General features: G+C 40.2%; 1 protein-coding gene across 1 annotated transcript; it reads left to right on the top strand.

Annotated features, from left to right (window-relative positions):
- The first annotated feature begins 19466 nt into the window (after positions 1–19466).
- On the top strand, positions 19467–61921 carry BTC (betacellulin). The gene is made up of 7 exons (XM_067036248.1): positions 19467–19611; positions 19933–20280; positions 44959–45057; positions 52658–52775; positions 58140–58286; positions 60064–60119; positions 61772–61921. Exons 1-7 carry the CDS (start codon positions 19467–19469, stop codon positions 61858–61860), a joined length of 1002 nt encoding a protein of 333 aa, XP_066892349.1. The 3' UTR covers positions 61861–61921.
- The last annotated feature ends 10168 nt before the right edge of the window (positions 61922–72089 follow it).

Genomic DNA, 72089 nt, shown 5'->3' with positions numbered 1-72089 from the left:
CAGGGTTCAGAAATGTATCAATAGGAATTAAAGGCAGTTAATAATGAAAGGAAACGCCTACACTCTCTCCTTAATAGTTTATAGTTCCAGTTTGCTTCATAAGAGGAAATAGGGAGAAGGGAGATAAAGTAAGGTGAGAAAAAGAGTTCAGGAGAAAAACAGAATCAAGAGACAAGCTACAAAGCAGGTGGTTGGAGAAGCTTCATTACATTGTCCCCCTAGTGGTTGTGACTCTGGTGAGGAGCTAATTAGTTTACCAGGGGACACCATTCCTGGGTCTGGAGGAAATATAATGGGATGATTATGCTGTAAACCATAATCACATCATAATTTGCAGTTCCTGCCTAGGAAAGGAGAAGATGTGAGAGTGAACTGAGATTTTTTTTCTCCTAATATGATCTGAAAATCAAACACTCGTATTAGAATCACCTGGTTGTTTGTCATACCCTTGATTCCTGGGCCTCAACTGAGATTTACTGAAGCAGAAGCTCTGAGATTAGGGCCTGGAGATATGCTTTCAAAAACAATTTTTTTTTTCACAGGAGGTTCATATACACAATGAAGTTTGAGAATTACTGGCTTAGAAGATAGCTAAGAACATAATTTTCTTTTATCCATTTTCTTAACTTGTGTTTTGACTGATGGGAAGTGAAGTAACACTGAAGAATACCAGGGCAAACTCAGAAAATCTCTGTAAAACAGAAGCTTGCTCTCTTAGTGTGTCACTGAATGAGCCAGCTGCCAGTATAGAAGGCTGGTTCAACATCTTAACCTAATTTGGAATTTGAACAATTACATAATCATGTGAGCCAATTCCTTATAATAAATACTATTGGTTCTGTTTCTCTGGAGAACCCAGACAATTACAATATTATTCTGATCAGCTTTTTTCCTGTATTTCCTTGGCGTATGTATGTCCTTGGTTAGCACATCAAGTATGCAGATGCTAGCATATGGGAGTGTCTCCACAGGAACAGTGAGGACTAGTCAGGAACAGAGATTACAGGTAGATATGGGGTCTTGGGTCACGTGGTCTGATTTAAATGCTTCAGAGTATGTATCTGGGGTCAAATCAGGGCTTGGCCCTTTATCAGCCCACTGGACAAATCACTTAATCTCTCTGTGTTTCATTTTTCTCACCTGCAAAGTAGAGAACAATAAAATTATCTGCCTTCATAGGGTTGTTTGACTAAATACATGAATGAGTTAAATACATGAGTTAATACATGAAAAGTAATGTGTGGCTGGCACATAGCACAAATTCAATAAATTTCAGCAACTATTATTATTATTGTTATTATTATTCTATTTATCATACTTTGCAATAACCTTTGATTTGGTTTTCTGTTCTTTAATTACACTGCACATTCTGAGAGCAGAGACTAGTCTTATTTAACCTGATGTGCCCGGAAGCTTGCAATGTACCTGACACAGAAGGGGTGCTTTTCCCCTGGTTATTGAGTGAATTAATTGAAGGAATGTGAGTGTGAAAGAGGCACCTTGGGAAGAAAGGGCAGAAGACTCTCTGGCCTCTTTATGCTACAGTTGTGTACCTTGATGGAAAGGTTGAAGTGGGGGAAACAGAGCTGAGGCCCAGAATGTGTCCTGATATGCCCAACAAGACAACCTGAGGGCACAGATGGTACATTTGGGAGACAATTTTCAGCAGTAGCACTGCGGGCTTTTTAAAAATTCCTTGTCTCTTGGCCTACAATTTGAAGTTTAACTGACCTTCACACACAAAATCCTAGTAATGAATTAAACTCATTTTTGAACAGAAGGTGATAAAATAATACTGCACATCAGGAAAGTGGAGGAATTAATGAGGTAATTAACCTTAGTCAGCATGTTATGTGACCCTGGCCCAAAGAACAGATGAACAAAACAAGGAAAAATGCCTGGATCAAGAAGAGAGTTTATGATCAACGGGAAAAGGGGAAGATACTTGAAAGCCATGCTTAAAGGGCGTTGATAGAAAAGAGCTTTATGGGACTAGTACTCAGGGACTGTCCCCATAGAAAGGATGTGGGTTGAAATTTGGGCTAATGACAAGCAGGACATTGTAAGAGTAATTTTGGTAGAGAAAAAAGTAGCAGTTCTTCTCTTCCCTTCCCTTCCCTTCCCTTCCCTTTTCTTTCCTTTTTCCTTTCCTTTCCTCCTTCCTTTTCTCCTTTCTTCTTCTCCTTTTTCTCTCTGGCTTCTCTACTTATTCCTGCCTTGACATTTTATGCAGCTTCCACTATTGGAAGCTCCTTAGAGCCATCCTCCCGTATGTGGCTGTCCTTCCCCTGCCCTCCACACCTCGAGAGAGTCTCCCTTGGAGTTAATGTAATTCAGCAAAGATCCAGAGATCCAGGTGGTCTGGATAGGACTCTCCCTTGATGGCCATGCCTCCAATAGGTGTGAAGACAGAGCCCCAGACCTCTGCGTGCTGCTGGTCAGACTTCTACCCTTTATCCACATTCAGTAGGCTCTGCTTCACCTCTCTCTCTCTTAGCTCGTGTCTTGAGTTCTTCTGAATGACACAGGCAGAATCTTGGACCTGGAGGGGTTTCACTTTCTAACCTAGCCACTGCTGTTAGACAGACTCGGAACTAGCAGGATGCACTTGCCATCTTTCACTCATTCCTATGAATACACAAGAATATATATTGATAGTCTATGACCTCTATGACCCGGTCTGCACTGTGTAAGATGTTGGGTGTCTGAATAAGGTCTCTGTCCTCATGTGGCCTATGATGTTGTCAAGGAGGACAGGTGTGGAAACAAAGGAGGCCATTGTGGTGACTTTCTTGTTGAGTTAGAACTCTCTTCAGGTTACACTAGGGTCACAAAAGAGAGGCAAATATATTCTACCAGGAACTGGAAAGTCAAGAAGAGCTTCACAGTCAAGGTGATATCCTGAAAAGTGAGAAGTATTTTCCAGGTAGACAAGAGAGCACAGGCATGCAGGTCAGCAGAAGATGTTCAACCTATGGCCAGGAAACTGCATATAGTTCAAATAGTTCATTGGGACTGCAGCGTGGGGAGGCATCGGTCAGAGAGCAGGGTTGAAGGAACTGGAAGAGGCCAGATGGTCAGAACTTTTATATGCTGGCTGAGGAGTCTGACCTCCGGCCATGGGGAAGTATTGAAGGGTATTCGGCAGGGTGGCAACACATTTATTCATTCAGTGTTTTACAGAATAAGGTATTTCATGCCAGACACACTTCCAGGCATTAGGGCCACATCAATGTACTAACAGATAAAAATCTCTGCCCCAGTGGGGTTTTTTTTCTACTGGTGGGAAACAATATATATTATCAATTATATAGTATGTTAATAGGTATATGTGCCATGTGAAAACATAGTGCAGGTTACAGTGGATCAACAGCACTGGGAGAGGAAGAGCACAGTTTAAGAGGTTGACCAGAAATTTGAAGGAGCCAAGGGTGAATGATGCAGCATGTGGGGAGAAGTGAGATGTCACAGGCAGAAGGAAGCTCTGGTCCAAAGGCCCGAAGGTGGGAGACGGCGTGGCCAGTATGCAGAATGTTGAAGAAGCCTAAGGGCTGGAGTTAAGTCAAGTAGGAGGAGGGGATGAGGTCAGGGAAGTAATGGAAAGGGGGCCATGTGCTGTGCAGGGCCCTATAGATCCTTTAAGACTTTGGTTTATATTTGTAGTGAGATGAACAACCATTAGGGAGAGAAAGAGAAAGAGAGATAGAGAGAGAAGCAGAGGAGTAATAGAGCCAACACATCATTTTAAAAATCAAAAAGATCGGGAGGAGCTTCAAGATGGCAGAAGAGTGAGATGCGGAGATCACTTTTGTCCCCACAAATACATCAGAAATACGACTACATGCGGAACAACTCCTACAGAACACCTACTGAACGCTGGCAGAAGACCTCAGACCTTCCAAAAGGCAAGAAACTCCCCATGTACCTTGGTAGGGCAAAAGAAAAAAAAAAAAAAAAAAAAAAGAGAGAAAAGAATAGGGACGGGACCTGCCCCAGTGGGAGGGAGCTGTGAAGGAGGAAAGGTTTCCACGCACTAGAAGCCCCTTCGCGGGTGGAGACTGTGGGTGGTGGACTGGGGGAACTTCGGAGCCGCGGAGGAGAGCGCCGCAACAGGGTGCGGAGGGCAAAGCGGAGAGATTCCTGCACGGAGGATCAGTGCCAACCAGCACTAACCTGCCCGAGAGACTTGTCTGCTCACCCGCCGTGGCGGGCGGGGTCTGGGAGCTGAGGCTCGGGCTTCGGTCGGATCACAGGGAGAGGACTGGGGTTGGCGGCGTGAACACAGCCTGAAGGGGGCTAAGTGCGCCACAGCTAGCAGAGAGGGACTCCGGGAGAAGTCTGGAGCTGCCGAAGAGGACAAGAGACTTTTCTTTGCCTCTTTGTTTCCTGGTGCGCCAGGAGAGGGGATTAACAGTGCCGCTTAAACGAGCTCCAGACACGGGCGTGAGACGCGGCTATGAGCGCGGACCCCAGAGATGGGCATGAGACACTGAGGCTGCTGCTGACGCCACCAAGAAGCCTGTGTGCGAGCACAGGTCACTCTCCACACCTCCCCTCCCTGGAGTGTGTGCAGCCCGCCACTGCCTGGGTCCCGGGATCCAGGGACAACTTCCCTGGGAGAATGCACGGCACGCCTCGGGCTGGTGCAACGTCACGCCGGCCTCTGCCGCCGCGGGATTGCTCCACATCCGTGCCCCTCCCTTCCCCCGGCCTGAGTGAGCCAGAACCCCAGAATCAGCTGCTCCTTTAACCCTGTCCTGTCTGAGCGAAAAGCAGATGCCCTCAGGCGACCTACGTGCAGAGGCGGGTCCAAATCCAAAGCTGAACCCCGGGAGCTGTGCGAACGAAGAAGACAAAGGGAAATCTCTCCCAGCAGCCTCAGGAGCAGCGGATTAAATCTCCACAATCAACTTGATGTACCCTGCACCTGTGGAATACCTGAATAGGCAACGAATCATCCCAAATTGAGGAGGTGGACTTGGGAGCAAAGATAGATGTTTTCTTTCCCTTTTTCTCTTTTTGTGAGTGTGTATGTGTATGCTTCTGTGTATGATTTGGTAAATCAAAAAGCTTTGCTTTTACCATTTGTGTTACCATTCTGTCTATTCATTGTGTTTTTTTTAATACTTAAAAATTTTTTTTGTCTTAATAATTATTTTTTATTTTAATAATTTTTAAAATCTTACTTTATTTTATTTTATCCTCTTTCTTTCTTTCTTTCTTTCTTTCTTTCTTCCTTCCTTCCTTCCTTCCTTCCTTCCTTCCTTCCTTCCTTCCTTCCTTCCTATCTATTTTTTCTCCCTTTTATTCTGAGCCGTGTGGAGGACAGGCTCTTGGTGCTCCAGCCAGGCATCAGGGCTGTGCCTCTGAGGTGGGAGAGCCAACTTCAGGACACTGCTCCAAAAGAGACCTCCCAGCTCCACATAATATCAAATGGCAAAAATCTCCCAGAGATCTCCATCTCAACGCCAAGACCCAGCTCCACTCAACGACCAGCAAGCTACAGTGCAGGACACCCTATGTCAAACAACTAGCAAGACAGGAACACAACCCAACCCATTAGCACAGAGATTGCCTAAAATCATAATAAGGCCACAGACACCTCAAAACACACCACCAGACGTGGATCTGCCCACAAGAAAGGCAAGATCCAGCCTCATGCACCAGAACACAGGCACTATTCCCCTCCACCAGGAAGCCTACACAACCCACTGAACCAACTTTAGCCACTGGGGACAGATACCAAAAACAACGGAAAGTACGAACCTGCAGCCTACGAAAAGGAGACCCCAAACATAGTAAGTTAAGCAAAATGAGAAGACAGAGAAACACACAGCAGATGAAGGAACAAGGCAGAAACCCACCAGACCTAACAAATGAAGAGGAAATAGGCAGTCTACCTGAAAAAGAATTCAGAATAATGATAGTAAGGATGATCCAAAATCTTGGAAATAGAATGGAGAAAATACAAGAAACATTTAAAAAGGACCTAGAAGAACTAAAGAGCAAACAAACAATGATGAACAACACAAGAAATGAAATTTAAAATTCTCTAGAAGGAATCACTAGCAGAATAAACGAGGCAGAAGAACGGATAAGGGACCTGGAAGATAAAATAGTGGAAATAACTGCTACAGAGTAGAATAAAGAAAAAAGAATGAAAAGAATTGAGGAGAGTCTCAGAGACCTCTGGGACAACATCAAATGCACCAACATTCGAATTATAGGGGTCGCAGAAGAAGAAGAGAAAAAGAAGGGGCTGAGAAAATATTTGAAGAGATTAGAGTTGAAAACTTCCCTAATATGGAAAAAGAAATAGTTAATCAAGTCCAGGAAGAACAGGGAGTCCCATGCAGGATAAATCCAAGGAGAAACTCACCAAGACACATATTAATCAAACTATCAAATATTAAATACAAAGAACAAGTATTAAAAGCAGAAGGGAAAACCAGCAAGTAACAAATAAGGGAATCCCCATAAGGTTAACAGCTGATCTTTCAGAAGAAACTCTGCAAGCCAGAAGGGAGTAGCAGGACATATTTAAGGTGATGAAGAGAAAAACCTACAACCAAGATTACTCTACCCAGCAAGGATCTCACTCAGATTTGATGGAGAAATTAAAAGCTTTACAGACAAGCAAAAGCTAAGAGAATTGAGCACCACCAAACCAGCTTTACAACAAATGCTAAAGGAACATCTCTAGGCAGGAAACACAAGAGAAGGAAACGACCTACAATAATAAACCCAAAACAATTAAGAAAAGGGTAATAGGAACATACATATCGATAATTACCTTAAATGTAAATGGATTAAATGCTCCAACCAAAAGACACAGACTGGCTGAATGGATACAAAAACAAGACCCATATATATGCTGTCTACAAGAGACCCACTTCAGACCTAGGGACACATACAGACAGACTGAAAGTGAGGGGATGGAAAAAGATATTCCATGCAAAAGAAAATCAAAAGAAAGTTGGAGCAGCAATTCTCATATCAGACAAAATAGACTTTAAGACAAAGACTATTACAAGAGACAAAGAAGGACACTACCTAATGATCAAGGGATCAATCCAAGAAGAAGATATAACAATTGTAAATGTTTATGCAACCAACATAGGAGCACTTCAATATGTAAGGCAAATACTAACAGCCATAAAAGGGGAAATTAACAGTAACACAATCATAGTAGGGGAATTTAACACCCCACTTTCACCAATGGACAGATCATCCAAAATGAACATAAATAAGGAAACACAAGCTTTAAATGATACATTAAACAAGATGGACTTAATTGATATTTTTAGGACATTCCATCCAGAAACAACAGAATAGACTTTCTTCTGAAGTGCTCATGGAACATTCTCCAGGATAGATCATATCTTGGGTCACAAATCAAGCCTTGGTAAATTTAAGAACATTGAAATCGAATCAGGTATCTTTTCCTACCACCATGCTATGGAGGCTGAACAATACACAACTAAATAACCAAGAGATCACTGAAGAAATCAAAGAGGAATTCAAAAACTACCTAGAAACACATGACAATGAAAACACGGTGATCCAAAACCTATGGGATGCAGCAAAAGCAGTTCTAAGAGGGAAGTTTATAACAATACAATCCTACCTCAAGAAATAAGAAACATCTCAAATAAACAACCTAACCTTACACCTAAAGCAATCAGAGAAAGAAGAACAAAAAAACCCCAAAGTTAGCAGAAGGAAAGAAATCATAAAGGATCAGATCAGAAATAAATGAAAAAGAAATGAAGTAAACGATAGCAAAGATCAATAAAACTAAAAGCTGGTTCTTTGCAAAGATAAACAAAACTGATAAACCATTAGTCAGAGTCATCAAGAAAAAAGGGAGAAGACTCAAATCATTAGAATTAGAAATGAAAAAGGAGAAGTAACAACTGACACTGCAGAAATACAAAGGATCATGAGAGTTTACTACAAGCAACTCTATGCCAATAAAATGGACAAGCTGGAAGAAATGGACAAATTCTTAGAAATGCACAACCTTCAGAGACTGAACCAGGAAGAAATAGAAAATACGAATAGACCAATCACAAGCACTGAAATGGAAACTGTCATTAAAAAATCTTCCAACAAACAAAAGCCCAGGACCAGATGGCTTCACAGACGAATTCTATCAAACATTTAGAGAAAAACTAACACCTATCCTTCTCAAACTCTTCCAAAATATAGCAGAGGGAGGAACACTCTCAAACTCATTCTACAAGGCTACCATCACTCTGATACCAAAACCAGACAAAGTTGTCACAAAGAAAGAAAAGTACAGGGCAATACCATTGATGAACATAGATGCAAAAATTCTCAACAAAATACTAGCAAACAGAATCCAACAGCACATTAAAAGGATCATACCCTATGATCAAGTGAGGTTTATCCCAGGAATGCAAGGATTCTTCAATATATGCAAATCAATCAACGTGATACACCATATTAACAAATTGAAGCAGAAAAAAACATATGATCATCTCAATAGATGCAGAGATAGCTTTCAACAAAATTCAACACCCATTTATGATAAAAACCTTCCAGAAAGTAGTCATAGAGGGAAATTTCCTCTACGTCATAGAGGCCATATATGACAAACCCACAGCCAACATCGTCCTCAATGGTGAAAAATTGAAGCCATTTCCACTAAGATCAGGAACAAGACAAGGTTGCCCACTCTCACCACTATTATTCAACATAGTTTTGGAAGTTTTAGCCACAGCAATCAGAGAACAAAAAGAAATAAAAGGAATACAAATTGGAAAAGAAGAAGTAAAGCTGTCACTATTTTCAGATGACATACTATACATAGAGAATCCTAAAGATGCTTCCAGAAAACTACTAGAGCTAATCAATGAATTTGGTAAAGGAGCAGGATACAAAATTAATGCACAGAAATCTCTGGCATTCCTATACACTAATGATGAAAAATCTGAAAGTGAAAGTAAGAAAACACTCCCATTTACCATTGCAACAAAAAGAATAAAATATCTAGGAATAAACCTACCTAAGGAGACAAAAGACCTGTATGCAGAAAATTATAAGACACTGATGAAAGAAATTAAAGATGATACAAATAGATGGAGAGATATACCATGTTCTTGGATTGGAAGAATCAACATTGTGAAAATGACTCTATAAGCCAAAGCAATCTACGGATTCAATGCAATCCCTTTCAAACTATCACTGGCATTTTTTCCCAGAACTAGAACAAAAAAATTCACAATTTGTATGGAAACACAAAAGACCCCAAATAGCCAAAGCAATCTTGAGAGAGAAAAACGGAGCTGGAGGAATCAGGCTTCCTGACTTCAGACTATACTACAAAGCTCCAGTAATCAAGACAGTATGGTACTGGCACAAAAGCAGAAATATAGATCAATGGAACAGGATAGAAAGCCCAGAGATAAACCCACACACATATGGTTACCTTATCTTTGATAAAGGAGTCAAGAGTATAAAGTGGAGAAAAGACAGCCTCTTCAATAAGTGGTGATGGGAAAACTGGACAGCTAGCTGTAAAAGAATGAAATTAGAACACTCCTTAACACCATACACAAAAATAAACTCAAAATGGATTAGAGACCTAAATGTAAGGCCAGACACCATCAAACTCTTAGAGGAAAACATAGGCAGAACACTCTGTGATGTAAATCACAGCAAGATCCTTTTTGACCCACCTCCTAGAGACATGGAAATAAAATCAGAAATAAACAAATGGGACCTAATGAAACTTAAAAGCTTTTGCACAGCAAAGGAAACCATAACCAAGACGAAAAGACAACCCTCAGAATGGGAGAAAATATTTGCAAATGAAGCAACTGACAAAGGATTAATCTCCAAAACATACAAGCAAATCATGCAGCTCAATATCAAAAAAGCAACTGAATCAAAAAATGGGCAGAATACCTAAATAGACATTTATTCAAAGAAGATGTACAGATTGCCAACAAACACATGAAAGAATGCTCAACACCGTTAATCATTAGAGAAATGCAGATCAAAACTACAATGAGATATCATCTCACACCATTTAGAATGGCCATCATCAAAAACTCTAGAAACAATAAATGCTGGAGAGGGTGTGGAGAAAAGGGGAACCTCTTGCACTGTTGGTGCAAGAAGGTAAATTGATACAGCCACTATGGAGGACAGTATGGAGGTTCCTTAAAAAACTAAAAATAAAATGACCATATGACCCAGAAATACTACTACTGGGCATATACCCTGAGAAAACCGTAATTCAATAAGAGTCATGTACCAAAATGTTCATTGCAGCTCTATTTACAATAGTCAGGACAGGGAAGCAACCTAAGTGTCCATCAACAGATGCATGGATAAAGAATATATGTCACATATATACCATAGAATATTACTCAGCCATAAAAAGGAAGGAAACTGAGTTTTTTGTAGTGAGGTGGATGGACCTAGAGAGTGTCATACAGAGTGAAGTAAATCAGAAAGAGAAAAACAAATACCATATGCTAACAGATATATATGGAATTTAAAAAAGAGAAAATGGTCAGAGAACCTAAGGGCAAGACAGGAATAAAGATGCAGACCTACTAGAGAATGGACTTGAGGATATGGGGAGGGGAAAGGGTAAGCTGGGACAAAGTGAGAGAGTGGCATGGACATATATACACTACCAAACGTAAAATGGATAGCTAGTGGGAAGCAGCCGCATAGCACAGGGAGATCTGCTCGGTGCTTTGTGACCACCTAGAGGTGTGGGATAGGGAGGGTGTGAGGGAGATGCAAGAGGGAGGAGATATGGGGATATATGTATATGTATAACTGATTCACTTTTTTATAAAGCAGAAACTGACACCATTGTAAAGCAATTATACTCTAATAAAGATGTTAAAAAAAAACAATCAAAATGATCATTCAGCTACTGAGCTAAGCAGAGATGGTCCAGGGCAGAAGCAGAAAGGCCGGTAAGGAGGCTCTTATAATAATCTAGACAAGAACTGATGGTGGTTTTAACCAAGATGGTAGCAGTGGAAGAGATAAGAGAGGGTAGATTCTGGATATATTCAGATTTTCATTGTGGAATTACCAGTCTTGCAGTGTAAAGGGTAAAATTTTACTTAACGTTTATTCAGTGCTTACTATGTGCCAGATACTAGTCTGAACATTTTCTATGTATCCACTCATTTATTTTCCACAACCATCCAGTGAAAGAGGACTCATTATTATTCTCCACTTTACATATGAGGTAACTGAAGCAGAGAAATAACATTGGAGTTGGGGAAATCAGAAGCTCATTCCAGGTACCAGATGATAAGGGTCTGAGTTAATGCAATAGCATTGGAAATGAAACAGGAAAGCAGGTGGTGAAGTGGCAGGGAAAAGATAGTATTTTCCATCTTCGGTTATTTTATTTCCTTCTTCTGGAGCAGGGCATTGCATAAGTGGCCATTAAGATGGTGCAGGTGGCTTGCAACTCTTCTCTGGGCAGAAGTGCTTTGGGAAAGCAACGAGAGACATTGATTGTTTGCAGAGCTATCATTTTGATTCATGGGGAAAAGTATTTCAGATGATAGTAAAGGAGATAGTTGAAAATAACTGCAGTGTAAATATATCCTTAAAGGGAGAGAGATGGTGGAAATATAAAAATTGAGAGGGTTGAGGGAAGGTTTGTATAATAAATGTTTTAATTTCTTTACCACACCATCTTCTGCTAGGTAAATTTCTAAAGGAGGGGCATAATTTCGATCTTACCTGTGGGATGACAGGCAATGATAATTTGCAAGTCTGGAATGACCTGAAATGAGTTTTATTAATGAAGTTGTCCGCACTAGTGTGGCAGAAGGATATAGTGTGCTAGATTATGTATTGGATTCAGTTGTAAAAGTCCTTGATTCTAGCTCTAATGCTGACACTTGTGTTATAAAACTTCTCTATGTCTTATTTATAAAACAAAGACGATAAGAGATAGCCATAAGAATGGATGCTTCCAAGGCTTTTTAAGGATGAAGAAAGTACAAATGAAAAAGAACATCATGAAAAACTAAAATCTGAAATTATGAACATTTAAAGGGAGAAGGTTAAGGCTATTTACTCACTCTAGGGAATTTTTCTGTTGAATTTAGCATTTTGACAGTTTGCCCAAAGAAAGGGATACAGCAGTTAGAAGTCATTAAGATTTACAAACGTCATTTGTCATCACAGCTGGAAGTCTCAATAACAGCTTTTCAGTCTAGACTACATTGCAAGTCTCAGCCTTCATCTTTTGGGGCATCAACTGTAGTTAAAAAGAATCCTTCCTTTAGATTTCTTTGTTCCTGGGACTATTTACTCTGTTTAAATGCAATTTATGTCCATAGCCCTAAGTTAAATCTCCATTTTGTGCCCTCAGGAGTACATTGAAAAATATAATCTAGATAGCTTAAAGATTGCGATTTGAGCTGTGTCAAAATTTAACCTTATGCAACTCACATTTAAATGATTTGATAATTGACATAATCTTGTACTTGTCGATAGGCTAAAAATGCAGAAATTGTTAAACTGTATCATTTGTGAGACCAATAGACCATGATTTGTAATATGTACATTTTATTACCTCGTTTTCATTTCTGTGGGAGCCGGTGAGCACATAAATATAATGGACCATAAACTAAAAGTACTGGTTTTAAATTAAATTTTAAATTAAGTTGCAATTTGAAGATAGTTTAGAATATGGAGAATCCTTAGCCATTTGTATGTTAATTAGTTTTCAAAATTATTTTTTAAATGTCTAGTTTCATGGCAGATTTGAGCAGAAATGGTTTCTCAGTGATCTTCTGGTTACTTTAAAACAGTATTGAAGGAAGAAAACTTGCAGTGTTGTATTAGCATTTTATGGTTGAAAAAGTTTGTTTAAAGTCATCTAGCCTTGGAATCTCAGCATCTCCAGGTTAGGAATGAGATGAAATTATTGGAATTGCCTTTACAGTACATAGCATGTGCATTTCCAGTGCCAGGGTATGTATTATTTCCCCAGGGAATCTATTTTCTCATTAGAATTTTAGACGGATCTTTATATTGAATCCAAATGCATCTGCCTCTAACCCTTAGGTGCTTGTTGCAACCACTGGGACTGAGCGGTATGAATATAATTAATTTTCCATGTTACAATTCTTCAAATATTTGAAGAAATCTATGCAAGCCACCTTCCTTCCCCCACTCCTTGCCTCTGTCCTCTCTGCTTAAGGCTAAACAACCCAGAAAGAACTGTTATTTGTGAAACAGAGGCAAGAACCCTTACCAGTCTGGTTAAGTTTAGCAACTTATCATTTAGGAGCTATACGTTCTTCCCTTTGGGGAACACTAAAAATGTATTTCCTTATCTTCAGTCTTTTGGGATTGAATTCACATCGATTACTAGTAGCTCCACCTCCTCCCCAGTGTCTTGGAATATAACTCATATGAATCAAAACACTTGAATTCATCAAAGGATTTGCAAACTCTCGTAAGATGTCTATATTCATCTTGGGTTTTTTGTTTTTACATTTTGTTTTATTGTGGTAAGAATAAAACACGTGAGATCTACCCTCCTAAAAAAATTGTTAGTGTACATGACATTATTGTTGACTATGGATGCAAGGGACAGCAGATCTTTGAGCTTATTCATCTTGCTTAACTGAAACTTTATGCCACTTGATTAGTAATTTCTCTTTTCTCTGTCTGCCCAGCCCCTGGAAACCACTGCTCCACTCTTTGAGTCTATGAATCTGACTATTTTAGATACCTCATATAAATGGAATCATGCAATATTTTTCTTTCTGGGACTGGCTTATTTCACTTATTATAATGTCCTTAAGATTCATCCATGTTGTAACATATTGCAGAATTCACTTGCTAGATGGTTATTATAAAAAAAGACAACAGTTGTTAGTGAGGATGAGGAGAAGTTAGAATCCCTGGAGATGGGAATGTAAAATGGTGCTGCTACTATGGGAAACAGTACAAAGTTTCTTCAAAGAGTTTAAAATGGAACTACCATATGATCCAGCAGTCCCACTTCTAGGTATTTATGCCAAAGAATTAAAATCAGGATCTTGAAGAGATATTAGCACTCCTACTGTGTAACTATTCACAACAGCCAAGATATGGGAACAACCTAAATATCTATATACAAATGAATGAATAAAGAAGATGTGGTGTGTATATACAATGAAATACTGGTCAGCCTTAAAAAACAAGGAAATTCTGCACTCATCTTGGGTTTTGATACCTCCTCAGATGCTCTTTTTTTCTCTTTTGTTCTGCTTGGAAGAAAAAGCTAAATCACAATAAAAGTGGAAAAAAATGCGTGTATGTGTGACTCACGTTTGCTGCACCATTGGCACAGAGCAATTGGCCATGCCCCATTTTGATATCTTCATTATGAACATAATTAGAGCTCTGTGGTCCCAAGTAATTTTCGGACATCTCAACCTCTTCAGAGGCTTTTTTCGCAGGTCTGTTATAGTCACTCTTGTCTGCACATGAATATGTGACTTCCTCTCCAGATTTTAGATAATTTTTAACTGAGATTGTTAATAATTGCATAACACTAATCACGTTTTTTTTGAGAGTTTTAAACTCTGTTGAAAATTCACCCTTTTTAGCTTCTCAAGCCCTCTTAGCATGCCTGTTTTTCTCTGTGATGCTTTCTTTCAGCTGATGCTGCATAGCCGATTCCAGTCTTCCCCCTACATGGCCAGAACTAATTCTAGGGTTGCATCGTCATTTGTCTCCTATGTTTTATTTTGTTTTTAACTTTACAGCCAATCTCACCTTGTGAGTTAGAATTACAGTCCAATGCAGCAATCCCCTCATCTCTTCCTCTATATTTTGAAGGGAAGCAATTTTTCAGGAAGTCAAATGAAGAACTCATTAGATACACTGTTGTTCCCAAATGAGACTTCTAGCAGGTGACCAGAGGATTGACTACACTCCCTATGACTATTTGAGCTGCACAAAGTCAATGGCAACGATTTACTACTAGGTCATTGGATTTGAAGAATGTGCCCAGGATTCAGAACTTGAGCATACACAGCATAGCTCTGCCATATATCAGCTACGGGACTTTGGGCAACTTATTTAACTTCCATGTTTCAATGTCCTCGCTGTGAAATGAGAATAACAATGATACATAATTCACATTGTATTTGGTGAGCATTTAAAAAGTTAGTGTACGTAAGTGCTGAGAATGGTGCCTGCTACACAATAAGCATCAGTAAGTGTTCATTGTTATTATTATTCTGGCAGTGGATTGAGGAACTCATGTAAAAGTAACTGAAAAAATTCCTCCCCTACCTGTGAGGGGGACTTATGGGATAGTGGGGAGGGGACAGGAACACTCACTTTGTCCACAATAAGTGTGTCCACAGTGGGGTGAAAGATGCTACAGGCAAGATGCTCCCATCTCAGATGTGTTCATTTGGGTAATACCAGCACCTCCTAATACAATTCATGGTGCAAGGTAGGTATTCAGTATGTTTGATGAACTAGAATACAGGGACAAGAGCAGAAAAAAATTGAGGGGTGACAGTTTTGCCATTGTATGGGTTAGGAGAATATTCTCTATCTGGCAAGTCGTTTGCAAGTTTTCCTGTGATAACATTACTTCTACTTCCCTATCCCCCTTCCTTTTTTTTACCCCTAATGCTTTCTACTATGCTTCCTAAAGTCTGCCCCCAGGACCTGAGATTCCCTCAGAGGTGTTGCCACCTCTGCTTCTAACAACTCTGCTTCTTTCTGATGTTCTGTTCCAATGATTGCTACAGTTGCACCAAATCCTGGGATAAGTTTGAAGCCACCAGATGAAAGAAGGTCAGAGGGGTCTAAGGGATTGCCAGAGGCACAGACAGTGCCCAAATTCATGGAATTTTAGGTTCATTGTTACTTTCCAATCAGAAATTTTTTAAAAATAAATGTATTATTTTATTTATTGATTTTTGGCTGCATTAGGTCTTCGTTGCTGCGCGCGGGCTTTCTCTAGTTGTGGCGAGTGGGGGGCTACTCTTCGTTGTGGTGTGCAGCCTTCTCATTGTGGTGGCTTCTCTCTCTGTGAAGCACAGGCTCTAGGCGCGTGAGCTTCAGTAGTTGTGGCACGAGGGCTCAGTAGTTGTGGCTTGCGGGCTCTAGAGCACAGGCTCAGTAGTTGTGGCGCACGGGCTCAGTTGCTCCGTGGCATGTGGGATCTTCCCGGACCAGGGCTCAAACCCGTGTCCCCTGCATTGGTAGGCGGATTCTTAACCAATGCGCCCCTGGGGAAGCCTTCTCATCAGGGATTTGCTCTGTGCTCTTTCCTTCCCTCCACTAAGAATATTAGTAAGAGAGGGTTAATGAAGGAAGCTAGTCCCTACTTTTTTCCCTTATGTAATCTATAAATAGATTGTAAAATAATATAATAACCATAATACACTGAATAATTTCTAATATGCCAGATTTTTGCCTTAGAGATACATATCATTGTGAATCATAAAAACTGTGCCAATCATTACCATCACATTTTATAGATGAGAAAACTGAGGCTCAGAGAGATGAGTAATTTGTGATCCAGGCATTCAGTGACAAAGTCCCATTTGAACAGACTAAAAAAACTCCAGGGCTTCCCTGGTGGCGCAGTGGTTGGGAGTCCGCCTGCCGATGCAGGGGACATGGGTTCGTGCCCCGGTCCGGGAAGATCCCACATGCCGCGGAGCGGCTGGGCCTGTGAGCCATGGCTGCTGAGCCTGCGTGTCCGGAGCCTGTGCTCTGCAATGGGAGAGGCCACGGCAATGAGAGGCCCGCGTACCGCAAAAAAAAAAAAAAAAAAAAAAAAAAAAAACACCTCCAGAGCCAATTGTACATAGTATACTACCCTGTGGTCCCACATGGAGGGGTGTCGACACTGATGGGAAACTATGACCATGTAGGAAGGGTTGAAGCCACTGTGCCAGGTGTGTTTGGGAGGGATGTCTAAGGCCTGGTCATATTACAACATTAAAATTATGCCACTGAAGTGCTTGCCTACTTATGCGGAGCACAAGCTCCGGACGCGCAGGTTCAGCGGCCATGGCTCACGAGCCCAGCCGCTCCGCGGCATGTGGGATCTTCCCGGACCGGGGCACGAACCTGCGACCCCTGCATCGGCAGGCGGATTCTCAACCACTGCGCCACCAGGGAAGCCCCAGAAGTTTCTTTATCAAGTAAGTATGAATATGGTCACAGGAAATTGTCATAATAGAGAGCTGAAACTGATAGATATCACATAGATGATTATATTTGAGATTTACTAAACTTGTATCAATATTAAGCTGAAAAAAGATAACAAGTCAAACAGATTGAGGCATACGTATAAAAAATGGATACCTGAAGGAGTGAAGAAGAAGGTATGATAAAATATGTAAGAAAAAAAAGACACTAATAATCCTCTTTCCCCAGAAAAACTAGGGTGTAAAGCAAAATCACCTGAATACAGCTTTTGAGCATTGATTTTTCACTGGTTTTCCAGAGACTAATTCAATAGTTTTAAGAACATTTGAAAACCCTCTATATATACTACTAATTTTTAATAATCTACAATGAATAATGTTTATCATTACTATAAAAACATTATATTCACCATTCATATTTCTTTTTATTCATCTACTCTTATTGAATTAAATAATGTTACTGACTACTAGGAAATCTCCTATGCTACTGAATACTTTAAAGTCATAATTTGGAGATTACATGCTGACCTTGAATGGATACATTCTAGAATTTTCCTTTCTACCACCACATGTGTGTCTGTTTAGGTGTTGTGCCTCACAAATAGCCACAAGCTTATTTTGTCCTGTGCAGTGGAGTGGGAGGAGTATCCCTGCTGGAGGCCGCTCTGTGTGAGAAGAGAAAGCATTGATGCTTAAAGGCCTCCAAAGGCATCCACTTAAACCTCATACCAGGTTCAGGAGGGCTGGTTATATCAGACTAAAGCTGGCATAGGAAAGACACGATTCAAGCAATCCTTGGCTTGGGGATTCTGGGAATATAAGTTCTACCTTGTGACTCTGTTATAGATTTGACCCATTCATCTCTTAGTAACAGCTCAGTTTATAATCTAAAGCATTGATCAGACACACCTCAGTTACACGAATGAGGCCTCATGAAAGTCAGTTCTTGCCTCCTACTCTTGCAAAGTTAGTGGTTGGAATGCAGATTGACTTTCCCCCTTAGTGAATGAATTGAGAGTGAGAAAAAAGGAGGAGGAAGAGAAGAAGGGAGAGAAAGAAGGAAGGAACACAGGCAGTAAGGAGGGTAGGAAGAAAGAAAGGAAAGAGAATGTTGCTTGACCTTGAAGAGATTGAACCTTCAGTGCCAGGAAATTTGGAAACCATATTCTCTGGAGTACTTATTTTACTTCTGGCAGTAAACAAAGCCCTTAGGGAAGGTTATTAATTTATCTGGCTTATTTAATATATTCAAGTACCCTATTTCATACTCCAGTGGCCTGAAACAGTTAATTTACCCTTTGAATGGCATGAATGGTGAACATTTACACCAAGTCTTGGCACTTTACAATATTCGACAAACATCTGGTATTTTTTACTTAGGTTTGCTTTATTTTTTATTAACATTTATGGAGAAGGAAACTAAAATAGTAATGTTCTGTTGAGGATACCAGGACAGTTGTTGGCTAGGGTGCCGTCTCAGAGTGAAAGATGCCTTCACCTAGGGCCCTGATCCTGAGGAAAGGAGACAATATCAGAAAGGAAAAGGGAAGGATGGAGATGGAAAGGAGGGAGATGATGTCAAATCCCCTTGGCTTCGTGTGCTCTTGCCCTTTTTATCTGGGGTGCAGTAACCGTCTATCTCACAACCTTGAATTCTCTAAACCTCATGTCTGTCTTCTCATAGATGCTTTATGAGCTGTCATGTGGGCGCTAGAATGGGATTCTGGAAATTACTAACTGATTTTTATTCCTCTGGATATATTGGTTGCCTCGCGCGCTAAAATAATGTGAATTGGTTTCGAAATGAAATGTCACTTGTGGAAGAAAAGCACATGATAATTTGTTTCATTTAAACAATGGGGAGGAAGGGGAAGACATCTGAACTGCATTTCTTATGTAAATGAATGTTTATTGGACTTTCGGATGCTATAGAAATATAACTTCTTTACTGAGGAGGCATGATTACACATATTGATCAAGCAAGAGGAATATAGATCAGTACGAAAACTGCTGTACCTTTTAGTTATTTTGGAGACAAGCATATTAGTTATGTAAGGTAAAACTGGATGCTGCTTTCTCTCTTTGAAAGCTGGGCGGATGCCTTTGTGTTCCAGGAAATGCTTGGTGCAGAACCATCAGATTCCACGTCTCCTCAAAGAAGTGGTGTATTGTAGTAGAGATAGTGCTCGGCAAGCCCCAGGCAAAAAGCATTCTCCTTATTCTTATAGATCCAGAGGAGTTGATGAATTAAATAAATAAATGAAAAATACAATGGATAGACGAGTAAATGGAGAAATAAAAAATATCAGTGACATCCTTAAAGTAGCTCTTGGTGAGCCCACACTCCCAGATATTCAACAAATTATGTGTGGAAAAGAGAAGCTTGGGAATTGTCAAATGCCCGAGGGTAACCACAGTGAGTGTTGGCTGACACCGGCAATTGGCTGAAATAAGGGGAGCTGGAATTCCAGAGCAGTCCGGGTCTGCGGTTCTCGCTCAGTGGGCTCGGGGAGGGAGTTTAGAGCCGGCTTGCTCCACGGCGGCCCGCAGGCCCCGCACCTCGGGCCCCTACACGTGTTCTCTTTCCGCTCCCTCCCCACCTCCTCGACTCCCCAAGGGGAGGGAAATGAACCGTCAGGTGCGACCCAGCAGGGGGCGTGGGTGAGCTGACCCGAGGGCAACCCGCAAGTGTCCCGGAGTGTGGGTGTGGGGTAACTTGGGTGGGAACGGCGTGGAGGCCACCACGACGAAGTCCTGCGCCTCGTCGATGGGGTGTGTGCAGAAAGAGCGCGGATAAATAGGAGGCTCCCTGTTCCCGGCGACACTCGCGTAGCCGGTCGGCCGCCCGCCCGGGGTGTTCGCCCGCCCGGTAGCCGGGTGCCAGCCTGGGGAGTAGTTTCGCTTCTTGCTAGCTCCGGGATTCGTTTTCAGGCACCCCGTCGGGCGCCCGTGGCCCGGGAAGGGGGCGCAGGAGGAGGCGGGAGACTCGTCTCGGGGCTGCTCGGCCCGGCAGCGGGGTTGATGGCCCGGGCCGCCCCGGGCAGCGGCGCCAGCTCCCTGCCACTGCTCCTGGCCCTCGCCCTGGGTAAGTGGCCGCACTGGGCGCTGGAGACCCAGGAGGAAAGTCTAGGGTGGAGTCGCAGGGAGGGCGAGCGTTCCGCGCTGGCATTTGGACCCGACGGGGCCCTGGGGTTGGCAGGAGCGGGTCGAAGAACTTGGAGGACTGGGGTAGCACGAGGTTAAGGATCCGGCACTTGGGCACCTGGGACTGAACCTGTTGCGGCGGCCCTGGGCGCAGGGGGCGTTCCGAGAGCGGAAGAGATCCCGTGGGCGGGCGCAGAGCGGAGGGCCGGGGATTAGGTGCTCTTGGGCGTTGCGGCGCGTTGCCCGCGAGCGAGGAGGTCTGGCAGGTGGAGGATTTTTGGAAATCCACCAAAGCGGGAGCCTGGGTGACTAGACCTAAAAGACATCCCCTGGGAAGAAGAGGAAAGGGAACTCCTTGGCTTGAGATGCAGGCCTCCGGGAGTGCGGAGCAGGGTGGCGAGCAATTTGCCTGGGCACCCTGGGCGCGTGCTAGAGAGAGGAAGGGGATGACCCGGGAGAGGCGAGAGCTGAGGAAGGCCCGAAAATGAATTATGCCACGCCTTTCTTGCCGGCGAAGTTGGGAGGAGAAGGAGGAGGGAAAAAAGATTCAACTTCTGAGACCTGGATCTCCTGTTCCTGATAGGGAAGCAAAAGGAAAGGGAGATGACATATTTTACTGAGGGCACTATTGATGAAACACACAGATGCATTACTTGGAATATATTATTTCCTATTTTAAGGAGAAGTTGCGGAGAGCAAACGTTTCTTCACTTCGAAGGTGAAACTTGGGTGGTTAGGTTAAGGACTACTGGGTGTGGTCGGTCACCTGGTGTGAGGGAAGAGTGGAGGGAAGAATGCCTGGCCCTCCCGGGGGCTCTCCTCACCTCCTTGGGAGTCAGTGCTGGCAGAGAGAGAGCTGGAACTTGGGATGCTGGGGCAAGTGTATACTGCTGGAAGCAGTACCGTCTAGTATGGGAAGGTAGCAGGTAGATACTTAAGTGGGAAAGATCCTACTATTGCAAGGCATCCCCTCCGCATCATGGTCATTTGTGCGGGGTGCAGGCAGAGGGAAGGGAAACTGGCAATATTTTGTAGTCCTAGCTGGGATGAGGGGTAGGGACATCTGGGCTTGGGGCATCAATGTGGGAGGAGGAGCGTCTCCACAGCTAAGTGTCTATGTGGACACTACCTTCCAGCCTGGAAAGGGCCAGGCTTTCTCTTATGGAGGAAAAGAGGTGAGGTGGGATCTAAATGAAAACCTCCAGTTGGCTGTGTCCTTGGAATAAGAGAGGTGCCTTAAAGGTGTCATGACCTTGGTCAGAAGTGGCTCAGACTTAGATCATGGTTAGAGAGAAAGGACTGATTTACAAACCCTGCAGAGGAAGAGGTCAGAAACAATTTAGTGATGGAGTGATGTGGAGCCCGAGGAAGAGCAATGCGTCTGAGAGTTAGGCCTAGAGACAGTGCTATGCTTTTGCCAGCATCACTTGCATGAAGCTGGCGTTCTCTTCCTCCATTTTATGTGGTCTGTCCTATTGTCAAAGTGTTTGCTGAAAATCTGCTACAGTCAGCAAGATGCTAGAGTGTATGGGAATGGGGGTGGAAGGAGGGCTCAAGAGAGTCCTGAGACATGATTCTTGCCCTAAAAGATGTTATGTTGAAGTTGGGAATGCAGGACTAACAGATATGAAACAATAGGAGAAAAAGTCATGAAACGGGAGAAAGGTGAGCTCCACAGGGAGGGATGGAGCAGTGGGGAGATTGCATGGAGGACCTGAGTGGGTACGATTGAAACTTGGTAGGATTTGAAATATCAGTAGTAGGGGAGAGAGGGGGACGAAAGGCGGTAAAAGCATTTAGTAAAGGGTTGGTGATGGGAATGAGATTAATTTCCTGGAGAGACAGGCAGTCAGACTGCCAGAAAGTAGAGCTGATGAGAGGCAGACAAATTATGAAGCGCCAAAAAAGCCAGATTAAAATATTTTGATATAAATCAATACACAGTTAATCACACACCATCATAGGTCTTGAATACAGAGTGATAGAATACAAACAATGACTTAAGGAGATAAACCTGGCAGTGGGGTGCAGTGTGGGAGGAGGGGAGAGGGCCAGAGGACCTGATTGTCTCAGGTATAATCCAGCCACAAGCTAATACAGGACAAGATTAGGGTGATGTGCCAGCAGAAGTGTTATGGTAGAAATGACTATTTCAGGTTGATGGACATTCTTCCCTATTTACTATCACACGGTACTTAATTTTTTTCTCAAAACTTGTCAAAAGGCAGAAATGAAAAAAACCAAAAGAGAATTCTAATCCAGTGCTGTTGTAATTCAGGGTAACCTAAGTGTGCAACTGCCTCGTTGAATGTTTGGTTTAGGGAATTGAATTCAGTCTCTAGACTCCCTGAGAGGCTCCACTCCTTGCAAAATGCCAAAGGATGTAATTTGTTGACATCAGTGTTTCCATTAAATGGTCCTATTTAACTTTTAAGTCTCATTCCTAATTTAAGTCACGTTATCTTATTTACTTCTTGAAAAGAATGTGAGCAATGGCTGTGCGATGTTCTAGGTGCGTGCAACTGCGCGCGTGTATGTGTGTGTATGTATGTCACAGTGAAAGTGCCTTGAGAGCTGGTACTGAGCAGACGTGAGACCTGGTTCCAGCTTCTGCCATTCTGTGACCTGAGATGTCTGTAAGTTACAATTTTCTGGGCATTGTTTATCTCATTTATAAAATAAACGAGTTGCTTTAGATGAGACTAAGGTGCTTACCAACTTGACATTCTGCTGATCTTTAATGAACATTTCTACTGGGAATTTAAGAGAAATTTTTTTTTTTTTTTTTTTGCTGTACGTGGGCCTCTCACTGTTGCGGGGCACAGGCTCCGGATGTGCAGGCCCAGCGGCCATGGCTCACGGGCCCAGCTGCTCCGCGGCATGTGGGATCTTCCCGGACTGGGGCATGAACCTGTGTCCCCTGCATCGGCAGGCGGACTCTCAACCACTGCGCCACCAGGGAAGCCCGAGAACATTTTTTAATAATAATATTTAACTTTCATTTACTTGTAATGGATCTTTGTTTCCCGTAAACTTTACCTAACAAAGAGAACCATGGATGCTTGCTTCTTTGATAAATATGGTAAAGGGGCAATAACTTTGTTTAAAGTTTTTTTTTTAATCTTGAAGAAATTGGACTCCCTATTTATTCTGTTTTTAAATTTCTCCCTCTCATCCAATTGCTATAACAAACTAAAGCTAAAATCATAACTAGGGAAAAAGGGAAAAAAAGTTTCTTTTTAAAAAAATGAGTGAGTTTTAAGGTCAAAAATATGTTCCTCTCCTTATTAAAATCTAAACCATTAATATATGTAAGTTGGTTTTTTTAGTTCTTCTTGAGAATATGAATGTATTCATCATGTAATATCTAGGTTTCAAGTTGTAAAGCAAGTAGGTGGCAGCAGGTAAAATTCTCATTGTACAAAGGAAGTAGCTGAAGCCCCACACAGTGAAGATTTTAGAATTTGCCTCTTCAGATATGCTTTTGGGCTTAGAAGAGCATTGGGAATTTTTTTCCTCTTCAGAAATCCCAGGTTTCGCAGGACACACTTGCATATTAACAAGTGTTACAAATCAAATTTTGCTATTGCTCCATTCTCAGTTGTTGTGTGGAAATTCCCAAATAATTCTGGAAGATCCCAATAATGCAGACAAGCTTTGTTGTGCCCACTGAAGGTGGCGCTGCTGATTCTTGGCCTGCAAATATCTGTGCTGAGGCCAAAGGTGCCCAGGACAGAGAGTCCATGTGTCTGTCCACGCCCCTGGCACTGCCCCATCTCTGTTGAGACTGCTCACCCCAGTACCCTGTGCTCCTGAAATCCATGGAGAGCCCAGTGGGAAAGGCTCATCTTGTTTCTTTCTCACCTTCTAATAGTAATCAACTCATGAATGTCACTAGGAGGCTGAGGGGACAGTCAGAGAAACAGCACCAAGCTGTTGTCCGAGTCACTCTTCTAATCCATGAACCATGCTTGTCAACTTCTCCGCTAGAATTAGTGTCTTCCCAGGAGGGTGCAAATAAGCCAGAATCTGGGCTGCATGCAGTTTAGGCTTAAGCCACGATCCTGATACACCTTCTAAAACTGCAGACAAACCCCTGGATCCACAAAGAATCCATATTCCAGTTGGTCAAGAGTCCCCCAAAGTAAAATTTAAGAGGAAAGTCATCTGATTAAAATGGCTATGCTTTGTACTGCTAATGACTGCAGTTTGCCCAGCCATATCTGCGTCTTTTTTTTTTTTTTTTTTTTTTGTGGTATGCGGGCCTCTCACTGCTGTGGCCTCTCCCGTTGCGTGTGGAGTACAGGCTCCGGACACACAGGCTCAGCGGCCATGGCTCACGGGCCCAGCCGCTCCGCAGCATGTGGGATCCTCCCGGACTGGGGCACGAACCCGTGTCCCCTGCATCGGCAGGTGGACTCTCAACCACTGCGCCACCAGGGAAGTCCCATATCTGTGTCTTAAAAGAGGAATATTGGTAGCCCAAATGAATCTATAATTGCTAGATTTTAAAGAAATGAGACTTTTTAGATGGTTGGAGAGAGATTTGGTATTTAATCTTAATTTACATCAGTTAGGTAGTAACCTACTTTGATTATCAGCAAGATCAAGTCAAATAGCGAAGAAGTACTTTATTCATTCTTTACATTTTTTGAGGATATGTAGTATATTATTTACCTGACCTGTAGACCAGAAGCACTGATTCCGAAACAGTGACAAAATGTATAACAATGTTTGTGTTCAGCCTTCTTATTTCCAAGTGTCTCAGTTGGTTGTATAACAGGATGAGTTACTAATATAGCATTTTTCTCTTTGCAAAACCATGGATTTACTCATTCCATTAGCCTTATGTTTGAGATGTAGAAAGAGTTCCTGGCACACAGTGGGAGCTGAAAGCATATTAGTTAATTGAATGAGTGAATGCAAGTGGCTGTTTGTGACAATGCCCAGGCATTAAAGGAACAGCAGGTTCAGTAAAGAAAACAGTTCTATTTCTTGTTGGCAAAACATGTCCACAACTCAGAGATGATGGAGAAGGACGTGTTTCTTCATCTCTTCTTCCTTGGGACTTGCTTCCTGTCTTGATAGAGATCCTTTCACAGATCGACTTTTGTTTGGCAAGTAGTAAGTCTACTTCTGTTTCTCATGTTCGGTAATGCTACCTATCTCTCATAGATTTGGTTCAAGGGCAGATCTCATCAGTCAAAATATAGGCTTTTCAAATAGGTGTTTCAAGCGGGGAGGGAAAAGCACTGGACTCAGGGCATTCTCCAATGGTTCATTAAAAAATGCCCTTTGAATTGTGTGAGGTGTGAGGTGATTTGCTCTCTTATTTGATTAGAATTTCTTCTAACGCACATGTGTTTCATTAGCTGGGAGTAACCAAGTTGTTATGTTCACGGGTTTCTGCTTAGTATTAAATATATAAAAAACCTTTGGTGGCGCCTGTAGAAGTTGAGATAGATTTGCTGTGGAGGCTGAGTGCAGTCTGACTTAGTGTTGAGGACTTCTCTGACTAAGGTTATGTCTAAATATTTCATAGCTATCAATTGTCTGGATTCCTTGATGGTTAGATCTAAGTACTGTGAGCCACACAGTCCAGGCCTGTCCAGAGTAGGAGAGGAAGGCTTACCTCTGCCCCTAGTGCAGAAAGCCCACTAATAAGGACAGGAAATTGTCATCAGAGCTGAATGAGGCTGTTTTAGGAGACCCAGACTCGACTTGTTCATGACCACCTTCCTACTGAGTTTCTGACACTTGACTGGTCCAGTCTCACAGGGTGACTGACACAAGATGTTACTATGTATTCAGATATCTGTTTAATCCTGGGTATGGAATCTCACCATAATAACTCTTTACATTCTGGGGACCTTCACAGTTGAAAGAGCATTTTCATACCATTACCTCATTGATCTTTACACCAAAAATAATAGCAGAGCAGTTATGTAGTATGCATGCTGGACATTCTTCTAGGAGTGTAATAACTTGTTTCCCCCATATAACACTATCCACTGAACACACAAGCTAGACAAAATGGATTATTCCCATTTGTAGACAAGGATATGAGGCATAGAGGCATTAAGTAACTTGTCTAAGGTTCTGGCTTTATGAGCCTGAACAATGAGGGTGAAGTGACAGTGCCTGGATCATAGTAGATAAATATTTGTTGCTGAATGGGGGAGACAGTGGGCGATAGGACACTAAATTATAGTACAATGACATATCACTGTATTTAAGAGGAACCCAGTTCTCCTGACTTATTTTTTTTTTTTTTTTTTTGCTGTATGTGGGTCTCTCACCGTTGCGGCCTCTCCCGTTGCGGAGCACAGGCTCCGGACGCGCAGGCCCAGCGGCCACGGCTCACGGGCCCAGCCGCTCCGCGGCACGCGGGATCCTCCCGGACCAGGGCACGAACCCGCGTCTCCCGCATCGGCAGGCGGACTCTCAACCACTGCGCCACCAGGGAAGCCCTCTCCTGACTTATTTTAAAAGCATCTAAGTTCATTCTAGCAGTCTCCTACCATCTTTGCTTTCTCTGCTGCCTACCCATACATCTGTGGCACCCCAGGCTCTGGCTATACCTCATGTTCTTGGACTCCTGGCTCTTCATTGCAGCCAGGAAACCTGCCTACTCATAATCCCAGGCCCAGGCCATCCCAGCTGGTAGTGAACAGTTGGCATTGATCAGACCAGGTGTTTTCCTTTGGTCTGTGCCTAGAATCACTTTGGCCATCCTACTCTGACCCTATCCTTAAATGAACCTGAACCTGTGGGTGACTCCTGCACTTTCCTGGACTGCTTGCAACACTTTGACACTTAGGGCACACTCCTTAGGGCAAATGGAGAGAGGTGACCTTGCTTTACATTCCCCCGATTGGACCTGTAGGCCTATTCCTGAGGAGTAAAAAGAGCATATCCTGCATCAACGTGATGTTGTACTCAAGAGTGTAGACTCTGAGCCAGACCATCTAGGCATGGCTCCCCTGTTGCTGCGATTTACCAACTCCTTAATCTTGGACAAATCTCTTAAACCCTCTTGGCCTCAGTTTCTTCATCTGTAAAAGCTGACAGCAATAGAACCAAGACTATTATGTGGACTAAGTGAGTTACTACATAAAGTGCTTAAACTGTGCCTGGAACATAGTTAAGTTCTGGATTAACATGAGCTGTTATAATGGATAATTGGAAAGCACAGAAGAAATCATTAATTTTAAAAAATTTGGATTTTTAAATTCTGGGTACTTCTGACATGTAATCAGGGTCTACCAACTGGTGGAAAACTTTCCCTTGCCTCTATTTCTCAAATTCCTGCTCCCACTAGTTATGAAATAGGCAATAGATAAAAATTCTCAAGAGTTCTATTTTGGCTGGCTTTGATAGGAAGGAACAAATGTAAGAAATGCCACTGCAAAAGCAAAGTGCTTATCTGTTTCTAAAAAAAAAGTCTATAGATTCTTCTTCAACTGCCAATTTTGATCCTAGTTTTATGCAGTGAAAAGCTTTCCAGCACTTTCCTGGCATTGATACCAAAACCCAACATCTTAAGGTGAATCAGATTAAAAGTGAGCCTTCACTAGCAGAGAAAAATGAAATATTTACAAGATAATTTTAATACTTTTAATCTCATCAAAATGGGGTTGTCTCATTTATTGGAGTTATACAAATAATTGCCTTAGCTAAAAAGAAATAAACTGTCATTTTGGAAGAATGAATGATGATGCAATGTCAAAATTCATTTCTAAATGTCAGACAAATGGAAAATGAACAAGTTGTTTCAGAAAAGTTTTCTAATGACAAAATAATTTTTTTTAGATTTTAAGGAGCAGACAGCCATGCATAAATATTCAGTTTTCCCATAATAATTGTCTTGTAACATTGAGAAAGTTACTTAATCTCCCTGTGCTGCATTTTCTTATGTATAGAATGATAATAATGATAATAGTACCTATCATCTAGGGACACAGGAGTGTTTTGAGGATAAAATGGGATAATGCAGGAAAAGATTTTAGTAGAATAGTTGGCTAGAAAATGCTCAATATTTATTAATATTCTTAACTTTGTGAATATGTAGATAACTTTTAAAGTATTTCATAGGTATGTCTAAAAAGGAGAAATAGAATCATTGTGCTCATTTAAGCCAGCTGGAGTGTGTTTGTACTTTGATCAAAGGAAATTGCTGTAATATTCACCACTGGAAGCAAGCAAAGGAAAAAAAAAATAGAAATCTGCCCCCATTATAACCATGCTTTCAACAGTTCTTTAAACAGTTCCATTAGAATGTAAGTACCACGATGGCAGGGATTTTTGTCTGATTTGTTCACAGCTATATTCCCAGTGCCTAGAGGATTACTGTGCATAGTAGGTGCTCAATATATATTTTCAAAGAATAAATCTGAATGCACACAGCCCAGGAAGTTCTCCTAGACCCGTAGCTTCTCATAGCGTGTCGCAAAGATCTTGACGTAAACCTTGTAATTTCAGCGTGTGCGCATGCGCATGCTTTCCTAGGTGCCACAATCAGAAACTAGAACTGTTTTCCAGCATCTGTTTATACTCCATCTTTAATGTCTTCGAATTTGCTAACAATGACTTATTTTAGACAGTTCCTCACTGAGATGGTGCCTGTACCTTCTATTCCGGAGTAGGCTGACCTGATAGAATGAGATTTGCTCATGACATCGAGATATTACCATCGGCAAAACGGGAACTTATCCAAAAGCAAGAATTTATCCCGAACTACTGTGGCATAGTGTTGGGTCGGTTGTTGGGAAGTACAGTCTTTATTTCTAAAACATGTAATAATGAGGAAGACATAGCTAAGTATTTGTACTATTTTAAAGTGTGTCTAATACCATTATAAAGTGTGTCTAATACTGTGTTTAGCATTAAGGAGAGCTGTCCAAGTCGCTGTCTTTCCAAAAAGAGTTTGTATTATATTGGTTACAAATTTTCATCAGAAATGAAACATCGTATAGTAAGTAGTTCAATACTTAACAGAGTTTAAATTACCTAGTACAGACTAAACATCTCAGAGAAGGAGAATTTATTATGGGCTGAAGTGATTGTGAAAAAAATACCACCAAGGAAACAGGGAATTGAGTTAGTTTTTCCACGATGGTGGTAGAGGAAAAAAATGGGAGAAAAATTAGAAGGTGGATAAATTAATTACTTTTTTTCTTTTTTTGGTGAAGCAGAGAGTGAGCAGACTCAAAGCACAGAACAAAGAGTTGATTTTGTGTGTATTGAGGGAAATATTGACTGGATAAGGACTTGTTTTTCAGAATGAGGACATTAGGCAGGGTCCTGAATTTTTAAATTTTTTTTTTTTTTGCTGGTGAGTGTCCTGGTTGTCATGCCTTCGGCTCTTTGGTCCTGAAGGGTTTGCTGGAGAAAGCACCTCATCCCTGGCCACCAACACCCCTACCCCACAGGCAGCGTAACCTACACCCTCCCACAGGATCCTGAATTCTTAATGCAGTGACATCTTTGCAGGATTTCCTAGGAATTGGAGCTAGGAGGTTGTGTAATTTACATAAATTTATGCTTTTAATTATATGTCAAGACCTTATTTTAAAATATTGTATGGTCTCCTACCTGAGGAGCCTGTTTTAATTCTGTGGAAATGTCTAGACTCCATTTTTACTGGAGGCCCTATAGCTTGGTGAAGAGCTAAGTACAGATCAGAGGCTGACCTGAGTGGTTTGCTTCAAGGCTCCTAACCATGTACTGCTAGGTTTTCTAAGGCTGGAGGTGGCTCATAACCAGGGGGTAGCCCCACACCCATCTTAGAGTAGCAGTGTCACCTGGAGAAAGAGACTTATCCAAGAGGACAGATTCAGGGAACTGGCTTATGACCACATAACACTTAGAGAGAGAGGAAACTCAATGGGAATGAACTTTATTCTTCTCACAGAAGACCTCACTTTATTCTATGACAGCTCCATTCTCTACTATTAAGGGCATCATTTTGTCCCTAACTCATGTTAGAAGGACTCCTTCTCGGGAGTGCAATAATAATGGATAATGGGTAGCTACTGTGATATTTTCAAGAGGGGAATTATACAGGGCGTGCAGTGGTTTTAAGATTGGTTTTACCTAGCCCAGAAGGCCTGGACCAGGGAGAGAGAAAGGAATAAATTCAATAAATATTTCTAAGCAACAATTTATATGACATAATGATTGTCTAAGTAACAAAAATAGTATTAAAGCTGTTTCCTACACTGTTAACCTGGGAGAGAACAAGAATTTATGGTGCCATATGTGAAAGAGAACTTCCTTTTTCTGGTAGGGATGTGAACTGCTTTTGAGACATTCAAAAGTCTTATGAGCATTTGGAAATATGGATGTTGACTTCAAGTTAGAGCAGTGGACCCCAGGTCTGATTGTTCTTCCAAGAAAAGCAAAAAGTACAGATTATTAGGCCTCTCCCCAGACTTACTAAAGTCTGTTTGACATGTCCCTATGAATTTAAATTTTTAAAGACTTTTCAGGAGAAGAAACAAATTTTCCTTATGGAATAACTGCAAATAATAGAGATGGATACTCCCGCCCTCTAAGAGGTAGAGCTTAATTCCTTGACCTTGTTGAGTGTAGGCTGGATTTGGTGACTTGCTTCCAGAGAATAGAGTATGAAAAGGAAAAAAAAAATAACCTTACAGTGCAAAAATCTGGTGAACACTACCTTAACCAAGTGGTCTGGGTAAATGTGATCAAAGACGCCAAACTCCTAAGAGTTTTGACACATAAAAAGGACATTAATGGAAAATTGATGAAGTCAGAATGTAGTCTTGAGTTTAGTCAATAGTAATCTACCAATGCTGGTTCTTAATTTTGATAAATGTACCACAGTAGTGAAAGATGATAATATTAGAGGAAATGAAAGTGGGTGAGGGGTGTACAGGAAGGCTGTGTACTTTGCAACTTTTCTGTAAATCTAAAATTATTACAAAATAAAAAAAATATTACTACACAAAAGGCTCTACAGGAAATTTTAATGGCCAACGAGTTTGGACAATCATCTGGTTAGAAAATAGGGCTGAAAATATAAATAAATCATTTAGCTGATTATAATTTCAGGCTCTAGCACAGTGCCTAGCACACAGTAAACCCTCAGTACATATTTGTTCCAACACTAAGTCTACGGGGATTTTGTGAGATCAAATGGCATTATAATAAAGAGGACCAAGGCAAAATCATAGATAGAAAGTAGAATGGTGGTTGCCAGGGATTGGGGGAGCAGGAAATGGAGAGTTAGTGGGTATAGAGTTTCAGTTTTGGGATATAAAAAGAATTCTGGAGATCAGGTGGTTATGGTTGTACAACAATATAAATGTACTTAATATCATTGAATGGTATATTTAAAAATGGTTAAGATAGTAAGTTTTATGTTGTATATATTTTACCACAATAAAAATGATCAGAAGAAAAAGAGGACTGAAAGTAGAGTGTTGATGGCACCCATATATGGTGTAGGAGTCAGAAAAGTAACTGGCAGAGTTGAGTGAGAAGGGAAGGATAAGTCAAGAAGCCAAGAGGAGGGTAAGTTTTAGATGGAAGATTTGGGAAGATCAACAATATCAAATACTGTGGAGATGGAGGAGGCTGAGGCTCAGGAGGAGGTCTCTGGTGAGTGAGCTCTGAGGAAATCATTGATGCTCTGGAAAGACAAGAAACAGGAGATTGATGGGGAAGCCAAAGTCACACTCACACACACAAACACACACACACACAAAACTGAAAGGATAGAAAGATAGAGGTCAGGGTGGTGGGTAGAAAAGAGAATGTTTTGATTATAAGAGTCAATTTCAAATAGTTGAAAAGTTGACCCAACAAAGGTTTCCTCTGTGTAGTTCAGGGTATACAACTTGGATTAATGAACTAACATTCCTGGAAGACAGCTCTCACATTAATTTAGGAAGTTTTCTCCCAAGTAGAGCTCTGAAAAAATGGAATCAGCTGCCTTGGGATGTGGTGATCTTCCCATGACTGGGCATGTCTGTGATCTGGATTGCATTCATGGGAAGCTATGTAGAGGTGATTCCTAGGTGAGGTAGGAGTTGGACCAAATGACCACCAAAGGTTCTTATGACTCCATGAATTACAGGTGCTACTATAATGTTATTTCACTTTGGGGTACTATGGAGGTTGGTACTGTCAGCTGACTTCTCTGCAAGGAGAAGACGCAGGACAGATGGAGACCTGGGAAGCTAATGGTAAAGAATTTTGAAAAAGAAAATCACTTGAGTGACTTCACTCCCGCACAGCCCAAACTGTATTCCACCATGTCTTTTCCTGAATAGAAATATCAAGGTTAACATCACCAATAATGCCATGTAGATATCATGTACCCCTCATATGATGTGATGAGAGGACATCTTGGAACATAGTATCAATCCCTTGCCCCAGGCTCAGCTTTTGCCTTAAAGATGCTGCACTCTTTATATTTTACCATCTACTAAGATAATAATTATGGCCTGGGATCCTGCTGTGATGGGGAAAAACCCTAGCATAACTATAATAAATTATATTGAGAAAAATTTCAAAGGTTATTATTTCAGGAGACAAATTTCTAACATTGCAAATTTCTAACATCCTATGATAGGAAACTTCTGTGAGAAGATTCTCTACTTATTTTTAGATAAATGATAATTATCCTGTAATAGAGGGTAAGAAGAACAAAATGTGATTTAGATGCCAGGTGAAACGGTACACTTTCCATTTGCCTTCGCAGAAGGGTAGCAAAAGAAATGCACCCCATTCTTTCTTAACGATTTCTACCCAACAGCATTCACCACTATTAAAAACTTCTTGATTTCTAGATTAGTCAGCTGCTTTATTCAGGATGTGGTGGATAGACATTGAAGTTTCAACTGGAAACATGGTGTGACTATTTCCTAATGAGTCATTTTCATAGGTCACACAAGAAAATCAATTGAATTATTTCACAGTCACACCACACACATCAAGAAGGCCCTTGTTTCTTGATACGTCTCTGTATAATTCTTCACTCCAGCTGGACATCTTTACTCATTGTCCCCCAAAACACACTCAGCTCATTTCTACGTCATTGCCTTTGGTCCACTTTAGTTTCCAACTTCTTTTGTGGAAGTTTCCCCTATAATTTCTTCAGCTTAACATTGCCTCTTTTTGGAATTCTACTAGAATTTATTTTCTTTATACCTGGCAATTATAATGTCTGATATTGATTGATGGATGGATTGATGTTTCTGGTCTCTGCAAATGGTTTGATCAATAAAGATAATAATGGGTTAATGTTAAGTTGGCTTGAGTTATCCTAACTCATTTTAAGGGCTTAAATTCTGGGGCTTTTTCAGGTTGGGAGAGCATCTACTCTGACACCCTATGTTCTTTTCTTTACCATTATTAAAGTTTGATGACTGTTTCCTCATGGGTCAGAGGCTGTGTTATCGCTGGATCCAGAAGCCAACTCCACTATTCCTCCTCACTTTGCACTCAGATAATCCTCCTTGATAACAAATTGTTCTTTTTCCATGGTTCCTTTTGCCTCCTCTCTTTGAACTATTATGGAAATTCAGTGATCCCAGAGCTTTTCATTTAAAGCGCTACAATGTCTGACTGTCTGGTTCGGCCTTATCATAAAAAGATAGAATTCAAAACGTCAAGTTTTGACAACTGATGATTTCTAAAAAACTAGCTCTAGGTTGCTATAGGGTTCCCATTCAATTTAATCATTGTTGCCACAGATTTAATAACGGTCATGGCAAAAATAAAATGGTTGATTTACTGGCAAAGACTTTATCGTGGTGTTGACAGCTTTCAGATATATGAGTTAGTTTATGTATGACAGGTTGTTAAATTATTTCCCTCTCCGGGCTTTCAAATATAAGAGTGTGGAGTTCTTTTATGAATGAAAAAAATGTTATCCATCATTCTAAGCCCTTCTTAAACACCAAGATATTGTTTCTACCATTTGGAATTGATTTTTTTTTTTTTTTGGAGGAGGAAGGAGGTCATATTCTACTCTCCTGATTTTGAATGGACATAAACTATTTGTGAAGACTCTCTTATTTTTTCTCTACCCTTGTCTTGGTCTCCCCTCCTGGCTCTGAAAATCTGGAAGCCTGTCTTTCAGTTTTGTAGAATAGGCAGTCCTCCAGGTGGTGTGATTTGAGAGACCTTAGAAAAATCCCTCCTTGTCCTGGAACAAGGCTCCCCAAAGTGTCCTGATGCCCCAAATCCTCACTGTACTGGGACACAAAATCGTGCACTTCTTAAGGGTCTTTCAACTACCTCCCTTGTCCCTTGATCAGCTCTCCACTCATACCAGCTTGCCCCTCTTTTGGGACTTTGAGGCCATGTCCCAGGGCATGTGTCCTGGCCTCTCACTCACCAAGGGGCCAGAGACTGGGCGAGGCAGCACCCAGTGGGGAAAATTTTGTCCAAAACAAAATGGGTGATGGAAGTGAGTGGGGCAGAGAAATTCCTCCTTCATTCTTTCTTCTGTGAGCTACTTCAAGACACAGTTCCTTTCTGAACCTTTTACATAGCCCGTGGATGAGTGAATGTGTCACTCATTTTGGTGTCTTTGTGGCTCACTCTGGAGCTGCACCCAGCATGATGGGTACACACATTGCATTGCTTTGCCTCCTTCTCTGCTTGCTTCCCTGTTTCTCATTCTCATGGCCCAGAGCTTGTACCTCCCCAATTAAGTGATAACCCCTTAATCTGTGTCTCAGGCTCTGCTTTCCAGAAGACCCAGGTTGAGGCACTTGATTCTAGAGTATTTCTGTTGAGTTAAGCAATTTCTCTCCTTGCAGGTCTGCTTTGAAAGCAAATACATTTAGAAAGGGAAATCTATGAAGAAATTATGTTGTATTAGGGGAAATGTTAAAGCAGTAGGAGGATACTGGTTTATAGGAGGGGAAAAGACAACAAAAAAGACAGAAAAGGAGTTTAAAAAAGATGAAGGAGAACATCAATGTCAAACTTAATCTATTTCACACTTTTTTACTCAGCCACCCATAAGCTCAATGTTAAACAGCATTTACACTCCTTAATATATATATATATATATATATTTTTTTTTTTTGCGGTATATGGGTCTCTCACTGCTGTGGCCTCTCCCGTTGTGGGGTACGGGCGCCGGACGCACAGGCTCGGCGGCCATGGCTCACGGGCTCAGCCGCTCCGCAACATGTGGGATCTTCCCGGACCGGGGCACGAACCCATGTCCTCTGCATCGGCAGGTGGACTCTCAACCACTGCGCCACCAGGGAAGCCCTCCTTAATATATTTTTTCAACTCCATTTTAGACATGTCCTCTTTTTGGACATAGAAAATACTTTTTGTGTATAGTATGCATACTCAAGATTCTGTTTTTCTTTTTGACAATCAAGATACATTGGGAAATTCCCCAGATGCTTATAGTTTTTACTCTTAACGTTGATTTAAATTTTAAAATTTTGTTAACTTTATTTTTCAGAAATTAAAATTAGATTTCTAATCAAATATAAACCATTTGACTGTTAAATAGTATCATCTAAGATCTGATTTTATCTGTTATATTTGTATCACTGAATCACTTAACTAACCAACTGAATCAGTAACTCCCATCTGACATAAACACCATGCTGAGTGCTTGCAGAACTGTGCTGAAAATACAAAGAACCACACATGCAGAAGATGACATATTTCTGTTAATCAGTTGAGGTGCATTAATGTCAAATATCTTTTTAAAAACACTGGAAAAAAGCAGCATGTGGAAAGACCAACATACAGATTTTCCTCATTGAACATATGTGTAAGTGCACTACAGAAGTATAATATGTATGTGTATTTATCTTTTGTAGTTTGTTTCATAAGCATATTTTATACACATGTCAAGTCCCATCATAAATGTAGAAATTTGTCAATATTCATTAATGAGAATTGAGAATCTATATTTTACTAGAGTAATAAGAATTCTTTTTTACTTCTGTTCTCTTAGAGCTGCTATTTTGTTGAGTGCCTATCTTGTTGCCAGGCTTTACTGGGGTTGATAATTCATAATTTACTTTTTGCACTTTCTTTAAACAGACAGTTAAATCGTTACCATGTAAGTTATATATTATGGGCCTCAGTTTACAGATGGGGACCCTGAAGTTCAATGCTGAGTAACTTAATCTTATCACAAAGCTGGTGATTAAAAGGTACATTCAGGATTCAAATACAGCTCCATTTGACTTCAAATATCTTTTTCCTATTAATCTATACTGCTTCCCTCTAATATAAATGAAATATCAGAGATCTGACTGTGAAATATTCTTCTAATTTCTGCTTATATTCATAAAGGAACACATTCTCTGTTGATTTACAGTTGAATTGTCTAATGGGACATGGAGTGTGGTTTGATTCCTAAAATAAGATTGATGTGATGTCATAGGAAATCACTGGATTTAGTAAACACAAGTAGAAGTTACGGTATCTAAGAAGATAGCCTAAGTTATCAGAATATAATGTATGGACATTTTGTGATAATGTTATGTTTATTTTAAAAATATAAAATGTACTTGGCTCTAAAAATGGAAAGTTCAGCTCAGAGATGAGGCAAATACAACGTATATGACTGTTTAGTTTGGTCACATTTGATCTTTGTAAGTAGTTGACCCAGCTGGTGTGTGACTTACCTCAGCGTTAGCAGTAACTTTGAGACAGCGGGTCATGCTCCTTGTCAAGCTGTGTCTCTGAATGCTTGTATTGTTCTCAATGACTTCATTCTCCATGATGGCTGATGGGGATAATACTTTTAATACATTCTATAATTTTTAATTTGAGAATCTCAAAGTGCATAAAAGTAAATGGAGCTTTTACTCACTAAAGTAGAATTGGGCTTCTTTTCCTTTTTGTCTTTAATTTTATGAGTGGAGTTGCTATTTAAAAACTAACCCCAGAGAATATGGGGACATGTGTATGCATATGGCTGTTTTGCTTTGTTGTGCAACAGAAGCTAACACAGTGTTGTGAAGCAATTATACTCCAATAAAGATCTATTAAATAAATAAAATAAAATAAAATGCTCCACTAAAAAAATAAAAACCAACCCCAGAAATAGGAACTCAATATCCAGTCACTTAGCAAATGCAGCTAATCTAACATTATTTAGTTTTATTTTGTTTTTATTGCCTGAATGCATCTGAGAATTCTGCAGGTCATGTGCAGCAGGGATGCATGGATAATAGACAGAATGAAAGAATAAGAAAACAAAGAGATTGTGAAATATTTGGATGACAGGTAAAATTTAACACGATAACATTTAAAATGGACAAGTACAAAATCATTTCTCAGGTTAAAATTAAAATGAAACAAAACAGAGCAAAGAACCAAAAGAAAACAAAAGAAACCAAAAAGAACAAAAAAGCCATCAATACACTGCTTTCCGGCAGTATAAGTGTTTTGTTTTGTTGGGGTTTTTTTTGTGGTACGCGGGCCTCTCACTGCTGTGGTCTCTCCCGTTGCGGGGCACAGGCTCCGGACGCGCAGGCTCAGCGGCCATGGCTCACGGGCCCAGCCGCTCCGCGGCATGTGGGATCTTCCCGGACTGGGGCACGAACCTGCGTCCCCCGCATCGGCAGGTGGACTCTCAACCACTGTGCCACCAGGGAAGCCCTGTAAGTGGTTTAAGATCTTCTTTTTATTCTAAGCAGAATAAAACCCCTGTATTTAATGGAATAGTTAAAAAGGGCTGATATGCTATGGAGCTGAATTATCAGGAATATGGTGCCCTCAACGTGAGAGCTGAGAGCCCCACTCTATTCTGTCTTTGCCAAACCATGTAAAATGGCGCTGTATTTTAACCTGGTTTTTAAGGAGGATGTCAAGGCTTATGAGAGGTCTTGATGATGTCAGGTAAAATACAGTTGGAGGAACCAGGATGTTTAGCCTGAGGAAGAGAAATCCTTTCAAGGAGACTTGATCTCTGCCTTCAAATATACGAGGATCAGTCATGAGAAAGAGAGATTAGACTTATTCTAGGTGATCCCAATGAGCAGAGTAAAATTATGGGAAGGCAAAAAAACCAGTTCAACATAAAGAAGCATTTATAGAGCTTTAGAAATAGGTGCTTAATTTTTTTTTGAATGAATGAATGATTGTGAGTGAAAGAATGGATGAATGGTCTCATTGAAATGTGATGCCTTAGAAGGGAGTGAAGTCTCTGTGCTGAAATTTTAAAGGTGAACTCTCCCAGCGAATGTTTTTAGGGGATCTGAGGGTTGGTAGGAGATTTGAATACCTCTAAGGTTCTTACTAATTCTGAAATTTAATATAATTTGTGACTCTTTTGAATGAAGATCTTACGTTTTCTGTATCTAAGTTTGGAGTGAATTGCAATGGTTCTCAACCAATGTAATTTCTCCCCCAAGGAAACATTTGGCAAGGTCTGGGGACAGTTTTGATTGTGACATCTCAGTGGTAGGTGGAGGGACGGAGGGGGATGCTACTGGCATTTTGTGGGTAAAAGCCAGGGATACTGCTAGTCATAGTACAATGCACAGCATCCCACAGCAAAGAATTATCCAGTCCAAATGCCAGTAATGTGGAAGTTGAGAAACACATTAGATGTTTCCCACTCATTTTAACCAGAACTTGGATTTCCTTGAGCAATGAGGTCAGATGTATTGAATATAAAATACATTTAAGCTCTTATTTTTCAAAGACTTTCCATTCACTCAAAATAGAGTTATACTTGCCAGAATTACTAACTTTGACTGCAAAGGACTACATCGCAATTGCAGAAATGGCCCTGCCTTTTGGGCTTAACTTTCCAACCTCTCTACTCTGTTGTTAATTCATCCTTTGCCTCTCTCCTGTACCTTTGGCATCTTCCTGTCAATTATCTTTCATAATAAAACAAAAGCAAAATAACTCTCTTTTTTTCTGTACATATTGACTAATCTTAACCCCCCTCCCTTTCTCAGTTCAACATCTGTGAAGAGTAATCTCCAATTATTTGCACAGCTTTCATGCCATTACTATTTCTTTAGCAAGATATTGCTAGTGCTTTTTGGTTGTCACAGCTTCATTATATTTCAGTACTTATCTTTAATTCTCCATCTGTTTTTATACAGTTGACCAAATGCTTCTAGAAAACCTCTCTTCTTAGTTCTGTGGCTCTTCTTGATGCCTTGAGGACTCTTCTCTTTCTGCCCCTCTATTATATTGATGTTTTTCAGTTTTCTATCCATAATCAGCTTTCTCTTTTCACATGGCTCTTTCTAACAGATCAACATGTGTGGCATTAAATACCCATTTATTTCTCATAACTCCTAAATGTAGAACCCGTAGCTATGACTTCACTCCACAGCTCCAGATCTAATATCCATTTACTGTCTCTAAATGAGACACAGTCATCTCAAATTCAGAGTGTCTAAAACTGAATTCTTTTCCATGCCTGTCTTTGTCAGTTTGGTCTGCTATAATAAAATAACATACACTGGATGGCTTGTAAACAACAAATATTTATTTTTCACACTTCTGGAGGCTGGTAAGTTCCAGATGAAGGCTCTAGTAGATTCAGTGTCTGGGGAGAGCCTGCTTCCTGGTTCATAGACAGCCGTCTTTCTGCTGCGTCCTCACATGGCAGAAGGGGCAAGGGAGCTCTGTGAGGTGTCTTTTACAAGGGTCCTGATCCCATACACGAGGTCTCCACCCTCACAACCTAATCACCTCCCAAAGGCCCGTCACATCCCATTAGGGATTAGGTTTCAGCAAGAAATTCAGTCTACAGCAATCCTCAACCTGTTTGTCTTCTTGTATACCTTATATTTGTGATTGGTACCACAATCCAGACATTCACTCTAGTTACAAACTCCGGAGTCATCCTAGACTCCCTTTTCCTTATCTCCCACTCTAGCCCATTTTTTGTATTTCACTTTGTGAATATCTCTCGCATTCATTTATTCTTCTCCATACAGGTTGGTGTGCCATCACCTCATTTAGCTATGTCTGAAATCACCTGTATTTGTATTAAAGCAAACTTTTCAAACTGAAAGAAAAGAAGATGGTCAGGTTGCTTCTCACTTAAAACTTGTCAATGACCCCATTTTAGCGACATAACAGAACTCAGAGTAACTAACATAGCTCTTAGGCCATTTGTGACCTACCAGCCCTCCAGTCTCCTCTTCCATCACAAGCCCCAATCACCCTCCAAGCAAACTAGACAAGTTATTCATGCCGTGTCTTTTTATAAGTTGTCCCTTTTATTTAGAATGCCCTGGTTCATTAAAATTTTATTTATCCTTTTCTTAAAAATTAATTTTGTTGTTAATAAAGTAATAAATATACACAAATTTTAAAAAATCGAATAGTACTAAAAAGTTTATAACGATGAATAGCAGATCTTTGTACCTGCCCTCCTGCCTCTTCACCTCCCTAGAATCAAACACTTTGGACTCCTTAAGGTGCCTCTTCTGTGTTTATCTCCGTATTGCTAAACAGTATGCTTATAATGCTATTTCTTGACTTGTCAAGTTTAGACTTTTACCTATTGAGATTCTCTTCTAATTCTAGTATAGTTACTCTAGGGGTGATACTCAAAACACTTAAGAACTAGCACAGCACAGATTATGATTAATCCCAAGCTCTTTCCCCACATGGTCTGTGTTGGCTAATTACTGGTCCTGATTTTATGACAAATTTTGTTAAATTATCAGTATTTACATTATTATTACCATATAAATATTGTCCACTGCTGAAACAAATAATGTACTATAATTATGTTATCTTGCTTACACAATTTTCATTTTCTAGAAGTTATTAATTGATGTTTTTAAAAATCATTTATTACTCATTAAAAACTCACCATAATTCCCGCCTTCTCAGTGAGTCTTTGCTGCCAGGCAGAGTTGATTCTCCACTCTGTATTATCCCTGTATTACCTCTTTTGTACTCATCACACTATACCTTATAGATTTGTGTGTCTATCTTCCTTGCCAAAATATGAGCTCCTTGAGGCTCGTGATAATATGTTATCTTTGAACCTTCAGTGTTGTGCACCCGTGCCAAACACAAAATGTTTAATAAATATCTGTTGAATTATGAATGGAACGGGAGTGGCCTTTGTCTTTGAAGCAGCCTTCAATATTGGGTGTATGGTTTTGTGAGCATTTCTCTGATTTCTGAGTCACTGCATACAGATCACTCACTCAAATGCCTGTCAGGGTCTACACAGTTAGAATAAATGAACGCAGAAAGCCTGATGGGGTCTGTGGCATTTAAAGTGGTCACGTGTGTTGCCAGACCTTCTGCTTTTTAAATAAAAGCAGGAAAATCCAGGCTTGATATGAACTGTCATGATTCAATTTTTAAAAACTATGCAGACTAAGTAAATGGTTCTTCAGGCTCAAGCTCGATTTGGTTCATGACCACCAGCTGATGAAGATTATTAGGTGGTGGGGCTTCCCTGGTGGCGCAGTGGTTGAGAGTCCGCCTGCCGATGCAGGGGACGCGGGTTCGTGCCCCAGTCCGGGAAGATCCCACATGCCGCGGAGCGGCTGGGCCCGTGAGCCATGGCCGCTGAGCCTGCGCGTGCGGAGCCTGTGCTCCGCAACGGGAGAGGCCACAGCGGTGAGAGGCCTGTGTACCGCCAAAAAACAAAAGATTATTAAGTGGGAGTAGGAGGAACTGTGTACCCTGTGCCAGAGCCTTGAGCTTGGTGTCTGGCTGGCCTGAGAATGTCTCTACCACAAGGGGTCCTCCGCAGGGACTCTACCGTGTGGAATTCCTTTGACAGCTGATGCCAGCATGTGGAGTGAGCCTTAGCGGAAGTGAGCCTGGGCTCAGCCTGCCAGAATGTTCGGGGGGCCGGGCAGGGTTTCAATGGAATCAGGATTTCCTCTGTTATGTGGAAATAAAGAATGATGTATTAAATCATAAGTGATAGTGGGAAGGAGAAGAAGACTAAAAATTGTATACTATGTGCCAAGCCCTGCGTGTGCCTTTTCTTACGTTACTCAACTTAGTTTTTACAATACCCCTGAGGCAGAGATATTGTCACCTTCAGTTCGCAGATGTTGAATCTCTATGAAATTTAGTTTATTTTTCAGTTTCTATCATCAGAACAGATCAACTGCAGAATTAATGCTTCTTGAATCTTCCCATGAAGAAAGCCCATGTATGGGATTTAAAAAATGATTTAAACTTGTTTTTATAGTAAAAAAGAAGATGGTTGAAATTTTCCACTAGAAATTGATTGTTTAGTTTGTTTCTTTGTTTATAGATTGACCTAAGATTGGTCAATTTTTCAACATTTGTTGAATATCCATTGTATTCTGTGTTAGATTCCGGGATTACCAAACTGATTAATATACAATTCCTGTGCTTGAGAAATCATAAATGATTGTTTCTGGTTTGTTCTAAGTGTGAAAGGAGGGGGCCAGGTATTGGGATAAAAGATAGGAAAAATCTGGAAATTTGGTTGCCAAATTGTTGTTGTTGCTTTTTTTAAATTTTGAGCTACTCCTTTTTTTCTTGTTGCAATAAACAGAATATTCAGGTAGAAAAATAAGAAAGTGCAAATAAAGGAAATTAAGGAAAAAATCTTCTTCTAGCCATTGTGGGCAACTCTCTACCTACTTAACTTACCCAACATTTTTGACTATTTATCTGTATGGTTATTTTTATACTTATCACAAACAGACGCAAACACTCAGATCCCACTACATCACTATTCTGTAGCCTGCTTCTCTTACTGAGGAATATTTTGAAATGTTTGAAAATCATTTTTTATGGCTGAATAGCATTTTATTGCATGGAAGTAGTCCATATATTTAATCAATTCTCTATTGTTAGATATTTAGGTAATTTCTAATTTTTTATAACCAATGTCACATGGAGAAATTTTGTAGCAAAATCTTTTTATGTATGTTAAATTATTTCCTTAGGAAAAATTACGAGAAATGAAATTACTGGATTTAAGTGCGTGTACAATTTTAAGATTTTAGCTTTTAGCACACATAGTGCTAAATTGTCCTCCAGAAAAGTAATACTAATTTACCCATCCCCAATGGATATGAGTTTCTATTTCTCTTCACTGTTTCCAATGCTAGTTACCACCTCTTTTTAAAAAAAAATTTTTTTTTTCTAATTCAATAAAGATAGAAAAGAATTTCTGTTTTGAAAGACTCTTTTTGAAGACCTTTTGGCCTTTGACCTTTCTGGATACTATTGTTCTCTGGTACAATACTATCACTTTGTGTTTTGGTTACTTAGTTGGCTATTTACCTGCCTTAGTAGCTTTGGAGCAGTGTGAGGGTAGAGCATGTCCTATCCACCTGTGTGTTTCTGGGTGCTTGTGGAGATTTGTTGAACTGAATTGTACTGGAGGACATGTATAGTTTAGAACCTTAGCTAGATGTTTAAATGTCAATAAAACCTGTGGGCAAGGTACTCTGTTCCTACCGGTTACATAATAATGATAATTTAATTGAACATCGATTATGTGCCAGCAGTGTATCAAGTGCTTTGCACACTTACCTGGATGAATCCTCACAATGCTCTGAAGAAGAGATAATAATCATCTCCACTTTGCTGATGAGGAAACTGAGAGGTTATAAAACTTGCCCAATGTGCATGGCTGTGAAGTGGCAAAAGCAGGTTGTGAACTCAGGAAAAGTTAACTACCAAGCCATCTTATCTCTCCTCCACTGCCCTCCCCTCTCCAACTTCTTATTATAGATATTTAAAATATATATATATAAAAGTAGAGAGAACAGCAGAGTGACCCTTGATATACCTACCACCTGGCTTCAACAGTTACCAATATGTGGCCAATCTTGTTTCATCTATGCCTTTCCCTCACTACCTCACAGCCCTCTTCCCTGGTTGGATTATTTTAAAGCAAATCAGAGATCCATTAATTTCCTTAATAAGTATTTAAATACATATGTCTAAGAGATAGGGACTCTGTTTTTTATATCCAAACCACGATATCGCTATCACACTTGAAACTATAAAAATTTCTTAATACTCTCTAATGTCCAGACAATGTCAGATTTCCTTAATTCTCTCATAAGTGATTTTTACTGTTGCTTTGTTTGAATCAGGACCCTCGCAAGGACTACACTTTGTATTCTAAGCTGTCCTAACCTCCACACAGTGTTCCTCTCTTCCCCATGCCTTTCTATGAAGCCTGTCCTTGTCAGAGACAGAGGTACTTTGCTGGAGGAATTTGACAATTTTAAATAATTCCTATGAATTGAATATCTAGTTCGCATCTCCCCAGAAAGAAGCACACTCAACAGTTTATACCTGAAAAACACTGGGTCCGTGGGGCATGGAGAAAATACATTGCTACACAGGTTCATAATCCCTTCTCCCTGGAAATTCATCAGTGTTTTCATCCTCTGGCTGAGAGTTCCCTCTATTCTTCCGCTTGTAGGATAAGTGATGCTGGCTTGAAAATTCTGTCTTGAGCCCTGAGCTTAAAAAATGAGACACGCTGGCCTGTGTAGCCCTCCCTTGCTGCGGGAGAATGACTTGGAAATGGGAGTCACAGGCTTGTTATTTTCATAAATCATCATGACTTTGATATTGACTTTGACATTGAACACATTTTCATTGAACAAGTTTTCACGTTTGTTTTGGTTCTGTTTTAAAATTGAAGGTCTAGTGATCCTCCACTGTGTTGTGGCAGATGGGAATTCAACCAGGAGTCCTGAAAATGATGGCCTTCTCTGTGGAGATCGTGGAGAAAACTGCCCAGGTAATGCATAACAAGCGATGCATTTGTTTTTATCAGCTTTACATTCAACCTCAGAAACTTGACCCCCCCCCCCGCTAAATTTTAAGTTGTTGATAATATAGTAATCATAAAACTAGGTAGTTTTTTGAGCACATGTTAATGTACCAGGCTCTGGGCTTTACGTACAGTAATTCATTCACACCTTGCAAGAACTCTGTGAGCTGGATAATATTTTTTACTTTATTTCAAGGTGAAGCTAGAAAGAATACATAACTTGCCAAAGGTCACACAGCTGATATATCACAAATCTGGCATTCACACTCAGGTCTTTCTCATTCTAGTGCTTCCATTCTTCATCATTATACTATTTGGGGCATTGTAGATGTGTGTGTGCTTCAGCTTCTAGCATGTGATGTCTTGGACTAGATTCATAGAAAGCTGGCATATTCTATTCAAATTAAAAAATTTTTTTTTTCTATTTTATAACTTAAAAGAAGGGAAGAAGGCAACAATTTTAAAACATATTTTACCTTGGAGATTCCTGAATTAGTATTCTCAAAGTTAGTAGTCTGAGGCAGGGATCAGCCTTAGTAAAGAGTCAGATAATAAGAATTTAGGTTTTGTGGGTCATGCGGTCTTTGTTGCAACTATTCTGCTCTGCCATTGAACTATAAAAGCAGCCATAGACCTAGGCAAATGAATGGCCTTGGAAGTCTTCCAATAAAACTTTATTTAGAGAAACAGGCTGTGGGCCAGATTTGGCTTTTGGGCCATAGTTGGCTGACTTCTGGTCTAAGGTCTGCCTGTCCTTTATAAATTGCATGGTCTGGTGTTCTACAGGAGTTGTTTCTTATTTTAAAACAAAACAAAACACAACACAGGCCAATTTCAAAAGTAGGGCAGAGTGGAGAAGAGCCTCCTGTATTCCCTGGAAACTTCTCTGAGCTGGGAGTATGGTGATGTGGTGTAAGTGCTCCTTTCCTGGCACCCTGGGAATGTTGTAACTGAGCCAGGAACACGCTGAGCAAGTCATCCTGATGTGAGTCATCAGTTCCAGCCCAATCTTCATCGTTTTTTCCCTCCCACTGGTGGGTGGTCTGGAGAGTGGCCCCAGTCTGTGGAGTCCATCGCTGTCTTAGGTCATGCTTGTGTAGGTCTTGTCACCCATGTAGTGAGAAGGACAAAGCCAGCTTTATGTGTTTGTGTGCTTTTCTTCAGCCTGGTTTCAAATGTCTTAAATGACAGCATTTTCACATTTCCTTTGGGAGATTATTCCATAATTTGATGATTGACAGTGTTAAAAAATTTTCCTCATCATCCTCCTAAATGTATTTTAAAATTGTTTATTGTAGTAAAAACATTTAACATGGGATCCGCCCTTTTAACAAAATTTTAAGTGTACAGTACAATATTATTAATTATGGCAACTGATGTTGTATAGTAGATCTCTAGAAATTATTTATCTTACAGAACTGAAACTTTAAGAGGAGAGAGGAGAAGAGATAAGAAAGCATTGAGCCTCAATGCATTGCAAAATTTAGAGGTTAGGGGAGCTGAGGTCAAACCAGCAGGGGAGAATAAGCAAAGGAGGTATCACATGAGTTCTTTTTTTTTTTTTTTTTTCCACATGCATTCTTGAAAAACAAAAGGAAATACAATTTATTCCCTGTCGATTCTTCTTTGTCTCCTAGCCATGAACAATGTTAGATACATGAAATACACTCAAATCTCAACACTGGATTCTTTTTTCTTCCTTTAAAGGGCTGGAATGAAAAGGGCAGCTCTAAGTGAAGGTTCACTCCTGTAAGCTCAGAAATGGTTGGCACAGTCCTTCTGGTTCAAAGACATGCTGATCAGACCTGATTGGCCCCCCGTGTAAGAATATCCTAGTAACCCAGGAGGGTAATAAGCACATCTGTGAGATTTATTTTTCTTTTCCTGGAGAAACAGACCAATTCACATTTTTTTTTTTTTTTTTGCGGTATGCGGGCCTCTCACTGTTGTGGCCTCTCCCGTTGCGGGGCATAGGCTCCGGACACACAGGCCTAGCGGCCATGGCTCACGGGCTTAGTTGCTCCGCGGCATGTGGGATCTTCCCGGACCAGGGCACGAACCCGTGTCTCCTGCATCGGCAGGCGGATTCTCAACCACTGCGCCACCAGGGAAGCCCCAATTCACATTTTTACAGGAAACTGCATTAAATGTAAGACAAATGGGAATCCTCAATTACAAAAAATTTTCCAATTTTGCACTTTTTCAAGAGCATCATGAATTTACATTCCCCTGTCCCACAGAGATAGTTGGCAAGATAAGAAGGAAAATTAACTAAAAAAATATAAAACTTTCTTCCTCCCCTCTTGGCTTAAGAAGGTTGTAAAATGAAGAAACCCTTATTGGGAAGATGCTTAGAATATTAAAGCCTCAGGCTGTACTTCATAGAATAGGAGGAAACGTTTCTCCAGACACTGCTGTGACCACTTGAACTCTTCTGTGCACTGGTTGTTCCCCCTATTTTTTAGGTCAGATATTTGTGTGAGAAGATGAATTTATAGGTATTTGTTTTCCTTCCTCTCTCTCCTTGATAACACTTGTGGGACTTCTATCTCAAAATTTAGTATCCCTTTCTAAATCTCTCACACAGAGATTGAACTATGTATCTAACTAAAGGTTTAGAGATACAAGAGGTTATAAACATTGTAATGAGATTTACCAAAAAAGCGTTGTCATAGTAATTGTATATTACCCTTAAAGTTGATTTCAGAAGAGTTGCTGATATTAATATCATTTGCAAAATCATTAAATAGATTTTTCATGAGCATTATTAGAATAAATAAGGGAAGGTTTTCTGAAAAGTAAACCTAATGTATCAATTATGAAGAGTTTTAATCACAAAGACATTACAAAGCCTGCTTTGTCTTGAGGATAAGAATCATGTACAGAAAGACTAAGGAATCACACTGTTTAATCAAAGCATCCATCAAATTGAGGAAACTTCCATATTTAAACTAGGTTATTTGGGTGTCTGCTGTATTCCTCCACTTTAGTTTGGTCCAAGGGAATCCATCACATGTCATCTAATTATTCATATGACCCTAACTAAGAAGGTGACCACTTCCTATCTATCTACCTATAATATCAGTGAAAGCTATTCTTTTTCCTGATCCCTTTCACTAACTGTTAGAATCAAATTTTGACATCACTGACCTGCAGTAGCCCTGGTGGTTTCTTATTTAATTGGTTGTAGAATCTTTGAAATACAGTGTCTCATGAAGAGTTTACGATATGTTACCTGTGGTGCCCATCTGCTTATAAGATTGTGTTGCGATCTGGTCCTCTGGTACATGTAATTTTCTCCAGCAATTTTGTGGGACAAACTCACTCCCAGAGGAAGGTTTTGGTTTGAGGAATGTGGGTTGGAAAAGAGGAAGGTGGGAGGGTAAAAGATCAGTTAAGTTCCACCACCCCCAGTATCAGGGAAATCTTCACGGCTGTTACATTTTCAAGACCATACCATTTACTTCTCAAAAGAGAAACACAGGGCTTCCCTTCCCTGGTGGCTCAGTGGTTGAGAGTCCGCCTGCCGACGCAGGAGACACCGGTTCGTGCCCCAGTCCTGGAAGATCCCTCATGCCGCGGAGCGGCTGGGCTCGTGAACCATGGCTGCTGAGTTTGCGCGTCCGGAGGCAACGGAAGAAGCCAAAGCAGTGAGAGGCCGGTGTAACACACACACAAAAAAACGAGAAACACAATATATGGGACTAATCATTCTTTTGTCATAAGATTAACCTTTTTCTTGGTAAACATCTCTGGAGTGGAAGGGTAGATTTTGCCATCCCCTGCCCTATGTCATCAGGTCTCATGATAGTCAGAAAATGTTAGATTTCACAGCTGTTCAATTTTCAGATGATGTGACCTTGATGAAGATTAGATGAAAGCAACTGGGATTTTAGGCGCATTTCAAAAGGGGGAATGCTGATAAGCCTTCTCATTACCATGAGAAAGAGAGAGGATCCCATTTGGGTTTTTGGGCGGGCAGGGACGTGGTATGTGTGATTAATGTTTCTTCCAGGTTTTAAAGTTCCAGAGAGAAATCATAGGACATTTTCTGCTTGGTGGTATGGAAGGGTTTTAAAATCCAAATAATGCTGGGAATATTTAAGGGCATGCTTATTTGCAAAGGAGAGAACTCTGTGAGCAATCAAAACAGGGCCTGGCAAACATTTCTCTGGCATGGATTTGTGTTGCTTGGATGAACCATGGCTGATCAAATCACTGCATCCAGCAGCTGCTGATTAAGGCGCTCTCTGGTATCTTGCTCTGTATGGTGTTTATTAAAAGACTGGCTATGTTTAAAGGGGTGTGACAGCCAGAGGAATTAGTAAAGTTCAGGATACAGAGCCATATGGCTTATATTTAGAGTCAGGTGTGCTTTGCAAAGTAGAAAAGACCTTTCTGGAGCAAGGAGATCCATCAGTAAGTCTTACTGCTTCTTTATGGGAGTATAGTTGATTTACAGTGTTGTGTTAGTTTCAGTTGTACAGCAAAGTGATTCAGTTATACATATATCTATTCTTTTTCAGATTCTTTTCCCATACAGGTTATTACAGAGTATTGAGTAGAGTTCCCTGTGCTATACAGTAGGTCCTTGTTGATTATCTAGTCTTAAATTCATCTCCTTGCCCTCCATTTCCCTGCCCCAGGCCTATATCATATATGTCTGCATGGCTCGGGTATGCCTTGGATTCCTCTTTGCCCCCTTGGCATCTTCCTACTTTAATCCATTCTGCACCTTCCTGTCTAATACATTGCTAAAATACTTCACAGTTTCGTTTTTACATATTTCATGTAATTTAATCCATAAGAACCTTCTTCAGCTCTCTCCCACCTTGTATTTCAAGGGTAAACACTTCAGCCCACTGACATTTGTGGTCTTTGACTTCCATTCACAGCCATCCTTGGCTGCTCTCCTTCAGGTCTCTTCCAGATCCATTAAATCTACCACCCACCTCCTGCATAAGGCTGGCATATTCCTGACCCCAAGCTTTTGCTCTTGACATTCTCCACAACTCAACTGCTTGCTCACCTCCTCCTAAAAAAGTCTACATTTCCTAGAAATTTTCTTTAATTAGATAAGCCCTCTTTGTACTGGCACAAGATTTGTCTTAGAATTGTCAAGATTTTCAAGATTCTAGAATCAACTCATTTACTGAGGACTTTATTGTCCCAGGTACTTTGCTAGGAATTTCCACAAGTATTTTTTATTTGAGCCTCTCAATAGTCCTTTAAGGTAGATGTTATCATCTTCAATTTCCAAATGATGAAACTGAGGCTCAGACAGCTTAATTAGCTTGCCTGGACCCATAGGGCTCATGAACGGCAGAGCTGAAAATGAAACACTAATTTCCTTCCTCCTAAGCTAATATATTTTCCACTGTTTCCATGTTTCCATGGTTACTATGGTTGTTTTTACTGGTTTGTTGCTTTTTATTGACTTACATTTGTTCTATTGTACCAGTGTAGATAGTTAGATAGTATATCCCTTATTTCTTTGATGTTTTCCAACGCCTACTACAGGGCTATGGAAAGAGGAAGTACTTGATGGATGGAAGCTGACCTTCATTTGATCGATTTATTTGCCAAAATACACAGATCTTTGCCTTTGAGACATTTCGCAGTTATTTCTGGGAGAAATTTCAATAAGAGTCTCGGGCTTCTCTGGTGGCGCAGTGGTTGAGAGTCCGCCTGCCGATGCAGGGGACGCGGGTTCGTGCCCCGGTCCGGGAAGATCCCACGTGCAGCGGAGCGGCTGGGCCCGTGAGCCATGGCCGCCGAGCCTGTGCGTCCGGAGCCTGTGCTCCGCAACGGGAGAGGCCACAACAGTGAGAGGCCCACGTACCGCAAAAAAAAAAAAATAAATAAAAAAAAAAAATAAGAGTCCCATTGATTGGCATGCATGGGAGCAAATATCTGGCATGTACAGGAAGTCAGCATGTCTGGTAATCAAGTCACCAACCAAAACCAGGTCAGCCAGCGCCTCAACAACATTCTGTCACCCTCTGAAACTCTGTGACCTGGCATCACAGAAATTTGCTGTATATAGATCATCCAGAGTCCTTTGCAATTCTCCTCTCTGGTGACCCTGGGCAATTTATATATATATATATATATATATATATATATATATATATATATATATATATATACACATACATATACTCATTTCATAATATTAATTAAGAAGTTTAGTAGTCACTGCTATTTATAAAGGGATTGTGTAATGTCATTGGGGTGCCAGGTGCCATACCAAGCCTAGTGTGAAATGCCCTCTGAAGTGACCACTGTAGGCTTCCTGGTTCCACAGGTGTCTGAGTCCTGCAAGCTGTCGGTCATACCATGACTATGGAAAGGCCGACCCTGGGCTGGAGCTGGCTAGTTAGAAGTTTTCTCTGGGTGTGGGCAGGTGTCTGTTGTGAATCAACACATGGAACAGCTAGTTAGTATTTCTTTACCGTTTCTCTTGACAATCCTTGTTTCTTGAAGCTTTCTACATGTAAACGATGGAGAAATCACTCCATATTACACCCCCTGGCTCCCACTTTGAAAAATTAGGCAATTAGGATTCTGAAAGGGAAGACAAGGAAGTCAGTGTAGAAGTGAAATCCTGGATATGAAGTTTACAGTGTTTTCCTCCTTCAGGGCAAGAGAAACCCTCCAGGGGTCAGATGAGAGGGATAATCTCCCATTCAGAGAAGCAGGATTTGTGGGTGCCGCAGGCTGAGAGCAGATGACGGCTACCTGCCTGACAGAGCACCATAGTGGAGCAGGCAGAAGCATGGACTCTGCGACAGGACTGCCTGGGTTTGAGGACCAGTTCTGCCACATATTAGCTGCATGATCTGGGAAAGTGATTTAGCCTCTTTGAGTTGTGCTTTGCTCATCCATAAATAGCAGTTAGAACAGTGCTTCCCTCACAAACCTCTTTTGAGTAGGAAATGAGTAAATACAGCCCTCTCTCCGAATCCGTGGGTTCTGCATCCGCAGATTCAACCAACCACGGATCCCAACTGGGGGATACCGAGGACCGACTGTAAATGCCTTTTAATACAAGGGACTTGAGCATCTGCGGATTTTGGTGTCACCTGGGGTCCTGGAACGAATCCCCCTCAGATACCGAGGGATGACGCTCTATATAAAGCATACAGACCAGCATCTGGCACTAAGTGCTGTGTTTAAGTTAAAAAAAGAAAAAGAAAGGAAAAAACCCTTCTCTCTTTTCAGTGCCATCAGCCCCATGTCTCTGACAATCTTCATGGGAAGAAGAGCCTTCTCTCTTACCACAATTATGCTTTACCCTTCAAACAACACTAACGTTTCTGAGAGGTAGTTTGGGCAGAAATCTTAGTTAAAATACGAAACATTCCTGTCACAATCCCCATTAGCCAATCTCTAGGGCTAGTGTCGGATCACAAAAGTCCGACATATGCCAGTGTGGGGAGAAGGAGAAATGAGAGATTGGAGTATATTCCACAAAAAAAACTGGCAGCACAATTAGGAATATGATTCTACTTACAAATGTATATTTAAAGTGAGTTGATTTATTGAATCATTTCTCATTCTTCAGCTACGACCACACAGCCAAAGCGAAGAGGCCACTTCTCTCGGTGCCCCAAGCAGTACAAGCATTACTGCATTAAAGGGAGATGTCGCTTCGTGGTGGCCGAGCAGACGCCCTCCTGCGTGTAAGTGAAGCACTGAGCCGACAAGCAAAGGGGTACAGACTGGTGCCGGTTTGTGGGGTGACAGGCCTGGAAAGTCTGAGCTAATCCAGCCATCTGTCGGGATGCAGTTCCCCCTGGTCCTACCCCCTCCCCTCCCTGAACCACTTGTTTAGGGGCCCCGTTGGACAGCTACTTATGGAGAAACTGACGCACACTTTCCTGCTGAAATATGACCGTGCGAGAGTCCAGATCGCCTTCCAGGCAGGGCTGTGTCTTCTGCTGCCTTGCGCAAGCAAAACTGTTTCTGTCCAGTGTTAAGGATGGTTTTCAGCTCAACTGAATTCCCAGGGGTTTATTGCACTCGAATGCAAACACAGTCTTCTGGCATGTGTTAGGTGAATGTAAATATGAAGGAATTTCTGCCAAATTACAAGCTAGTTTTGCAGGTGTCAATTAAGTGCATGGAAATCAGTCCTATTTTTAGAGATTCACAAAGCCTGTTTAGTACAGCAGGGAACTGGGAGGAAAGTTCTCTTTCCAACTCTTGGTAGATTGAGTCCAAGTTTAATTTTACTCAGGCACAAACAAATTTTTTGCATATCTTAAATATTTACTTTCTTCTAAAGATGTCTCTCTAAAGTGCTGTCTGAGACCCTACCTCGTAGAGGAGCAATATGATTTCTTAAGCATATTTTTGACCTAAAGTCATAGAATGTTGATGTTCTTCTGTGTAGTTGCCCCAGTATTCTTTTTTTTTTTTTTTTCACAATTATCTCAGAACAGTGATTCCAAGCCCTGATATAGTGGAACATTGAAGAGTCATGGACTTCTTCAAAGTTTGATTATAATTAAATTTAATTTAAAAATCAATATACACAGATAATACTTCGAGGGGAATAAGAAAAAAAGCTAATGTAAGGAAATAAGGAAAATGTGCTTGTGCATGTGTTGGGAAAAATAAAGATGATTTTTGTTTATTTATTTATTTATTTATTTTTATTTTTATTTTATTTTATATTTATTTTTATTTTATTTTTATTTATTTTTTATTTATTTTTATTATTTATTTATCTTTGGCTGCGTTGGATCTTTGTTGCTGTGCGCGGGCTTTGTCTAGTTGTGGCGAGCAGGGGCTGCTCTTCATTGTGGTGTGCGGGCTTCTCACTGCCATGGCTTCTCTTGTTGCAGAGCACGGGCTCTAGGCGCACAGGCTCAGTAGTTGTGGTTCAAAGGCTGTAGAGCACAGGCCCAGTAGTTGTGGTGCAGGGCTTAGTTGCTCCACGGCATGTGGGATCTTCCCAGACCAGGGCTCGAACCCGTGTCCCCCTCATTGGCAGGCAGATTCTTAACCACTGCACTACCAGGGAAGTCCAGGAGTTGATTTTTTAAAAAAATTCATTTAATTGCTCACTGACTTGGGAGAATATAATGAATTTTTAAAAGATTAATGCCCTTTAACCCAGTACATTTCTTTAACTGGTCCCTATATCTGTAGATGTACTGTTCTTTAATATTGCTGCCTTCTAGAATGAAAACCACAGGGTGTAATCTACCTGCCTGAGATCAATACACAGCCTGTCCCCCTCAGTCAGAGGTTAAAACCCATTTTCTCCCTAGCTTCTCTGATCCTGCCTTGACTTTCTAGCCACGTCTCTCACCACATTACCCAATGTTCTTCCATAATCCTACATTCCTTTGCATGGCTTATTAGACAAGCTTTTCTCATAGTCTGAAAGTTTATTCTTACTGACACTTTAAGATACAGCTCAAACATCAGCTCCTCCTGGACCCCTGCGTTGATTTGAGTTCAATGTCCTTCCTCTGTGATTCAGTCACATTTCTATGAAAGTTTTTTTCCCTGGAGCATCGCTGTTGATTTCTCTGGACATCCCTTCTGTGGCTGTGGGCTCCTAGAGGTCAGGGATGATGGCTTATTCATTTTCATATTCCAGTGCTAAGCACAGTGCCTAGAATTTACTAGATGCGCAAGAAATGTCTGACGAATAAATGAACAAGTCCCTCTGTCATGGTTCATCTAGTTCTGTGCTAGATGTCAAAACCAAGACCTTAATCTGAACCAGGAACACCTTCTTAGTGGTGGAATGATACAAAAATCAAGGGGAGGAGGAAGAGCACACGAATCAGGACTCAGGTTTTGGAGTAAGACAGACCTAAGTCAAGATTTTGTTTCCGCCAGTTATAAGCAGCATTAACAATGGGTCAGTCACCTTTCCTGAGTGTTTTTTTTTTTTAAATAAATTTATTTATTTTACTTACATTTATTTTTGGTCGCTTTGGGTCTTGGTTCCTGCATATGGGCCTTCTCTAGTTGCTGTGAGCAGGGGATACTCTCCGTTGTGGTGCGTGGGCTTCTCATTGCGTTGGCTTCTCTTGTTGCCGAGCACGGGCTCTAGGCGCACGGGCTTCAGGAGTTGTGGCACGCAGGCTCAGTAGTTGTGGCTCGCAGACTGTAGAGCACAGGCTCTGTAGTTGTGACGCACAGGCTTAGTTGGTCCACGGTATGTAGGATCTTCCCGGACCAGGGCTCGAACCCGTGTCCCCTGCATTGGCAGGCGGATTCTTAACCACTGTGCCACCAGGGAAGCCCCTGAGTGTTTTATCATCTATAAAAGAAGATAACATCTTCCTTTCAAGTGTTGAAAATTAAGCAAAATAATACATCAGGCAAAAGTACTTATTGTGATACCCAGCACAGAGTAAATGTTCCATAAGTTGTACCATTCAAGTGAATGGGAGGTACACATCTTAGGCCTGACCTTTTAGGTGACTTGGTGTAGCACAGATCAAGCAAAGCTGTCTTGTCATTGGTGATTACACTATCTCGGGAAACCATAAATATCTCCTTTTGCTTGGGATCATAGGAGTTTGTGGACTCCTGTCTTTACATAAAAAACTAAAGTGTGTTTCAGATAACTCAAGTCCCTTCTTAGTCTTCTCAGTATTTTCTTGGAATGGAGATGGTTTGTTTCCAGGTACATAACTTTGATTTATTTACATGGCACAATTCATTTAGGTAGTGTTACATGTGGGTGGGTACATGAACTGGGGAGCCAGACTTCCTGCATTTGAATCCAACCCCACTCACTTATTTTCTCTTTACCTCAGTTTCTCCACCTGTCAAATGGGGTTAATCATAGCACCTACTTCAAGGGTTGTTATAAGGGTCAATTGAGTTAATACTTATACATCTCTTAGAACCGTGTCTGGTGATTATTTCAGAATAGCAGTCCCAAATCCTGATTTTTCAGAGTCCTCAAGGGTCATAGCATCTTTTAATTTTAATTTATAAGATGTTTATTAAATAAAAAACTCATTTATTCATTTGCTCAGCATTTATTAAACATCTACTAGCATCTTTCACCCTTTGCCTCTTCCTCTCCCATTGGAATGACCATCAGCTGATATGATATTAATTTGATGAGCAGTGAAACAACGTGAGAGCCACTGTAACTGGCTGTGTATGAGTCTTACCAGCTACATGGCTTCATTGGGTTATAAGTTACAGGAAGGACTGCTTACTGAGAAATTCATTTAAAGCATGGGTGAGCAACTGAACCCAGAGCTTATAATTAGAAAAACATTCTAAAAGAGCAGCAAGTAATTGCTATGTACTTTATGGGCACAGTTATTGTTTTAAAATGCTGTATTTAGTAAATTTGTTAGAGAAACATTTCTACTAATTGGAAGAGACTCTATTTGTAGATTTTAATTGTAAACTTAAAAAAAAAAAAAACCTCTAAAGACCTCCCTCCCACACATGCAATTAAAAGGGATTTTTTTCCCCCCAGTTCCAGTCCTATGTGCAAAGGATTTTTGATATTTCAAGAGATTTCTAAGCTCTCTTCCTGTTATTTTGACCTTGCAATGAAGAGCCTAGCTATCTTGAAGGAAGCAATTTTCCCTCATACATCCTGGGGTCATTTTGCAATAGATGGCATTAGGTGTTTTTTCTCCTTTGCTTGTATTGAGCCTCACCTTTCAATTGATGGTTGTGACTGAGCGAGGCTTTTTTTTTTTTTTGTATCAGTTACAATATTGCCAGTAAGGGGTCTCCTTACTTGAGAAATAAAGCTTTGTGGGAATTAACTGCCTTAGCTCTTATCAAACATAAACGCTTGAGTGGCCTGGCAATAGATCCTTTCGTAAAACAAACAAAGAAACAAACACAACAAAAAATGAGGTTGCACAGGAATCTTTGTAAGAAGTAGAGCTTCATCTTTCTGAGATTTCAATAATTATGTATATGACCAGTATCTCTTTGTGTTTTGAATAAGTCTGAGGAGAAGAAAAAGGGAGAATATTTGTCAGTGCAAAGGTGTTGATGTTACAACATATAATTTTGGTTTTAAAATAGCCTTAGACAAACTTCTTAGTCATCTTTTACGCATCTTACACAATTCAGAGAATACTGTGGATGGTCCTTAAATCATTGAGCTTTAGGGAGTTGAGGGTTGCTTGAACAAATCTCAGCTTGGTCAAATGGCTCTGTATCTGCGCCTTCAGACGTGGGGCATCTGCAAAGTTGAGGTGAATTCAGGACTGTGTTGACAAAGTTGGAAGAATGAGAGGGGGAGATTAGTGCCATTTGGAGAGTCTGTTGATTTCTGGTCACAGCACTTTACTCGGGCCATAGGAAACAGGGGCATTTAGAGTAGAGTGGAGGGAACAGTGTACAGTTCTGAATATGTGGCCTCAGAGGGTCAGATAAAGGAACTAGGGAGGATGAGACCTATTGTATTTTGAGGGGGTGCAGTTGGGGAGGTGGTGAAGGGAAGAGTCATTCCTAGCTGTTACTCCTGAAAGCAGTAGAACCAGAACAGATGCATGGAAGTTAAAAAGAGAGGCCAGGGGGCTAGGGGTTGGGGGGAGAGAAATCCTGTAGAATAACATTTATGGAGCTTTCTATGTGTTCCATGTTTGATCATATAAAACCATATACTTTAAAAATAATTTATAATAGGAGAATTTGGGCGCACTGAAATGTTTTGTATTGTCCTATGATGAAATGGGAAATCCTGGGGCTTTTTGAATTCCCTGTCCTGGGGGTATTAAACACTTGGGAGTGCTGTGTAGGGAATTTTATCACCCCCTTCCTTTCAAGACAGATTTTAGTAAATTATCATCCCTGTTTACTGATATTGGGCATATTATTAATGATGTTCAAGGGATGACAGGTTTTCAGCAGAGAATGAAATTTCTCATGAACACAGTGGTTGTACAACTTAACATTTTTTAAGGAACTACACCCTTTATTAATTCCAAGTAATGAATACAGTGTTAGTTTCTTCAAAAAAGAAACAGTAAAGAGTTTTGAAAGTCTTTCACATTTGACCTTGTTGCCCTCTTCTTGTTTCACTTTTATAGCTGTGATGAAGGCTTCGCTGGGGCCAGATGTGAGAGAGTTGACTTGTTTTACCTGAGAGGAGATAGAGGGCAGATTTTGGTGATTTGTTTGATAGCAGTTATGGTAATTTTTATCATTTTGGTGGTCGGTGTCTGCACATGCTGTCAGTAAGTACTTTTAAATTTAACTTTAAGGGAATCTGAAAACTTTTATCTTTCCTCTCTTCTTTCCTTTCTTCCCTCCTTCCTAACTTTCCTCTTTCCTTTTTGCTTTGATTTAAATCACTTTTCACAGTTTGCCATCATTTATTTAGGAGCATTTATAATAAACACAGGACATAAAATTTTTGTCATTTTCTGAGCATAATTATTGTAATTTAAAATAAAATTTATATAAATCTCCTAATTTAAAAAAAAAGGAGGTGGGCAAAATGAATGAAGGTGACCTAAATGTACAGACTTCTAGTTGTAAGATAAATAGGTCCTGGGGATGTAATGTACTAATGGTGACTATAGTTAATAATACAGTATTGTATATTTGAGAGTTGCTTAGAGAGGACATCTTAAAATTCTCATCACAAGAAAGAAAACTTTTGTAACTAAGTGTGGTGATGGATGTTAACTAAACTTATTGCGGTGATCGTTTTGTAAATAAACAAATATCAAGTCATACCTGAAATGAATACAATGCTATATATCAGTTATATCTCAATTTAAGAAGTCAGTTATTTAGTCCTAAAGTCCATCATATTTTATGTGGGTTTATTAATAGGCTAAACAATACTTTTATTTTCTTAAAGTGTACCATGACACAACAACTTTGAAAGATGGAAACAAACAAAAATATTTTTTTCTTGGTCACATTAAAATGATGAATTTTATTTATGAAAGATGACTGCACTGTCCCTCCTGTCTTTACTTTTCATTATATACCTCATCTTTGGTAATTAAGAAAAACCTTGTTTTTTCTTTGAGGCAGAATGGCTTGGTATAATTCTTAAGTTAGTTTTGGAAACTCATCAAATTTTTTATCAGGCCAGGACTCCCACATAGCCTGCTAAAAAGGCATTTTCTAAAATGCTACCTTCTTGTCTTGAGAAGCCTCCTAAATTGTTACATTTACCCTCGGGCTGTGGTATTTATTAGAGGAGGGTGTTGCATGATGCCTTTCTTTACAACATTCTGGGTAGAAAGGCATTAGCATAGCTATCTGCAGCCTAGAGTGATTTTTGTCCCAGCTCTGTCATTAGACATCTTTGAGACCTTGGACAAGTTTCTTAACCTCTTTAAACTTTAATTTTATTTTCTGTAAGACAGAGGATTAAACCAAATAATCTGTAGGATTCCTCCCAGCTATAAAATTGAAAGGTGTTTTTTTTAAGATTTTACCTACTTTATGGCAAAAAGGAGTTTTTATAAGGCCAAGTTTGGGGCAGAGCTGGGAAATTCCCTATTTTATTACATTAATTTTACTTTAAGAAAACTGGACTACAGCCCAGAATATCTAACACACTTCTTAATTAGTACATCTAGAAACTTAATTAACATATCCAGAGGCTACCCTCACTCAGTCTCTAGGTTTTCTTATGTCTGTTCCCATTTTGTACTATTTCTTATTTATACATTAAATAAGGCTTATCAGTCTATTTTGTAAAATGACTTGGCCTGAAAAATTTTCTTGTGCTCACCAAGATCTATCAACTATTAGGTACCATATTCTTCCTATGTACCAATAACTACACCCTATCCACACTGATGCTATTGTAGCTATCATGTGAGCCTAGAGAAAGGGATGGATAAAGAGAGAACCTAAATTTTTTTTTTTTTAAAAAGGAACCTATACATTTTTAACAGTCTAGAAATAAGATCATAGGCTCTCTTGATTGATTTTGTAATTGCATTAACTAATAGGACCACACTAATTTCTAACACTTTGTTTTCCAAGTCCTCTTCTGAAACATCGAGAAAGAATAAAGAAGGAAGAAGAAATGGAAACTCTGGGTAAAGATATAACTCCTATAAATGATGACATTCAAGAGACTAGTATTGCTTAATGGTAAGTGTGATAAACTTGGTAGATGGGGAACAGGTGACATTTACCTGGTGAAGTAGGGCTTAACTGCATCGGGTAAATCATTGTTTGGAATTTGATTATGTTTAAAAACATCTAAAAATAAATTGACTTGTTTTTTCATAGAATCTGAAGCCAAATAAAAGACTTTCTCATATCTTTCTTTTGGATGTCACTCTACCACAGAGATAGAATGTGGACTTTTATATACTTTTTCTAATGTGCTGAGATCGGTCTGCTTTCTAGTTCTGCATGGCTGTGGTCATTATTTTATATTCTTATAAAATATTATAAGATATTTGATATATTTTTCCAATATATCACAAGAAAGAAGAATTTTAGTTTAGACATCTCACACTGAAAGGAAATAACAAAAGCAATATATATATATATATTTTAATAGTTGGGTTTTATTTTATTTACTTGAGCCCACCCGCTCCGCGGCATGTGGGATCTTCCCGGCCCGGGGCACGAACCCGTGTCCCCTACATCGGCAGGCGGACTCTCAACCACTGCGCCACCAGGGAAGCCCCAAAAGCAATATTTTAATAACTGCATTTATTGAGCATTTACCACATGCCAAGCACTGTTCTAAGCTCTTTTAAATATTCTATCATTTGGGATTTCAGCAGGAATCACAAATCCTCTCGGATGATCCAATAAAGACATTTCGATGAAGGGGCTGGGAGAGCAGGGATGAGGGCACCCATAGGAACGTTGAGGCTCCCAGAGTCTAGCAATTGCAGGAGGCTGAAATGCCGGGGAAGAGTTACCTTGGCATTGAGAATCTGGCTGTGCTGGAAGACCCCACCAGGCAGCAGCTGTAGCTGTGGATGGAAATAGCCACAGCAGGCACCTAAACAATGAAGGAGGCAGGAAGTGGAGAAAAATGCCCCCAAACCTTTTCTCCTCTTGCCTTCAGATCTTTGGCAGGTGCCTCCCACTAGCCAAACTCAATGAGAATCCAGAGGGCCTGGGAGCCCTTGTGATGCAATCTGTAGGTCAGCCCCCCTGGAGCGCGGAGCATAGCAGAGGAAGACTCGAGGGGGCACACGGAGCGTAACTAGCTCAGTCAGACAGGGTTGTTTTGTCTGTAAGGCATCAAGCACAACCAAACTGGTTTAAAATAAAGGAAGTGTACTGGCTCACATGCACTGGCAGTCCAGAGGGAAGGTAGTATTCACACTTGCTTGTACCAGAGTTCCCATGCAGAGAACATTTATTTCTGTCTTTCTGTTCACCAGTTGAAGAGTTGGCTTCATCTTTGGCTAATTCCTCTTAGGTCATAGAAGAGGCCAGCAGCAATCAAGGCCACATGCTTTCTTGTTCCCATCCAGCAAGAGAGAAAGGTGACTTTCTATATATAGCTCGCCCCACAGTGCAAAGAATCTCCTTTCCCAGGAACGCCCAGCAGATTAAGAGCCTATAGTAAATGCTTATCAAGAAATTATAATATTCTCCTAACTTATTACCAGAATGACACAGATGAATTGAAAACAAAAATGCTGGCTCTAGATATTTTTTGTAATTACGTAGTACATTTCTTTTCAATGGCTCGCTCTTTTTGTCCTTTTTCCTGCAGTCTATGACGATACCTCCAGGCTGGTGGCAAGCTACAAAACACCTTACTCATTTGAAAATGGACAGACTGTGTCTCAGGAAAACAGCTAGCAAAACGAATTTTAAATAATGTATTTACTTTTGGTTTGTAATGTTAATTTGTGTTGTTTACTATGGTTTTTATAATAATAATAATTTTATTATTATATAGTATTTGGGAAAAGCACCCAGTTAAGAAGGGAAATTTAATAAACTTCCACTTAAGTTTTGTCACCGGGATTACTAGTCAAACAAAAAAGAAGAGTAGGAAGGAGTTTAGATCTGAGGAATTGAATTAATAATAAAGCTACCATTTATCCAAAACTTACTATATTCTAAGAGTTTGAAATACATGATTTCCTTAATTCTTTTAAGAATCTAGGATCCTCATTTCTCATGTATAGAAACAAGCCCTAAGAAGTTAAATAATCTAACCCAGTTTTACAGAGTTAGGAATAGGTAGAGCTGAAACTGGAACTAAGATTTACCCAAGTTCAAAGTTTGTGCTCTTAACCATCTTTTTTTTTTTCATTGGAGTTGTTGCAACCTAACTCACAATAGAACCCAAGACTTCACACTAAACTGTGTTTTGCCATGACTCTGAGACACTGGTGCATTTTCCTGCAGAAATTCAGAATGCAGAGTCCTGGATATATGTTATTGTTACCATCATGCTTTCTGTAGTCTTGACTTTCATTATGCTTCTTGGCTCCTTTATAAATTCTCAGTGATATGCATACATTCTTACATTTCTAAAGCAAACAGATTTGCCCCATAGCTAGGGTAATGAGCAGAGATGGGAAGTAAATGCCTGAAGTCTTTAAGCCCCAGGTAAGTGTCTATGCTTGCTAAAGGATAGATACTAGCACTGGAAGAGGCAATGTTTCCCCGGGGTAAATGGTCAGTGACAGTACAGCAGAGCCCAAGCAGACACTGGCTGTGACCGTATCCTCATTTGTTCTTCTAAGAAAACAGTACCCGTGATTGCTCTCAGGTGAATTTTGGTGCAATCAAATTATGACCATAGTCAGCTATTACTTGGGATCATCTTGCCAAATGCTCCTTCAACTCCAGATTACAGTTAATAAAGATTCTTTTTAAACCTGAAAAAGCAGAATGCACATTGAGCCAATATTCCATAGACTATGGGATTTCCTACATTGGCTGGGTGGATCATTTATAAAAACTGATGAGATGTCCTCAAATTGCTTCACTTTGGCTGTTGTGCCTGTCAGAAAAGCAGCTTTTCCAGAAACTTTGTAAATTTTACTTTGCAGTGTAGACTCCACACCCAAAGTGAATCAGACAATGCAGAGAAAAGGTGAAGTTGTATATTACCTTTTATCACATGTCATGTTTCAAGTGAGACTGAGGCTGTGCTTATGTATAACACAGAAATAGCTCAAATATCAATGAGAGCTAACTGAAACAACTGATAATTTTCTAAATCCATTTTTTTCTCCCGAGAGTGACCATTCTTGAAATAGGATCAGTTTCAACCAATCCACGTTGTGTACACTTTATTTTCAAAAGCCTCCTCTGAGCTCTTTCATGCTCTTTTTCTTTCTCAGTCTTCATTGATACTAAGAGTGCTTGAAACAAACACACAGAGGTTGGTTGACCAGTGGATTCTCTCAAGACAATTCAAGCTTGGGAATTTTCTTTTGATGCTAAAATATTAATGGTGTCTCTTGAAATTTGGTAGATCGAACTACCAAGAAAGTACTTCAGAGATTTTCGTATCTTTTCAAAATGTATTTTATAATTGTTTTGCATACGTTAAATGACCTTGTTTATGTAAACTGTCAGTATTAGCATGGAATAAACTAAATTTATTTTTAAAACAAAGCAAATATGTTTACTTAGGAATTTTTTATTGTTACCATGAATTATTAATAGAAATAAATTTGAACATTATTGCCATAAAAAAACATATATTAGAGCAACTATCATTAATACGTTTGAAATAGTCTACTCTGACCACGTGTTTTCCTTCAAAACTAAAGAATTTGGAAGGGTGGTAGACACCTATGAGATTGTCTGCCCAACAGCCTGGCCATATTTTTTGACCTCAGCTCCCCGCTCCAGCTGCGTTTGGTTGGTCTAAGGCGGGCACTTGATGAAATTGGGCCAACTGGAGTCATTCCCAGGGAAACTGGAAACTTGAAATAAAGTTACTCTTCGTTGGGTTTGTGTGGTATACAGTCGTGCATTTCGACACTTTTGGCAGTCATATTTTGCTCCGTGTGCACCAGAAAAGCAAAAGAAGCTGGTGAGAGAAGAACAGAGATGAGAGGTGAGTTTCCCAATAGTCTGAGTTCATATCCCGTGCATTCTCAAAGTTTAGATTCATTCTATTCCTGTGTGCAGCCTCCATGAGACCTGCTGGTATCTTTATAATAAATTCCTCATTTGGCTTAAGCTAGTTCTATTTGGATTTCTGTAACCTGGAACCAAGATCCTGACCAACTCTGGTGCATCATGAGGTTGTGGACAACAGTTTCTTAAAGCAGAAATGACATTCTTTATGAAACATTATGTTAAAATCTCAGAGAGGAGGGTGACTTAGCCAGCTTAGAATGAATCAGGGAAGGCTCCTGAAGGAAATTACATCCGATAACTGGCTCTGAAAAATAAAGGTCTCTGCCCAAATCCTGGGTAAAGCCAGGTGTTTCTTGGATCCTTGTCAAATTCTACAGAATTTCTTGGAAAGCTCTAGCAGTGGAGGGGCTAGTGGGTGCTGCTACAAGAGAATGTGAGAAGGGATGGAATCAAGGCTTCGTACCTTGTTCCAGAATGTCCTGTGCATGACAGGGTAAAATATATGGGCATGTGAGCTGTGAGGTGAGATGTTCCTGATTCCAATACTGTTATATTATTAAGCAATGGGCTGAGTTGGAGGAGAGCTTTTATTTTCTTTCCTGAAGTGGATTATTTGGGCTTTTACATTTTCCACTCTATTATTGCCCATGGAGTTGGCAGGTTACATAGAGAGTAGAGTAAATTGTTCTGGGTCAAATAACTTGCTATTTGGATAAGGCCCTGGTTTGTGCAAAATTCTGTGAAGGAAGTCCAGGACTTATTTCAGCGCTCATGGTTTTAAGACCAAACTATGGCCTTAATGAGACCTTCGTTTTAGTACATGTTGCAATACTATATTATGAGAGCCTAAATATATTGGGGCATTGCTGTCGTTCATTCATTCAAAAATATTTATTAAGTTCCTACTAAGTGCCAAGTACCTTAGTTCTGGGACCTCATCAGTGGACAAATAGTGACCTCATGGTCACCAGCTTATGTTGTAGTGGATATAATCTTTCATAGCATTGAATTTAAAACAAGGCTTATGCAAGAATTTATGTTATCCAGAGGACATTGTCATTAGACTTTCAACCTATACCACTGTCTTGCAGCATGAAACTCAAGATGAGCATTCACAGAACTCAGTATATGGTAGGAAGAGCAGATTTCTTTTGACCGCCAAATAATTTACATATTTTAATAATGACTGTCAGCAAAAAAGAGTATAACTATGTTTCTTTGGTGTAGGAATCTTGGTTTATACATTTTTTGGTTATGGTTGATGAATATGGGTGCTATATTTGGGCATCTGTTCTTCTTCAAAGAATTTTCTATGCTTCGAGGCATTTTTTTCTGCAAAGAAAACCTGTTCCCATGTGATCAACTTTGGCAGCTGAGCGTTGATGCTGCTAAACATAACGTGCGAATAGTCTATTCTTGTCTGTTTGCTAGTGTTACTGGATCCTGAGAATGTGTATCTTATAATAACATCTAGTTGACACTTCTGTAAGCTCACTCGTCCTCAGGACCTGTCGGCTATTGGTGTCTTAAGTACTCTGAAATTCTACATTAGGAAACTAAATAAACAATACAACTCCAAAAACTGTATCAGCAATTAATTCCAAGAGGTAAATTATGTTTATGCTATTGGAAATTTCAAAATGTGGATACCTAGGAATGTTTAAGCAACAATTAGTCAGTACTTGTATTATAAAAGAAATGTTAGCCAAACATATTTTTAAAGACTTTTTCCTCCATTTTTTTTCTTATACTTACTCAGGTTTAAGTTACCAGAAAAAAAGCACAACAGAGGTACTTCAGTAGGTGTTTTCCTTTATCTCTTTCTTCAGCTTATTTAAAAGAAGTCAAGGAAACAGAATTCTTCACAAACACAGAACTCAGTGTTGCTTGCTACAGAAAGTGTAATTATTCTTGTGCGGTGCGTGCAGAATAATAAAATATTTTGAAGCTCTGTGATCCAGCTGGATGATGATTTGTCACATGCTGGGTTTTAGTAAGAACTCTTCTACACGGAAACCCAGGGAGGTTCCATTTCCCTGATGGAACTCAGAATGAGGCGTCGGGGCAGTGGCAACCCTTAAAAACATCAACTTTCTTTGGCTTTAATTATTAATATTATAATTATTACTATTAATTGAATTGAATTATTAATACTATTTCACAGAAAGCTAATGTCAAGACAGGGATACCCTAGTGTTCTATTTTCTGTTCACCTGAAAGCAGACTTTGAGATGAGCACATGGGAACAGCTATTTATTTGGGAAATAGTTCCAGGATATCCAGTGACCAAGAGGGGAAAATGAGGCAGAGAAGCATGAGAAGCTCCAGAAAGGCATGTTAGTGAGAGAATTACTGCTGTGGACAGCGGAATTAATCCCACTTGGATCCATTGAGGAACCATGTGGGATGCCCCTCAGAAGTGTCCCACCAAGGCTTGTGTCAAGATGGACTTTCAGTTTACAGACATCTGCCCCTCATTGGGTGAGGGTTAAATGCCCTATACTTTTGGGTTGTCCTGTTCACAGGTAGGGCAATCCCCTGCTATGTTGGAGAAAGCCTCCGGACAGAGAAGCAGAGAACTGGAGGCACGTGATATAGGAAAGTAGTGTTTCTAGATCCGTGGAGCTGACGTCCAGGTGGCGGTGGTGGCTTTGGCCCATAGCTTCCTTGCGAGCCTGCCAGCTTCTCCCTTCTGCTTCACTGCAGTGGCAGGGGTAGAAGGCAGGGTGCAGAAGGATGAGAGACATGGAGAGAGGAGACAAGACACCCTCGGAGTACGAAGGCAAGCAGTGGAAATGGCTAGAATTTAGCTAGGGTCCTCAGAGACTATCCCCACACCACGCTTGTGTTTATTCCCTTCCTCCTTCCCTCACATTCTCCCTCTCATCTACTCTCTCTTTTTCTCTCTCTCCCCTTCTTCCTCCTTTTCCTCTTCTTCTTATAATCGATTTTCATTTCACTCATCTTTCAGATAATGCCTACCACAAAGTTTAAGAAATTAACTGTTATTTATTTTATTTTTTTTGCGGTACGCGGGCCTCTCACTGCTGTGGCCTTTCCCGTTGTGGAGCACAGGCTCCGGACGCGCAGGCTCAGCGGCCATGGCTCACGGGCCCAGCCGCTCCGCGGCATGTGGGATCTTCCCGGACCGGGGCACGAACCCGTGTTCCCTGCATCGGCGGGCGGACTCTCAACCACTGCGCCACCAGGGAAGCCCAACTGTTATTTTTAAAGACTAAGAGTTCCCACAAAATAAAATAAGATTCTTCTAAATGACCTCTCTCTAGATTGTTTCCCCTCCTAAATTGAACAAAAGCAATCACCAGCCTTCAGTAAATACACACAGAATTACCCAATAAATATAGGTTGCCATGGAAACCAAACCAAAAGAGAATAGAGAGATAAGGTTGAATATTAAGGATTTGTTTGGCCTCAGTGACATTGTTTTCTTTAAAAAAAAAAATTCTTTGGTCTATGAAAGTGTGAACCATTGTTCCCTTTCAGAGAAATACCAGGTGAATCCTAAAGCCATCCTTAAACCTTTCGTTTCTGTGCAGTTTAGTGCTTTTTCACCAGCCCTTCTTCTACCTCCTTTTTCCCCTTCCCAGGAGCTCATAAAAGAGCAATTGCAAATGACCTCTGGTGGCAGCATGCGTTGGTGGTAGTGGTGTGGTGGACAGGAAGAGAGATTTGGAGTCGGATAGACCTGGGTGTGCATCTCAGCTTTGTGGTGATATTTTCCCATCAGCATTTTGACACTGGAGACTCTAATTACCTAGGGTATCTTGACAATTTATTCTGTAAGTTAAAATGTTCTCATTTTGTTTTTAAAAGATGAAGAGTGCTTCAAGGACCAGTGCATTTTTCTCTGTACATCTTATCGTTCATATTCAAATCTGAGACTCCTTTCCTGTTAATAAGCATAATTTGCTTAGTGCTATGGTTAAAATATTCTGACGCAAGTCATTCAGAGTGACGAGAATTCCTACCTATTTCTCCACAGCTCAGAAACTTCTCAGGAAATTCATCTTCACTGAAAAGACCGAGGGATAATATTACCAATGGTAATATTACTATGTCAAGTAGCCAAGGGCTGTTTCTTGAGTTTCCATGAAGGCAATTTTTATTGGCGCTTAGGGAAGCATCATGGGGTGAGGCTGGAACCAGAAATTGCATATTTGAGTTTCAGACCATGGAATTTGTTAGCTAAATGAACTCGGGCAGGTACGTATACTTTTCTAGTCTCAGTTTTCTTATAAGTCATAGAATAATTTCTAAATGCCTAATTGGACTCTTGCAGGGTTTCTTTATTCCTAATATAAGCTAACATTCATATAGTATATATTATGTGTCAGGAATTTTTCTAATGCTTCACATAGGAACTCATGGAATGCTCCCAACACCCTTACGCACAAGTACTTAGTGTTTTCCTGCAGAGGAAGCTCAAGGACACAAGGTGAATGTATTGCCCAAGATTACACACCTAGTTAAGTGGCAAATCCAGGATCTAATGCAGGAAGTCTGGCTCCAGACTGTTATCATCACTAGAAAATATTTATGAAGTACTTACTAGTACTTACTAATTTCTTAGATACAGTATTAAGCACTTTACAAATAAAATCTAATTTGTTCCTATTTGTTCTTATACCTATAAGAACTCTATGGTATTGGTACTTTTACCTAGGTGCAGAGAAGGAATTAGGTTCAGAATCTGAACTCAAGGAGCTTGCCTGTGGTCCTATGATTCACAGGCACAAATTATTTCTTTTGCTTATAATATTCTCCTTTTACTGCTCACCCTCTTCTTTGCTGGATAAAATTCTCATCATTCTTCAAGTCTCAATGTAAACATTGTTTTTTCTAGTAGTCTTTGCTGAAACCCTATACTAGGCAAACTTGGACTAAAATGGACAGAGATAGTTCAAAATAAAAAAATTATCTCAGTCCCCAAATTTTTATAAGTAGGAAGGAAGCAGTCTGAGAAATCTGCTTAGTTGCAAATGTGTAATTTCATATGGAGAATGAGGGACATCTCAAGAGATGGAGGAAAGGGTGTAGGGAGTGGAAACAAGAGACATAAACAATGGACAAAGTAACCACTCCCTGGGAGCAGAGTTGCCTTCTAACCGGGGATCAGTCCTTTTGCCCACAGGAGGGATATCTGACCGATGTATGCTCAGCTGGATTTCAGAATTGCTATGGAAAAGTGACTGCCGTGTTGTCCTGTTTCTCCCATTTGTGAATGAAAGTCCTGTTATGGTTATTTTGTACCTGTTTTTACATTGCATGTTAGGTGTGTCAAAAGCAGTTATCTTCTTGTAAGTTTAAAGGTCTCTGAATGAAGGAAATGTGCACCCAAGATGCCACACTTCAGAATTTCATCTACATTTGAACAGGATACAAATTGCAAGGTATGAGATCCTGAGACTGATATCGTGTTGGATCAGACTTTGGGAACAGTTATGGGGAGTTCAGTGTATTTTGCATTGGGAATGGACTGTGATAGATGAAAACAAAATGGCCACAGTATTCAGCAGTTCCTTCTATCAAGAGATGGAATCTGTTCTCCACCCTTACATATAGATTTACCTATGGGACTTGCTTTGGCCAATGGGGCGCTGGAAAACAGAGGCTTGGAAAATTCTTGTTCATTAAATTTGTTCTTTCTTGTTTGGGAATCCTCCATGTGAAAAGGCCTGGATTAACTTCCCGTAGGATAAAATTTGATGTGAAGAAAGTCCTCACTGAGCTCCGATAACCCACAGAATCATGAGCTAAACGAAATGGTTGTTGTATTAAATCATTAAGCTTTGAGTTGGTTTGCTATGCATCAAAAGCTCACTGATGTTGGTTGGATTTGCATGGATAGACAGTAGAGAGGAGGGAGTTCCATTTCTATCTGTAATAATATAGCATTAAGCGAGTAGCAGTTGTAAGACAACGCAGGGAAATTTACATGCTGTAGCAGCTTTTCTCTCCAACTTCTGGATTTAATGAACACACACACACACACACACAAAACTATGCTAATCCACAATGTACAAAGATCTCTATCTATAATAATCAGGTATTCCAGTGAGGATTATGCTGTGAGATGATGCATTTAGAAGAAATCTAAGCTAACAAACCAACTGATGATCACACCTGTGAGATAGTCAAGAGACAAACCTAGTGTACTGAATGAAGTAATAAGAAGTAATTTCTTTCTTTCAATGAATATTTTACTAGATGCCTATTGTGTGCCATAACTGGGCAAAGGAAGACCATATGTAATTCCATTAGTGTATTGTAATAGTAATTTAAAAATTTACTTTCTCAGGCATTTGCTATATTTGGAAGCTCTAACTAAGGGCTCAATAATAAGGAAATAACTCAATAAGATCAAAATAAAGTCTTATCTGGGCAGTAATTTCACAGTAAATTTGGTTTGATAAAAATTTCACATGAATTATTTTTTAATAGACACTCAAGAACTGTGAACTCTTTGGAAGACAAATGTCAAGGAGATAAATGTTATGCCTTGCTAATTTTAAATGCACTTGCAATATGGCATCTACTATAAAGGAAATACTTTTATCTGATTTTTGCAATTTATTATCCTTTCCTGCTTTTGAGGTTGAAGAGGCATTACAGTTACTCATAAGTTTTTTAATTTTCCCTTTTGATATAGAATTCTTACTTTATTCTTATTGAAAGAGTTCTTTAAGCATTAGGTAAAAATTAATAAATTAAAATATTCTTAAAATTTCTTCACATTTAGAGTCTGATTCATTTAAGTCACTTTTAAAAATAAACTTTATTTTTTAAAATGAAATAAAGATTCACAGAGAAATTGTGAAGATGGAACAGAGAATTCTCATTTACTCCACACTCAGTTTCTCCTATTATTAACATCTTATATTAGTATGGTTTGACTGTTATAATTAATGAACCAATATTAATATATTACTATACACTAAAATCCATGTTTGATTCAGATTTCCTTAGCTTTTGCTTAGTGTTCTTTTTGTTTCTTTGTCCTAAGTTCCCATCCAGGATATCACATTATATTGTATCATCAAGTTTCCTTAGGCTTCTCTTGGTTGTGACAGTCTTTCAGCCTTTCCTTATTTTTGAATTGGGAAGTCTTGAGGAATAAGGTATTTTGTAGAATGTCCCTCAGCTGGGATATGTCTGATATTTTTCTCGTGATTAGACTGGGATCATGTGTGGTCAGACGAAAAACACAGAAGTAAAGTACCATTTTCATCACATCGTATCCATGATACATACCATCAATACAACATCACTGCTGATGTTGACCTTGATCATCTGGCTGAGGTAACGTTTTCCCAGGTTTCCTCATGTTAAGTTACTCCTCTTTTCAAGTTTTCCATAGTATAGTCTTTGGAAGGAAGTCATTATGTGTGTATTTACATGTAAGGGGTGAGAAGTTATGCTCCACTAACTTGAGGGTGGAGTATCTACATAAATTATTTGAAATTCTTCTACATGAGATATTTGTCTATTCTCCCCCTATTAATTAATTCATTTTTAAAATTATTTAATCATTTATATTAGGATGGATTCATGGATATTTATTTCATACTTTGGGTTATAATCTAACACTATTGCTTATTTTGTTGCTTAAATTGTTCTATGTTTGGCTGTGGGAGCTCTTTCATTTGACACCTGTGACCGTTTGACCTATCCTCATCATTGTGGGGTCTTTAGTTTGTTCATAAGTTTTTGAATGACAAGCTCTAGCTAAATCTCATTTTAACTTGGTGTGTTCTCTCTTTCTGTCCTGCCTTTGCCTCTGTCTCTCTTCGCCACTGTCTCTCTTCTTTCTTGTTTCACTTCCTTTATTCATCATGATCTGAAAATAAGAAAGGGTAGGTGATCTCAAATTTTGCTGTTTGAAGGTAAGATAATTCTTCTTGGAGCCTAGCCAGTGGTTCTCAAATGTTAGTGTGCAAAAGAATAATCTGGAGAATTTG

Source organism: Kogia breviceps, chromosome 6, assembly GCF_026419965.1.
Source record: "Kogia breviceps isolate mKogBre1 chromosome 6, mKogBre1 haplotype 1, whole genome shotgun sequence".
NCBI classification, from domain to species: Eukaryota; Metazoa; Chordata; class Mammalia; order Artiodactyla; family Physeteridae; genus Kogia; species Kogia breviceps.
The sequence above is the reverse complement of the archived record's forward strand: the minus strand, read 5'-3'. Positions and strand labels throughout refer to the sequence as shown.

What these genes read in the sequence shown, in the direction of transcription:
- BTC (XM_067036248.1), top strand. Translation starts at nt 19,467, where the DNA reads ATGGATAGACGAGTAAATGGAGAAATAAAAAATATCAGTGACATCCTT. An exon ending in GAGCAGACGCCCTCCTGCGT is followed by an intron (nt 52,776 to 58,139) that starts GTAAGTGAAGCA and finishes TCACTTTTATAG; the next exon opens with CTGTGATGAAGGCTTCGCTG. An exon ending in GGTGTCTGCACATGCTGTCA is followed by an intron (nt 58,287 to 60,063) that starts GTAAGTACTTTT and finishes TTGTTTTCCAAG; the next exon opens with TCCTCTTCTGAAACATCGAG.